Here is a 72,089-nt window from a genome sequence, read left to right on the forward strand (position 1 = left end):
TCACAGTTCATGCTTCATCAAACCTTACAGGCTTATTTAAAATCAGATTTTTTACTAGACTCTGTTGGTCTGTTTATATTTGTCAAATACTCCAAAACGGCTACCCGGAATCATAAAGTCTCTCCCATGCTTGTATTAAATTCACAAATCGCACCTTACTTTTTTTAGTTTTAAAAAAATCTGCTTTCTTGGACACAGTTTACAATTCAGTAATTGGGCTAGCATTCTTCTCCTATAAAAACACCATCCTCTGACAAATGAAAGAGGAACAGTAATAACAAATAAGGTGAAACTTTCCATGGTCAGGGATTAAGGCCAAAGTCATCATCTCTGTGAGTATACTGACAATTAATTATTATTAATGCCTGTGATGCATAAAGTACTGGCCTCCACCTCTGATGAAAGAAAGGTACTATAGCCTGAATTTGAAGTATCCATGGACAATTTAGTTTTGAACTATCCAGTGCATTAGCATTACCTTATTGCCTCTTTGAGTGCTTCAAGACAGCATTTTCGTTACGACTAACTCTCCATATCTGTCACACATCTTTGCATATTAATACTCCTAGGTTGCTAGTTTGATGACTTTGATTAGACACTTTTTTTCTCTTTGCAGTTCATCACCCCAAGAAATCTGTTTCCTTGTTACGTTAGGTTTTTTAGCTGGTCTACGTTTGCATTCAGAACACCATTTTTGTTCTGGTACTGTCATGCCATTCAGAAATTATTCAGAGTCAAGGAAATGAAGGATGTCTGCTTCATTAACCATCTCAGTTCTTACTAACATACACGGCACAATTTAAGTCTCTGCACAATGTAACAATCCATTCTCACTGGCTTATGCCAGAGCTTTATAAAGGTTTTGTTCCTCACAGGATGAGAATATGTATATTTACTGAATATCTTGTAATGGAGAAGGATGCAAATATGAGATTTAGAATACAAACTTATGTCATTTAATTATTCCTAGAAATACATGAAGGCAGCTCAAAATTGATAAATACCTGCCTATTCACTTTTTATATAAAAAAGTGCAGTCCTGAGTAATGTGCTCTAGGCAATCCTGCTTTAGCAGGAGAGTTGGACTAGATGATCTCTAGAGGTCCCTTCCAACTCTGATAATTCTGTGATTCTGTGATTCTGTGAAATTTTACCTTTGTTCCATTGATCAGCAAACATCTTCTGGAAAGTGGGATTTGGATGGAGTGAAAGGTGAGAAAACATACCACAACACTGAACTTCTAAATCTCACATGGACCAGGAACTAGGGCAGGTGATTGGTAGCATTGGAAATGGCAAAGTCTGAGGTGGACAGGGTTAAGAGCATAGTTTGGGGAAGTCTTTTTATATGCAAAAGCCTGTCTACATATTTTCCAAGGTGTAAAATGGTAACTCAATTACCAAATACAATAATGTACGTTTGCTAGCTTGCTTGTTTTTATTTCTCTTAATAGTGGGCTGATTATTTTTTGCACAGTATAAAATACTTGTCATTTGTGTCACGTCTATTGAGCTGAACAGCAAAGGTGGGGCTAGCAGACACATGATCACAGAAGACATGTAAAATTCATGACTTGGTTCCTAAGTGTGGATTCAACAATAATAACACTACCTTCCTCTTTCCACTTCCTCCATGCTTTGGTTTCCTTGGGAAGGAAATACAGGTGTATAGGCTAGAAACCACCGCACGTTCCAAGGGCTGATCTTAATAGCTGCAGGACCAGGACTGTTGAGTAAGCAGTGGAGCACAGTTCAGGCTAGACACAGACAAAGAAAGGCTCCAACCAGTTCAAGAGCAAATGAGATGAAATGCTTCTTCTGGGAGGAAAGGGTGAAGGATTCATGGAGAGATAGTTATGCACAGCACACTGTGCAAATGCACAAGTACAAAAAGCTGTGCCAAAGCAATTGATAGCTGGATCCTTATTATGGTTTTGTACACCAAGATGAAAAGAACAAAAGTAACATGGGAGAAGACACCAAATATTCTCAATAGACAGACAGGATAGTACTGCATAACATGAACTGTTTGTGTGAACCAAAAAAACCATTTTTGTTAATCTGTAAGTGACAGTATTGATTTAGCGCATAGAAAGACAAGCTGCATGTAAGGTACCACATAAAACTCAATAGATAAAATTTCTGAACACAAAGTATTCACTGTGAGCTTAAATCTGAATTTGGAGGAGCATTCAGTGTTGCTGGTGTCACAGGGAATCATACTGAAACACGTACTGAAGTATATACTGAAAAACGTGTTAATGGATAAGCTTTCCATAAATATGTTCTCACAGCATTAAAGACAGAGTTGAAAAAAGCCAAATTAAAAGCAACAGATGGCCAAACAATCTCACGTGAGGAAAGGAAAGAGTATATTCAGAGCAGACGGGAATTTACTTTAAAACATGATAATTGCTGTTCAAAGCTCAGGCTTGGACATTCAAGAATTACTGGTATGCACTACCAATCCTCTACCTGATGCTATAAATGTATGGATCACTACGAAAAGTAACCAAGGAAGCTTAAGTAGAGAAAGAGTAGAACAGCTCCACTGAAACTCTCCCCGTGCTATCTGTATTCTTGATGGAATGAGGCTGGTTCAGAGAGGGAACAGTGTTCATGACACATCTGGAGAATATGAAGCATTTGTTTAGCATTTAGTACTACGTAAAGGTACAGAAATCCACGGGACTTAGGCTGTGTTTGATATTTAGTGGAAAAAGAGATATAAAACCTAACATCAGATATGCTTCAGGAATGCAGCAGCAGATCAAAAAACCCAACAGTGGAGAGAAGCCTCACCAAATAATTATTTAAAGAATGGAAAAAGTTTATAAACAAAGAATACATGACAGTTCTGTACACAGGAAGCAATCTTCTAGGAAACATGCTTCAAGCCAAAGGAAGACAGCTCTGAGGGCTGTAAGAACCTGAGCTTTTCCTATCTACCGTTACACATATTCCCATGTTTGAAATGAAAAGTCAGTCACACTTAGTGGTAAAGACAGAGACGTCCTTGTGTGCTGCCTTGGGTTTGACAATGAAAGGTCTTGCCCAGCCTATGAGAAAGAGTTGGACAAGATGCACACAGAAACCAGTACGATGCCTTGGGAGTCAGAGAGCATTGACTGGACTGCATGGCTTTTTGTTTGGTTTGGTGTTTTTTGTTAGGGTTTTTTTCTTGTTGTTGCTTTGTTTTCTTCAAGTTTTGAACTCTAACTTTTTTTTGTTAGCAAAAGAAGTGTTTATGCAAAGGGAGCAGAGTCCCTTTAGATTACTTTAGATTTTGGGCAATAGGAGCTCTTACCACATCTCTTTTAGAAATGGCAGGCATCGACATGACTTCAGCAGGTCTGCAGAGGTCTGACGACAGATTCAAAGTATACTATTAGCAGCTATTATCAGAAGATGTGAAACTGATTCCACATAATTATCACTAAGTAAAGACTGTCTATTTTACCATACACTTTTGCAAAAGCTCAAGCAGGAATTTAGAGACAATCTCTGCAGTGATATAGACAAGATATGGCTGCAAAACTCAAGCAAAAATGAATTTCCCTGATGTGGTAGGTGACTACGTTTTCAGTACCCAAAGTAAACCTGAAGCTTAGAAATGCAACTGTGTGCATTCCTTTAAAAGCAATACATTTCTATGCATTAGTAATGGACTGAAATGTACAGAAAAGTATGATCTTAAAACTGTACTAACCAACGTATCGGTGATGAAAACACAAATGTTCATACGCTCAGCACAATAATTGCAGTAATCTGTCCTCTAGTGTATTGAATATGCTTTTATAATGGGATAATAGTGTTATGTATTTATAGCTTTTGATACAGTTAAACAATGAAAATATTTTAGTTCTTTATTTCTTATAATGCAAAAACACTTTTAGCATGATAGGTGATCATTGTTGATAATGTCAAAATTACCACTGAGCAACCACTCAGCTAAAGTTATTTTAACTAAGAAATCCTGCAAGCAGACATCTTCAAAATGCACCACCAAATTTTGTACCTCAGGTGGATGCATCAGCTAATTTTTTAACCTTGATTTATTTACTAAAACAGTAATATACAGTAGGTGAACATTTTCAATGATGCTAGCAATTTCATCTTTTACAACTAGTGTGTGTTTTAAATAGATCTGCAAAGAAATAGAAGTTTAAAATGTACTTGGCTTCCGTTTCTCAAACCAAAAGTGAAGACAAGGTAGGCTTCAACTCAGTTATCCATCACGCTGAACTTTTTCCCTCAAATAATTCTATCCTATTCAACAAAGCAGTACACATTTCTCCTGTCAAGTGAAACACTTATATGTTAACCATGTGTTGTCTCAAACCTTAAGCTGGTGAATGTCTTCTTTGGGTTTATATCTACCACGAATGAATCTGAGAAAGATTAGTGACAGTATTTTTAAAAAGTATACTCAAAAGTGCAAGTCATTTCAACTGCATTCAGCTGTGAAGAGGTACGTGTGTAGTCGACCAGCTGTCTCTGCTCACAGTAGGGGCAGGGAAAGAGAGATGGCGACTTATTCCATCTATGCTAGACACTTGTCTTCAGATGGGATGAATCACCCTTTGGGAGTCTCTACCTCTCTTCATTTACTGCAGAAGTGCAAATGACTAGCTTAGACTCAATGCCTAAATTTAGATTGCTAAAATTAGATGGGATGCATTCCTCTTTCATTCATTCATTCATTCATTCATTCATTTAATTAATCCAGTTAAAAGAATGATCTATTAGTTGTACTAGAAAGAGAGTGGTGCAATTTTGTTGAAATCTGTGATAATACTGTCCTGGCTTGAACAGTCTGGAGTTTAAGTAATGTGTGGGTGAAATGAAGTATCATCACCATTTTACACACAGGGAATTCAGGATGCAGAAAGACTATGTGAATCACTGTAACTTACACTAAAACTTTGTGTCAGAGTAAAAAGACAGTGATAGCCTATGAGGCAGCACAGAAAACATTAGTCAGTTCTTCAACAGAACCCCTGTATTTCAGTTCACAGATAGATAGAATATATGATATAAAAGTTCTGTTATGTTATAAACTTACTTGCAGTGTCTTGAACCAGAGCTGCCTAAGCAATCACTAATCTCTCAGAATTCATTAAGATAGTTACAGTCAGCCTAAGATCTTGAGCTTCTGATTGAATGCTAGACGCCTGATGACACCAGGAAATCCACCGTGTTGCATTTACAGAAGCAAAAATATTTGTATAGACTAACCTGTATTTATTCTAAAGCTACCTGTGGCAAAAAAATAAGAACTTTTACATTTTCATGCTTTTGGAAAACATGGTATTATGCTATTATCTTTTTTGTGTTAAATTGGTCACAGTAAGCATAACTCGCATGGATTATCAAAATACCAACATATGGAAACATTGCATTAATACCTGATTGTAAGAGCAAATGGTGATGATCACAGATTTTCATAGGGGCTGCATTATCAAATGAAATATAATCGTTCTCTGTTGGTTAGTGTGATGTTAGAAATATATTCTGGACTGTAATGTTAGAAATATTCTGGACTGTATTTATCTGCAAAAATCCATATTATTTTTTTTTTCACCTCTGATATCCAGATAATTCTCTACCCGTATGTCAAACAATTTGCTTAAATCAAGATTAGTAACAAAATGACAGTGGCACAATGCATGTTGCCAGTCTGAATCTCTTCTTTGTATATTCTATGAATATCCGAATATTCAGAATGTATAAGGTCGAAGAGTTGTATTTTGGCAGACAGCTTGTGTAAACCACTGGATCATTTGCAGAGTGGCATTAAAACACATTTGCAATGGAGCCACAGGCAATCTTTCATCAAACCTAATACACGCCGCTAAAAGCACTATCTTGAAGACCATCTGATAACAATCAACTTGGTCGATAAGGCTTACTTTTACTCAAAAACTAGCTAGAACACATTTATTACAGTGACAGTTGGCTATAATCATAATAGGCCTGTATTTGTGCCTTGTTATACTAGTAGTCCTTATCATTACTTGGCATTTATTCTTTACTCTGCTATATAGGCAATCTAGCTAATGATACTGTCTCCAATGTCTTTGATCTTTTTCTTCAGCTTTTTTTCAGCATCTACATTACCACAGACATGTTTTCTAAAAGAAGGGCCACAAATATTCTGTGTATTTTTCTAGCCTCATGATCTTTGTCATTCAAAATAAAATAAAACAAAATAAGCATCTATACTCTCAAAGATGCAGTGAATTTTCTTGTTCAAGCCAAACATGAAAATGTAGGATCTTTTGGCGATCTTTCTACCTCTCTTAGACTTACCTTAACTTGAGTGTGTTACTTAATCTATTTATATGATTTTGATATCTTAATGTATAACATTGTTTAGTTGAATAAAATATTTCTCATGTGTTTGCTCCCAATATTCTCACAATGTGGTAGCAGTTTTACATTTCAGAATGCACCATCTGTTTCTCCTCTTTTGCTTAGAGGGTCCAGTTTATGCAGTCACACATATCAAAACTGCAAATCCCTCTTTGTACCAATAAGACCTTGATACCCTGATAGACTCTGAGATACTCTTTTTTGTCAATTTGTCCTTGCTTTCACTAACACTGAACATACCGTAAGTAATATTTTTTAGATGCCAGTAAAATGTTTCTCTTCTCAAATGTTACCAACAGCACAGAACTATTTCAGATTATCCATCAAAAGCAATTTTTACACATGTAAAACATGGATGGCTCCAGTGAAAGTCAGCAATCCTGGATAAACTCTTCATTTTAGATGAAAGCAGCATGCAAAGCCACCAGTTACTGGTGACACACTACCAAATTCCACAGTAAAGGTGGATATTTACAAAATCCCAATACCAGAAGATATTAAACCACCAGTGATCAAGTAAGTGAAGAGATGATGAATTTTCAACAGAATATAGTTATGTAAGATAAACCAAACAGAAAAAAACAACATCTCTCTCACATTGTTTCTTTGCATCATATTATAGCACTATTGATTCAGTTTTGTCAGTTTTAAAATTTTTGGGATTTACATAGTTTTCTTAGAAACCTGGACCGCAGAAACCCCCTACACCCTTACCATGGGCAGAAGGGTACCTGTGTTCCACTCCAAGTTAACATTCCCTTTTGGACTAGTATTTGCAGTGCAAATACTGCAATACCAAGTTGTGCTATCTAGGGATTTATACAACTACTGCACTAAGCTTTAGGCTTCACTGTTAGATCTTGGTTCATTTTTCTGTATCTACAATGGCTACCTTAATGCCATTTTTCTCAAAGTTTTGAATTACAGGAGGGCCAACTGCAGCATTTTTCTTCCAAAAGATCTATTTAAATGAAAAAAAAGTCCTTTAGTGCTGAGACTTCTGAAATCAGAAACATGTATATTAATGTCATAATCCATCTTTGTTATGGTCTACATCTAATTCTTACTTGCTCATAGGTGAGCCTTTTTGGGTCACATCTGATTGCTCTATTTGCCCATGCATAGTATAGTGTGGAATATATCTTTTCAGATTGGAAAGGTTACAGAGAAAAATCCATGAAAAATTAGCTGAGGGGTAAGAAACATGACAGAAAATAATACAGTAAATCTATCAATCTTTTTAGCTTATCAGAAAGAAGTCGGAGAGAAGAGGTGACTGTGACATGTAAAAAACACGTTGACAGACAATATTAACCATAAACAGTTAGTCAGATGAACAAAGCTAAATAATTACTAGATAAAAAAATAGTGGACTATTAAGCTAGAAACTTCTTATAGATCTCTTTTTAAAAAAAAAAAATATATACATATTAGGGTGAAAATACATGCATAAAAATGAAGCCTTATCATGTCTTGATGATAAGGGCTCAGACTTGATGATCTAATGGCAGCTTCAAAATTTTATACCATTGAAAACAAACGTAAGCCCTGATATATTATATGGATGTCAAAGAAAATCCATACCATCCACCATTAATGACGCACTACTACTCACCTTCCTCATCGCTATCTGCAATTATAGGTTACATAACATGAGTCTTAACAGCAATGGGTTGCTGTCAGATCTGGTCAGATCATACAATCATAGAATGGTTAGAGTTGGAAGGGACTCTAAAGACCATCTAGTTCCAACCTCCCTGCCCTGCGCAGGGACACCTCCCGCTAGACCAGGTTACTCAAAGCCCCATCCAACCTGGCTTTGAACACTTCCAGGGATGGGGCATCCACAGCTTCCCTGGGCTGCCTGTTCCAGTGTCTCACCACCCTCAAAGTAAAGAATTTATTCCTAATATCTAATGTAAATATACCCTCTTTCAATATAAAACTATTACCCCTCATCCTACCGCTATATTCTCTGATAAAGAGTCCTTCCCCATCATTCCTGTACGCCCCCTTTAAGTACTGGAAAGCTGCTCTAAGGTCTCCCCAGAGCCTTCTCTTCTCCAGGCTGAACCACCCTAACTCTATCAGCCTGTCTTCACAGGAGAGGTGCTCCAGCCCTCTGATCATCTTCATGACCCTCCTCCGGACCCGCTCCAACAGGTCCGTGTCTTTCTTATGTTGGGGGCTCCAGAGCTGGAAGATCAGGTCAGACCTGATCTAGAACTGTAAAGTACTGATTTATTTTATGTTTTGTCATCTACTTCAGATATAGAGACATTTGTAGGGGATCACAATCCACCAAAAATCTACAATAGTCTTTCCACCCTCCACCCACCCCCCTTAAAACAAGCTTTTAATTTGGCTTAAGAAAAGACAAATTTTCATTTGAGATCTTTAGTGCCTGTCAACACTCCTGAACAAGGAGCCATTTTTATTACTTAGTGTCAAGGGAACACACATCCTAATGATCTACATCCTAATTCCTCCCCTCCACCTGTAACAGCTGTACTGGTTATAGAGTCAGTGAAGCCATAAAGGTAAGTTTGCCAGTCATACTTTAAATATTATGTTATTATGTATATGCTTTTATTGGAGTTACTTGTAATATTGAAAAAAGGGACTAGTCCATTGCTATATTTGGGGCAAATAACACGGAAGTATTACAAGACCCGTGTATTAAAAAATACATTCATAGACAGGTCTAATATCACTGTATGGTGAAAATGGTATACATTTCCCATCATTGTCATATTTCTACAATAAATTGATACACCTGCAAAACCAAACTCAGTTAAATGAATACACTTTGAACATATTTTAAGTGTAGCTCTGACCGCATTTACTTTAAAAAATGTTATCTCTTCATCACAAGATTTATTTTGATTTACTTAATCTAATTTTTATCATTTACCAGTTTTTCCCTTTTTAATCTCTTTCCAAACTTATTAGGATATTTGTAAATGATGGTGAGGGCATCATAAGGTACCCAACCAACTTGAATTATTTTGCTCTACAAAAATGTAGATGATTTTTCAGATGGCATTTATGTTAAAGAGTCTCTGTTTAATTTTTATAAGTGCTCCTCAGATGAGAGGATTCCTGTAGTGTGAGAGCTCCTTGATAAATAGACTGTACACACATCATATGCTATATGATCTCCTGGTAAAAACAAAAGACTAGCAGGCAGAAGCTTCCCTGGTTGAAATGTGAACCAAGTTAATAACTCACGTGTACACTAGGGCACATCATGTGATTTTCTCGTGCTTTTAGTCAATGGTAGTGAAAACTGGCTGAATAGGAGAACAGAAAGAATTTCTGATAGACATTATATGTTGGTGTCTAGAAATTATCTGACTTGGGACAAAACATTTAAGAATTAGTAACACTGAGAAACCTTAAAGTTTTGGTAAGCACTTGAGACCACCCTGGAAAAATTCCTTATACTCAGTAATCATAGAATGGTTTAGGTTGGAAGCGACCTTGAAGATCATCTAGTTCCAAACCCCTGCCACATGCAGGGACACCTTCCAGTAGACCAGGTTGCTCAAAGCCCCATCCAGCCTGGTCTTGAACACCTCCAGGGATGGAGCTTCCACAGCTTCTCTGGGCAACCTGTTCCAGTGCCTCACCACCCTCAAAGTAAAAAAGTTCTTCCTAATATCTAATCTAAATCTACCTTCTTCCAGTTTGAAGCCATTCCCCCTCATCCTATCACTACCTGCTCTTGTAAAAAGTCCTTCCCCAGCTCTCCTCTTTCTCTTAACGAGTAAGCATTTTGTGTTTAATTGACAGAAAAGAAAAAATTAACTTCACTCAGCCTTTGAAGAATCTCATAAACCTGAATGCCAAGTGGTACTTCATCATTTTTGAAACATGAAAAGATTTCTATATGCAGGAAGATGCACAATTGTTCATCCATTCTTTTGTTATAACACATCTAGATTACTGAAAATCTTTTTTGAAATATACCACAGAATCTTTATATTCATTGTTGCAGATTTGTAAAGTATCCCCTAAAGTTTTTAACTGAAGTGTCTTCTCATATAGGAAAAATGATGACACCGACTTCTCCTGTCAATGTAATAAAGACATTAAAATTATTAATAGATGTGTCCTTTATGTTTAAGGTATTTGTCCTTTCTACTAAATTCTGCTTACACCTTTTCTGATTTAGCAATAACTTAGAATACTGGTTCTCTTCCTGAAACACCCTAACCAGCTATTATTTTCTGCCAAGTCGTCTACCCACAATTCATTAAAGGTTGCTATGCCTAAAAGTGTGGAGCTTGGTAATTTCTGGGCATGATTTCATTTGTTTATAAATTTTAAAAATCTACCATTTGAAAATATTTTATAAGAAACCAGGGAATATGAAGAAAACATGACAGCTAAACATGAGCTGGTCTTCTGAGTCATAGAAAAAAGGAAGATACAATAGTCTTCCACTCACTCCTGCACTAAGTTCTAGGCAAGACAGTGCATACAGGAGATGGAGGAGCAATTCAAAAGCAACTGACTACATCCCATGCCTCTCTGTCAAGATGCTTGCCGGTTCCATGTTATCTGTAAGAAATGCCTTTGCCAAAGCACATCCTGTTGGTGCAAGACATGACTAACAAGTACAAAGTTTTCCTACTATTACATGTTAACAGCATAGTTGATGGCAAATGCAGTATGTATTTTGGGCAGCTCTGACACAGAAACAGGCCAAGAGAATGATATGAGCCTTTTGTATTTTTGCCCTTTTCCGGAAAAAAATAAATTACTTTAGGCTTTAGACAGCCTCATAATGACAGATAAATAAATAAAAATTATAATGGATTTTCTGTATTTACAATCCTTAAAATAGAAGAACACGTCATAACATAAGATGGCATGCTTAAATCCACCTGGAAAAAAGTGCTGAGATTATTCTTATTTCTTAGAAATGCAACCTCATTAGCAAGAATTTATATAAACCGTAGAAACACAGAGATATGCATACATTCAATCTCCGATTTTCTTAATCCGTAGATAAGCCTCAACTTTAAATAGTGCTCATCACTCGAAATTTTGCTCTGCATGCATTTTTATGAATAGTTGGCGATCTATATGTAGCTCATTGAGAGTATGTGATATGCTATATTCAAAATGATTGATTCTATAGATTATAGGACAGTCATCTATACAAACTAGTCAGTTTTCATTTGTTTTAGAATCAGATCTGTGTAACTAACACAAATATAAATGGAAAATTTGATCTATTAAATTAACTTTTAACACTGTGATTTAAAAATCATAGCAGCATGAATACTGATTAGAACACGCATGGTATATAAAAAAAAAGCTCAGAAAACAATAAATCAATCTAGATATTAGTTATTCTCCAGGAAAGTAGAAAGCTTGCAACGTTTATCACCAGAAAAGGGCTCTTCCCACTATATTTTGCTTGGTCAGGTCTGCTACTCCATGCACTTTGAGATATCAGCATGACAGGAAATACAAAGGAAGCTAAACTTCCTCTGCAGCCTTGCAATTTCAAATATGCAGAACATAGATATAACGACAAAACAAAATCGATGCTTCTCCTTTTGATTTCTCAGGACAAAATCTATTTCCTAAGCCACTTTTTGAAAACTCTCCAGTTTTCACATTTGTATTTATGGCACATAGTGCCCTACAAGAAGACGGAATTAGGCTCGAGAGACCACTTTCTGGCATAAAAATACATTCCCAATACTATTTATTTATATTGCTGTCATGTGTAAGAGTCCTAGTCTAAGACCATGTCCCAGTTATACTTGATGCCGTTCAAACACAAACCCAAAACAATACCTTTCCCCATCTTACAATGTAAAGATTAAATGCGAGATAACAGAAGTATAAGTGAAATGATGAGACAATATTCTTCAGAAAGACAGATGGTAGTTTCAGCCACTGAACCACATATCACCTTTTCTAGTTTTGAAAGAGGATAACGTATTAGCATGTATGACCATATTTGGATGATCATGGGGACTTCCTCTCAAGCATGAGAAACAGCATGAGATAAAACACAAATACGTTAAGTGTGTTAAAAATGGTTCTGAGACAAACGGAAGCTAATGCGGACCAGGTAAAGGCAGGATCCCATATCCTCAAGGTTGTGAGGCAGAGCTTATGAAAATCTTGAAAACTGCATGCTTAGACATAGTCAAGCACTCAACTAGGGAAATGATTTTGCAGAAACGTTCTGTGTAGGTGCTCAGCTGTAAAAACCTGCATAGGGAAAAGCATGAGAGATAGGTGAAAGCAAAAAATGAATACGTGATGGAAGAGTTTGCTGTGTGAATGCTCTATGAACAGGAGAGGTGCCTGAGGACTGGAGGAAGGCCGACATCACTCCAATCTTCAAAAAAGGCAAGAAGGAGGACCCAGGGAACCACAGACCGGTTAGTCTCACCTCTGTCCCTGGGAAGGTATTGGAGCGACTCATTCTGGATGTCATCTCCAATCACGTTGAGGAACAGGAAGTTATTGGAAGTGGTCAACATGGATTTACCAAGGGTAAATCGTGCTTGACCAATCTGATAGCTTTCTATGATGTTATAACTGGTTGGCTGGATGAGGGGAAAGTCGTGGATGTCATCTACCTTGACTTTAGCAAGGCTTTTGACACTGTCTCCCATGACATCCTCATTAGGAAGCTGAGGAAGTATGGGCTAGATGAGGTGACAGTGAGGTGGATTGAGAGTTGGCTGCGGGACAGGACTCAGAGGGTTGTGATCAGCGGCACAGAGTCTAGTTGGAGGCCTGTAACCAGTGGTGTCCCCCAGGGGTCAATACTTGGTCCTATTTTGTTTAATATATTCATTAATGACCTGGATGAGGGGACAGAGTGTATCCTCAGCAAGTTTGCTGATGATACCAAACTGGGTGGGGTGGCTGACACCCCAGAGGGCTGTGCTGCCATCCAGCGTGACCTGGACAGGCTGGAGAGCTGGGCAGAGAAGAACCTAATGAGGTTCAACAAAACCAAGTGCAAGGTCCTGCACCTGGGGAGGAAGAATGCTAGGCACCAGTACAGGTTAGGGGCTTACCTGCTGGGAGATAGCTTGGAGGAGAAGGATCTGGGGGTTGTGGTAGACAGTAAATTATCCATGGCCCAGCAATGTGCCCTTGTCGCCAAAAAGGCCAATGGAATCCTGGGCTGCATAGGGAAGAGTGTGGCCAGTAGGTCGAGGGAGGTCATTCTCCCCCTCTACTCGGCACTGGTGAGGCCACAACTGGAATACTGTGTCCAGTTTTGGGCTCCCCAGTTCAAGAGGGACAGGGAACTGCTGGAGCGAGTCCAGCGAAGGGCAACTAAGATGATTAAGGGCTTGGAGCACCTCCCTTATGAGGAAAGGCTGAGAGAGCTGGGACTCTTTAGCCTGGAGAAGAGAAGGCTGAGGGGAGACCTGATTATGGCATACAAGTATCTAAAGGGTGGGTTGAAGAAGGATGGAGCCAGGCTCTTTTCATTGGTTCCAAGTGACAGGACGAGGGGCAATGGGCACAAGTTAGAACACAGGAAGTTCCGTTCAAATACACGGAAACAGTTCTTTACGGTTCGGGTGACAGAGCACTGGAACAGGCTGCCCAGGGAGGTTGTGGAGTCCCCTTCCCTGGAGATTTTCAAGACCCGCCTGGATGCAGTCCTGAGTAATGTGCTCTAGGCAATCCTGCTTTAGCAGGAGAGTTGGACTAGATGATCTCTAGAGGTCCCTTCCAACTCTGATGATTCTGTGATTCTGTGATTCTGTGATTCTGTGATTCTGTGATATGTTAATTATGCAGAAAGAATAAACAAAACCTGAGCTCTGAACTAATATGAAAACTTAGAGAGGTCAGAATTGAAAGAATTGGTCAGGTTAACAGCTTGAACAGGCAGGATGTGTTATTGCTCAGGATGAATGACGAAGTAGTGAGGAAGGCTGTGGGGAAGGAATAAGTTCTGGTTTGATCATGTTCAGCTTGAACTGAACCTCTGTGGATACATCAGGGTGAAATTTTAGTCTGGATGAGAAATAAATTTGTAGTAAACAAAGGGCAGATAATCAGTAATGAAGCACCAGTGAAGCAAAGTAACTGAATTTGTGCTTACGTGTTACACTGCCATTAGTTAAGGTGCAAAGTGAGAAGAGAAATTGAATTCTGAAAAGACTGATGGTGAGGGTACGTGAAGAATACCTTGAGAGCATGCAATTGAAAGGAACTCTCATTATACCTGTCTCAAAGAAGCAAAGAGAGGACAGGATTTCAAGAGGGACATGGGTGATACTATCAAAATGGCTGTGAAGTCAGAGAGAATGAAGTTGCAATACTAATCCTGAGTTTTAGCCGGGAAGATCTATGTATAGGCTTATCTGGGAGCACTTCCATCAGAGTGCCATGGCAAGAAACTAGAAAACATCTAATACAAAACTGGAAGTAAAAGTATAGACCGTCAATTGTTTAGATACAATATGAATATTTGTTGAGCTCAGCAATAATGGATGAAGGACAGCAAGCAGTTGGAGAGGCAACTAGGAACAAAACAGGTTTCTTGGATGGGAAACGTACACATGACTATATTGTATATGAGACACTGAACGAGAGTGAGAAATAAGAGAGGTGGGAATAGTTGGATGAGAAGGAGATAGGATGCATGCACTGGGCTGTGCAGGGAAATTGGAAGAGACAATCAGGTATCAGACTTCTATTTCTGCACAAGAGAGACAAAAGATGAACACGTAGAAAGTATGGTGAGAAGTTAGGCCAAGAAAAGAGGGAAGGTAATTTTGCATTTTGTTATTGTCCTCATTTTTTATGAGAAGAGTTGTAAAGGCAACAGAGGGAGAATTAAAACAATAAGTGAAAATGTGAGAACTGGAGCTTGGATTTAGATTTGTCAATTAATTAAACTGAAAAAGTAGTCAGTCTTTCCAAAGGAAAAACTAGCAAAAATGAAAGAACAGTGAAATGAGGCTGGGTAGTAAGGCTTGGACCTACTAAGGTTCCTTGTTGAGTCTTAACGGCTTGCAACTCCTTTCAAAGTGATGGTTTACAGAAAGCCTCAGAATAGAGAAGAAACTGCAAAAGACACAAGAAAGGAAGGTCTCACCTTAGTTTGTGTGTTCACAGCATACAAAATTTATACAAAACCAGCTCAATCAAAATCTAAGGACCAAGACTAAAGGGAACAGCTGCCTCCACCAGCCTCCCAGCAGGACCTGTACCACCTGTACTGCTGTTATCACAAATTTCTGCTCCCTTCAAAGAGATATCTTCATACCTTTGTTAAGACATCTTCAACATATTCAATAAGTGACTGCATTTGCAACATGAATAAAATGCATCAACTGACATTTACTATCTGAATGATAAATGTTTTCATAGTTAACTCTGGAGTGCTGAGGGTTGTCTTCCTAAACTTAGTGACCAGCATTCTAGTACAGCTACATTTGTACCTGATTCAAATCGATGTACTATATATTCAAGCAATTCAGTCATGTACTTAGCAATAAATTACATTAAGATTCTTACAACAGATTCAAGAAACAACCTTCCAAATGTCACAGTGATAAAGGAAGAAAAGGTATTAAGTTTATGTTAAGCACATATACTTATCCCCGTCTGTAGCCAAACATTAAGATTGTCTGACCTTTCTGGAGATAGATGGGCAAAATACTGAAAGCAGAAGTGGAAAAACTCGTGGACTTGTAAATAAAGAAATGCTTGAAATACATTTGACTTTATTTATAAGTCAGTATGTGTAAGCATGCATTTCATAATCTGCTTTAATTCTGTTGCTCAAACTACAGTCAGGACTGGTCTCAGGAAAATCTATTCTCTCTATCTAGCCTGTCTATCCTATGTGCCTGAAACTTACTGTATGTATTACTCTTGGGCTTGCACAGTGGATCAGCTACTTTAATAGCTTCCAAACTAACTTCTAAAGTAATTGTTCTTTTTTAAAATGGTAGAATGTCAGGCACTCAAATGTACTGATGCCGTTGGCTTTTTACAAACAAAATGTTTCCTGAAAGCTGAGATATTTATTCCTTAAAAAGGAAGAACATCTACTACTTAATTATTCCATATGCACTGCACCAGACCTTGTAATAATTAAAAGCAGCCCTGATGTTGTTAGAGATTTATACCGCAATCATTGATATCATATTAGAGAGTACATAAAGATGAAAGGTCAACTCACAAGGCCAATCTTGAGAGCATTGTCAACCATAGGCCTTTGATGTCAAAGGAAATACTTTATATAAGTACAACATACGCCAAAGGTACAAGATCATGCAGGATAGGCCTCATTTGTTAGGCAAAATTTACATCATTTTAACTACCACATTAGAGAAATTAGTTGATGAAATTTCAGTCTGCAATGACAGTAACTTCTGTAAAATTTTAAAAAATGCATGTGCAATTAGATGTTTCAAGAATAGGAGGCTAAATTCTAGTTCACATGGGATAAAATTTATAAAGGTTCTGTAGGACATACAACTAACTCTGCTACAGCAAGAAGCGATTCTTACTCTCTAATTGAAATAATGGTTGACAGGACAAAGGGAGTGGTCAAAGATTATAAAAGAGCACTGAGAATCAATTTATCTGTTGCCAGATCAACAGAGCTTCCTCCCCAGAGATAGGCACTATCTAGTTTTGCCTTGATCCATTGCAAATCGTTGCCTGGTAACTTGAGCTGCTTCCCTTTCAGGTCAGTTTTTATTAGATGAAAACCTTTTAATTACAAACTTGACTGCTGCAATACTTTTGTTGTACAAAAATATGACCCCCAAATGCTTACATAAACAGTGTGTAATTCCAGGCACTGCTTTTCCACTACTACCTCTACACCTATTTACTGTCAGTATTTCCTCTATCTGAATAGTTGTCTACTTGTTAGGCTAAAGTAGCACTTTTGAAACAAATAGCTAAACATTCTTGCTTTCTTCTGAGAAGTTTTTCTGACCATCTCCTTGTCTGTGGGATCCTTCCTGCTCTGTGCCAACTAGGCTGCCGCCCTTTGTATTGAACGACTTCCTTCTTCTGGAATCTGCCTGGACCAGTCTTCCCTGGGAACAGTGTGTAGCCAGGACATTATGGGTTGAAGCCCTAATCTTACCACTGCACTTTATTTACTACCCTAAATATAAATGTTTGTTTTTCTTGAAAGTTTCCCTTATCTTTCCATTAATATTAAAAGGTCAGAAAACTCAACCTACCTGTAGGAAGCACAACTTAAGAGTTCTGATTAGGTCTTTCTGGACAAGCTTTAGTTCAAGATTCAATATGCCACATTTTTCACACAGTGAAGCTCATACCATGTGTGAACAGAGCATGGGAAAGAGGTTTCCTGCTAGGAAAGGAGATGTGTGTGCCCTACTGAGTCTTGCAATAATGAGGGGAGATTTCCTGATTCCCTAGTGAGGTCAAGTTATTACCACAACAGAGCTCTCCGCTAGCATGAGGCAGCTCCTCCTCCACTCCATGTGGCACCGGAAGAGTAAATGTCACGCTAACATATGTGAGGCTGCATATTTCCAAGAGCTTTCTGAACTGGCGCAGCTTGCAGCATAAAGGAAATAGTTTTTTTACTGCACATTAAATATATTAGGACATAAAGACTGTTTGTCTTGAGTTGATGAGGCCCCAGCTGTGTGCCACTGGGTGTTGATGCATAGCTATCGTATCATCTACCAGCATATGAGAGTACTGATTCGGGAGATTAACAACCACAGCCCAACAATAATATAAAAAAGCAATCTCTTACCAGCACTGCCGTATTTTCTTTGCAATTAGTCTGCTTTTCTGGTAGAACATTAGAAGAGCCAAACATGGAGCAATTTACTACACGAGTTACATTGCAGGCCCACATGTGGAAAGTCTTTATTCTTTTCCCTTTGATCATTATCCAACTTCAGTCACAGCAAACATGACTCAATATGTAGAAAACCGCTTCTAATAGGACTTATAACATACAACAGATTATACAACCAAATTTACCTCAAATGGTTTAGAAGTTGCCTAGCTACGGGATTGGAAAGGTTGAGGAACTCCCAGCTAAAATGACAGGAAATTAAGCCGAGGAGCACTTGAGGACTGAAGCTTCAAGCTCCACCTAGTGACAAAACTTTACCATTGCCTTTATAGATAATCCGGGGAAAGTACACGATGTGCCATGAAACGTTTCTAAAGCTCTGCTGCAGTATTGGCAGGGAATAAGAATTGGGGTCAAAAGAAATACTTTAAAAAAAAAATACAAATACAACTAAAAAACCAACACAAGAGGCACTAACTGGCAACGGACTTCTCAATAAAAGTAACGCCCACACACTTGTGAAAAGTGTGTCTCAGGCTAGTGCTACATAGAAGAACAATAAAACATAACGATAATAATTCGTTAAATTAATCCCCTCCTTGGGAAGGAGATTTTTGCATGAATAAAGATAAGAGACAGAGCTCTAGTGATTATTAATTTTTTTTTCCACAAGTGTGTCTTGCACTTTACACCGCCAGCTGCAGTGAGATTTTGTTCACCAGCTACAACAGCAAGTCAAATATTTTTCAACAACAACAACAAAACATCTGTGAAATGATCATTGTATGCATAGTCATTTCATTTTATGAACATGCCAATATAGGTGTTCCCTCACAGCAAACAAAATAAGACTTTGAAGGTTTTTGAACTGCCCAATCATCTACGTAAGACTGTGTATTGGAAGCATGATTTGTCAGAGAAGTTACTGCTAGCTTTATAAAAGAAAGCTACACTTTGGTGTCGTCTTGATATATATTTTACCTGTATAAGATGACGTTCCAGGCTTTCTTGATGATCTGAAAATAAAAATTACACTAGATTACCTTGATGGTTACAAAAGTACTAGATATTCTGTCAGTACCAATGCTCTGATGCTTCCTTAATTAATTTTGTTATATAAAAATAAAAAATACGCATACTGTATTTTTTCCTTAAGAATAAGATTTAGTAAGCATCTAATGTTTTGATCTTTATTTTATCTTCTGTTGAATATCTGAATATTTGTGGTCTTCTAAAGTTAATAAGGGTTATTTCATTCATAAAGTGCTTTGACATGGAGACAGTTGTCTAGAATATATTATTTTTTCTGGAAGTTCCACTTCTTGTTTTGATTGCAACCAGAAAATCTAGTGTAAAAGGAAACACTTAAGTTAATAAGACTTCTCCAAAGAAGAACCTGTTCTGACTTAGATGGGGAAAGGCATTAATTTTGTTTTATTCTGACTATGCTCACTTGAGTTCTGCAGTAGCAAATGATAACAAACTGACATGATGGAGCTTGAGACACGCTTGTATCGAGAAAAACAATATTAAACTGTGTTTGCAAAACATGTAATTTGAAAGAAATGCTGACAAAATTTCCTGTATATGTAATATCTTGAACCCGTTTACCACCCTGAATGTTGTCACATTCCTGTGTCTCGATTAAGGAAAAGGCTGTACGAGCAATGTATTTACATGACAGAATAGAAGAGAAGCACTTACTGGAATAGTGTTTACTGTTAAATTCTGCCAAAGTTTCTTTTAATTTGTGGTGTTTTAATTCTATTTAGGGTGGCGCCTGCTAGTGGAATCTGGCACTGAGCTGCTGTACTTATGCTGTTCATTAAGAAACGTACTGTGTTAGGGATTGCGATGTAAAGTATGGATAATTGGGAACTGATCTGTTACCATGTTGGAAAAATATGCAATGCAGGTTTCAGCAACAGACTTGTACTGATATGCTAGCCTAAACTGTTTACTAGCCTGATTCTGTATATAGAAAAGGCTACATTATGTTAGAAGGCTCTGTTGCAAATTGGCTACTCTCTAAGTTGCCTGTATCTATGTGGATGAAGCTACTGCAACAATTCCTCTTTGTGCAGATATAATTTATATCAACGAAACATGATTTTGCAGATTCATATTGCCAGGGAGAGCAAAATAAGTTATGATGATGGCAAAAAGCACATTAATGTTGTACAACTGTAACTACACTAGGGATTTTTCTTGAACAAAAGTCTTGCCAAGAAATCACAAATGAATCAGCATTGCTAGAACATACTGAAAAATTTTAGTTATACAAATACTGCTCAGATCGACCTTTAGGGTAAATAGCCAGGGTACGTACTTAGGCAGAAATAGGTTAAATTCAGCAGAATGCCTATTCATTCAGACCACAACAGGAGAGAAAGGGGCTAACACATCTGCCAAATGTCCCCAGTGCGTCACAGCCGAGCTGCAGAGGAATGTGCTGAATCCCAATGGCTTCTCCCCAGACCCGGTCTGGCATCCATACAGTCCCCTGACAGAGCTGGCTTTCCACTCCTGGAGGTCCACCATCGTCTCAGAGCCCCCAGGGGCTCACACAGCACTGAGGCTTTTATCTTCAGGAGGGCTTTTTTTTTTCAGCTTGAGAAAAACCCGAATGCAGAGCCCAGGTTCTGCAGCACGGTGCTGTAAACTGCGGCGCCCTGACTTTTAACGCACATTTTTCTTCTTGCCTCTTTGCTTGCTGTGTTCCTAGGGCAGTAATTACGCAATGTGGGCCTAGCGTACAACCTGTCTCAAAGTGAAGCGTGTGCCTAAGTGTTTTGCTGGATCAAGGCCAGAAATGGCGTCTCACAATTAAATGGCCTTAGTCGGAACATGCACATGCCAGTGATGCGCTGCTGCTAGGAGGGAATCTTGCAAAATGGAGTGAGCCCAAGGGCAAGCAGGAGGAGTCTAAATTAATAAGAGCTTTTTGGCTTTGTTTGTTGTTTTCTTTTTTTCTTCACTGAGGAGACTAGAAAAAGGCCAAAGGGCCTATTAAAATTCACTACTACAATTAATTTAGGGGTCCCACTAGGCCTGCGGGTCTGAGGCTGGGCCTGACTGACCGGGCAGGAGAGGGCCCCCTCGCTGTGAGGAGCTGGGCCTCGCTGGCCATGGAGGGCCTGGCCTGGCGCTCTGAGCACGACTCACTGGGCTTGCCAGAAAGCAAGGCAGAGCAGCAGCCATGCTGGACAGCCACGGGACTGAAGCAGGGCCTTCCCTGGTGTCCCCAGGAAGGTGCATCCCCGACCAGTTTGCTGTGTGGCGGAGCTTTCCTTGCGGCGGCCTGCCCTCAGGTGGAACTGCGGCATCACCGGAGGAGGGGACATTGCAGTGTCCTTGTGCCAGCAAGGGTGGGCGCCATGGGCCAAAGGCTGGCCCAAAGTCTTAGAGCAGAGGCAGCTTCTGACACTGGGAATGGTTGTGCGGTGATTTTTAGTAAAACTGCAACTGCTTCAGTTGTTGGAAAGTTTCTGTACGAGAGACTAAACTGAAAAGGAAACGCGACAATCCTCACATACAAAGATTAATACAAATGTGGAAAGAGGTTAAAAACTGGACAGTTAGAGCACTGCTTTTCGTCAAAATATTAATTTGGAGCAATATCAAGACATAAAATAGCAAAAATTTTATAGACTATTTTATAAACTATGAACTAGTCATAATAGATGGAATTTCTATATTAATTTGAAGGGAAAACAGACTTTTAAAAGACCTCCTAATTATATGCATGCTGTTACAATTAGCAACACTGAAGATTTATTTTACACTATTATTATTGATGATGCCTTTCCATGATATAACACTGCTCATCCACAGATCTCAAAGCAGTTCGATAAATCCAATAACTTTCACTTTACAGAGATAGCTTAAGACAAGAGAGTCTTTGTGACTTGTCTAGGAAAATACAGAAGCTCATTTCCTGTTGCCAGGGGCAAGTGCACTGAGAAAAGAAGAAGAAATGCCTTAAGCTAGTAGACACAGCTATTTTGTACAAACCAGCTTAGTCTGGTCAAGGTTTGTCAGCTTAGGTGGGGTGCCAGGCTGATGCAGCTAGCCCCCAGCTAGGCTGGGCTAGTTTGTGCTTCACATTTCTGGTTCCTTGTGCTGATGGAGTGAACTCAAGTCTGGCTGTACATAGCAAAATACACCCAAACCTGACTTCCATTCCTGACAGTGAAAGCACCATGGTGGCTTTCAATAGTTCACATGCAAAATGAATCAGCAGAATTACTGAGCATGGCTGAGTATGGGACTTGCACATTTCAACCTGAGGGCCCACTGCAGTTAGTGTCACTTCACACAGGCTCCAAGTATTGGGGTTCCTTTTAATTTAGGTTTAGGTTTAAATGAACTCAACATTCAAAGCAAAACACTGCATTGAATGTCACATGGTTTCATGTGGTTTTGATGAAACTCTCTAAACAGGACCAGGCTCACTCAAAACTTACACCAGGATTTCCTTTAAGGGTTTGCTAACGGCAGCTGAGTTTTGTCTTTTTGACTAATCCAAGGCCAACCTAGTTTCACAGGTGCTCAGAGTCTGTGAAGAAATTTTCTAAAGCTGTACTTCCAATCACTGTTAGTTTATTAGGAGAGATCTGACAAGGACAACAGTGACAATGGCGAAGTGCTGATAAAGTATCAACACAGAGAAGAGGTTACTGTTTTGCAGACTGTGCTGTTCGTCCAAAGCAACAAAGGTGCATTTTCAGTCCCATTTTGCAACTTAGCACATACTTCCTATCTCTTCTGTCCTGCCTCTGCCTATACAGAAGTATGCCGACACCGATCAGTTCTCCCTACATGCTGAGCTGGACAGCTCTGATTCAGGTTTGTGCAGCCATGGATTGAGATATTGCTTTAATTAATAAGCCAGCTTTCTCATGAGACCAACAGCTAATTCACTGCTGATCCTCTCTGAGCTCAGGTCAGTCAGTAACTACATCTGCAAGTGTAGTTTCGGTCTCAGTCTCTGTCTCTGCTTGTCTGTTTCTATCTCTGTCTCCGTGTCTCTCTCCTTCACATGCCAAGTCTAAGACTAATCTGGACTTTTAGCAAAAATATGTTTTTCAAAACCCCAATGCTGGAGTATGGTTTAGACTTGGGGGTGTTCATTTCATCCATTATAGAGCAGTTATGCTTGGGAGTGAGATGAAGTGCTGTTTTAGTAAGGGAGGGTAGAGGACAGCTCAGGACAGACTGCAGAAGAGGCAATTAAAGGCATAAAAGGATTACTTTTCCCTCCTACCTTGAGGAAGGAATGACGACAGGAGCTGTAAGTGCACTGTTTGGTAGTAGTGTTCAATTATATTTGTTTTAGTCTTTCAGTTATAGCTATTGCCCTTCCCTCCCTTCCTCCTTCTCCAACCCAAACCTACTACAAACTGCCCAACAAGGAATTAACACTTGTAGAAAGCTTTTATTTTACAAGAGTCACCTGAGATCCTAGCAGGGACCTGCATCGTTAGGTGTATTACCTCCACCCCTCCAGCCCCCTAAGGAGTCACCCTGTGCTGCTTACCTTGGGGTCCTAAAGCTGAAATGGGATTTTTTCCTAGCAGCCTCAGTGCAAACAGAAGTGAAGGTGAGCTTGCAGAAGTGTCATCGTCATAAGCAGTGACTGGTCTGCCACAGAGCCTCTGTAAAAGCCCATATTTGCCATTAAGCTATTCTTAAAACAGAAAGAGATTTTGTTGTTGTTCCTTATTGTTTTTGCTTTAATCATGACCGGATGCTATGAGCACCATGTTATGTTTATGTAGCTCTGGCCCTAAGCTTAGATTTCAAAATAGTAAATAGACATAACAACTTTTTTTACTGCTGCTTGCTCCTGCCCTGGGAAAGAAAGAGGTGCTAATGCCTGACAGAAAACAAGAACCCTGAACGTTGTTCACGGAGGATTTAAAGCTGCTTAAATAAGAAACAAAACCAGTTTTCATTTCTTTTTTTTAAGTTTTCTTAAGCTGTATCTGGTTTTCCCTAAAATTCTCAAGAATGTGATTATCTTGCTGGAACACTTTCAAGATTTGGCACTTGAATAATTTTAAACAGTTTTAAACTGTTTTTACTGTTTTCCATTTACAGTATCAACACATCAATTTTCTTAGAGGTTTTAAGACAGATTTTTTAGCCAGCCACATTTTGTAGATTGTTTTCCACTTAGAAAATCTCATCACATTTTGGGAAAGAATTACAAATTTGGAAGAAAATTGAAATAAGAGCAAAGTATTTTTCTTCCTACGTATGCAGTGCATTTGATTACGACCTATGGGTGTAAGTCAGAGTATATGACTTTTCCTGATTCTTTCCAATCTTTCGCTAACACTGGGATTCAGATATTACTGGTAGGCCTAAAGAGTATATTTTAACCTCAGCGTTGCTGGTGAGCATGGGAATTTGGGAGCAACACTAAGCCCAGTATTGCCCAGCACAGGGACTGGAAGATTCCTTCCCTAAAAGAGCACTTAAAATCACAGATCATTGAAGAATCAAGACAGAGATTCATAGACACCCTGAGATTAGCCTAATTATTATGGCATTCAGAATGAGATAAATAAATAAATAGATGTTTCTCATTTAGCTTCTAAGGTTATTTGGTTTTGAAATTTTCTGTGTAGCCATGCAGGCTCAGAACTGCTTGTTTTCAAAAGGAAACTGAGATTCTCACTGAAGAGATTTAAATCCAGAAGGTATAGGTTTAGTATAAATGCCAGATATTATGTAACTTTACTGTAAAGTGATGAGTCAGTGACATCATTCACATGTGTTTTAAAAATAGCAATCAAATCATAGAAAATGAGCTACTGAAGAATATAATCACTTAGTAGTAATTCATGATGAAAAATTCTTGCCATCTTATGATTTTGAAAAAACTATTTTTTGCACCTTGTGCTCCTTTGACTTACTACAGCAAGAGAAATAGCATTTGATATATCTCTGTATGGATCACACAACGGGGCAGCTAATATATCTCCTCATGGTTAGTGGTGAGGATAAGCAAAGAGGTCAACTACACTTTGGGTGCATGCAGCACTGTAACTGAAACATTTTAAAATTCTGATGATGCGAGTAGTGAAGGCACACTTCTAAAATGCTGTAGGCCACAACTGATGTCAAGTAGCTACTTTGGAAGTGTGTGGAGCTATCCAGATTCACCTCATCATAAAACTGCTGTCTTTCTTCAGTGCTTTTTGACATTTTCAGGTAATCTGTAAATTCTTTTTTGTTTGATAAAGAAGCATCATGATGTGTTTTGTGGTTAGTAGAATGGTGGAGATGAGATGATTGAGAACTTAGGTCATTTTCTGTGGAAAATTCAAGTGTTTATGGTACTTCTGCTTGGAATGAAGTAGATTTGAGATAAGAATTAAAAAGAAAGGCAAATGGGACATATGAAAATAAGGTAGATGATCTCTTTGAAGCAGAAGTGGTTAGAAGGCAATTACTATGTATGCCAGGATGCCCGGGAACCTTATGTAGGTTACAGAGCAAATTACCTCATGTGTGGGTGGGAAAGTCTGAGGAGATCCAAGAAACCAACAAAAACTGACCAAGTTTGCTATCCTTCAAGTTTGACTCACTATGTCATGTTTAATCTACTGAAAGGGATTAAGAGCTACACTCCTTTTCATTATTTAAATGAGTAGCTCTTATTAGCGCAGGTCTATGAGTAACTGTTCATATGTTATGGAAAGTATGTTCTGAAATCAAACTTGAATTTGCTCTTAAGAAATGTTCAAAGCCTCACCACTTTGACAGAAAGGACTGCACGGACACCTTCTGAACCCATGTTTGCTGACAAGTCAGGTGACAATCTTGTCTAGATGGCCCATCATGAACTTTTCAGAAACACTTTTCTGTATCAAAGACTAATGCTGCAATCAGCATCATCAGTCAAGCCATTTCAAGTCAATAAGATGAAGAGTCTCAGGAAATATTTAGGAGTACATGTGAACAAAACAGGACACACAGAGAAGAGCAGATACTGGATAGAAAGCATTATCTCAAATAGGGATTGTTGTTTAGAGACAGTGTGTTTAGGATATGTGTTTTGTCCAGAATGCCAGGGGTTTGGTGGTCATGAAAATGGTGTAGTAGAAAATAGTCCTCTTATTGATGCCTGATATCTTCTAGCTGAATGAAACACAGTGAGGATCCAAAATTAAAACAAAACTGAATATTAAAGCACATTATTGTTTTTATTATTTGCATTTGTTTCTGGATCTACTGATCAGCTTTTTGTCAAATCTTTCCTGGCATTTAAAGTGATTTCAGAAAGGTCTGGCAAATACAGGGTTCTTTTCTCCAAAGGGAAAATGTAATTACGGAATATTAAATTGTTCTCAACTAGGTACTTCACACAGGTTTAAGAGTCCTCTGGAGCCTGCAGTTTTCACTAAGATGCAATGGCCTAGTTGTAAACTGGTAATACAAAACACAAACTAAAAAAAAAACCTGCCCTCAAGGCAAATATTAACCAGAGCCTCTGTAAGTAGGCAGGAAGTCCAGGACTCAGGTTTCACTCCAGACTTGTCACTCAGAGCTTCATTACTTATTTTATGCCTAGAACCCTCAAAACCAAATAGCAGCTCTGTGCTGATGGGATACTGAGAAAATACTAGTGGAAAGAAACCACAAAAAGGTTGTATCCTAAAAATAAAGCATAGGTAAACAAGGCTTAAAAACCAGAGTGGACTAGTGGTTGGTGACACCATGTGAATCTTTTCAGAATACAAAGTTCATATTACCACGGAGTATTTTAATCCTAAATGTTTTGAATAAAAGGTCAGTGGGGTTTTAGAAGGGGAAAAAAACCCTATGAATGGGGATCTTTCTCACTCCTTGCTAATCTGAGCATATTACTATTTCGTTGGAGGCCAAAACCTGTCTGGGAGGATTTCAGAGCAAAGTGGATGCTACATGGCAGTGGAAGCAGGGGAATACTTTATCCGGTTCCCCTTCGTCATTCAATCTTTACCTGGGACTCCTATCCCGTATCTGTGGCAGCTCTAAAGGAGTGGTGTTTGATAGATGAAGGGAAATAGAGCATGACCAACCTTTGGTTCCTTTCCTTCTCACTACTAGAATAGTAAAACCACACAAGTAACACTGATGATCTCTCAAGGCGATAGAAAGAGAGCAAAAGCAGAAGTACAGCAGGGTGCAGAGGTAGATTCAGCATAAGTAAAATAGCACAGGGTAGGGTACAAAGCAGATGTCCTGACTAACTCCATTATTAACAGCAGCAGTGTTAACAACTAATACGACATTGTATAATACACTTTCAGAATCATAGAACAGGGTATTTTGTGGGTATGCAATCCATCCCTGTGCTTGGCCCAAGGGTGGCTATTGCAGTTGTATAGGGACCCACTGGTAGCCAAAGACTACACTACAATGAGCAAGTGTGCTTAAGCTGGGTGAGAATTCAAGGAGCTATATGTTCATGGTGCCGTTCAGGACCAGATAGCAACTCAGAAATCCAAACTGGTAAGTGTTCTAACTTCCTTAAATTAAAATCTTTGAAAGCAAAAATGTAGATACAGTTACAAATCTTATTTTGAAAAGCTTTTTGTCCAGTACTGATATAAGTTTTGCAGTTATCAAACCGAACATTTTATTTCAGTGAAATACATGTGCTTCAGAGGTTTGAAATAATAGAGTGTTTGATTAACAGGCTTCCCTTACTCTCATGGTCATCATGTTAATTGTCTCATCAGTAGTTGTTGTTATTCTTGAAAACACTGATTTCAGTTGCTGGTATCCATTTTGCATTTGCTATTATTTGTCTTTTAAAGAATACAATCTAAAAATGGAGCTCATCTAACCCCAAAATGCATGTTCATCTGCATGCTACAGAAAAGATGATAAACGTAGAACTCTCTAAAGTCAGAAATTCTGTCATAATGAGCTAAACATATAAATAAGAGACATTCATAATTATCAGTTTAGGACTCTAAACCAGGAAAAAGTAAAGAACATTACACTTTAAAATCATATTTAATAAAAGTTATTATTTTTTAAAAACATATTTTCATCTACCTTGATTAACTTACATCCTTAGTAGCCATGGGCCACGTGTATACAGATGCTCTGCAGTAACTTTTCTCATACCCATATTTATGCACTTCCTCAAAAAATGGAGAAATGACTACTGGACAAAGTCAGCTAGAGTTTAAAATGCAGAAATATTTTCAGGTTCAGAACTAGCTTATGGCCATATGGTTAATAAATGAGAAGCTTGCAACATCTTTACACTGTCTGCATTAGCAGGTGCAAAGGCAGTCAGAAGGAATGGTAGATTTTTTAGAATCAGGGACAATCTAGCAAACATACTATTCAAAATGTTGTAATCCAGTCATATTGTTTTAATTGGGCAACATGGCATTGTGATAACAGATGGCAACTCCATTTGAACAGATTTAGCCAGACTGATAGCATTCTGCCCCAGCTCTGAATGAAAAGCTATGTGCTTCCAGATTCTATTGCAATAGCTTCATTCAGATTTCACACTTGGATAGAGACTGTGCCTTTACGAAAGCAAATAACATTTAAGGCTCTACGCATTACTGTATGGAGATTTCATGGTAGTTTCCATTACTAAAGTGTCAAGTTAGTTGGAACTGTAATAACTGAGCTGCTTTAGAGTTAAGACATTTACTACTGGTAGCTGTCTACCCCACCCCAGCCAAAGGTTACGATTCCTGGACTGAAGCTAGCAGAAATAACATGCCTATATCTTAACTACTCCATCTAGACGGTGCCAGCTGATATCCATCTTCCACAGTGGTTTATCCTAGGACACCAGGCTTTCTCAGCGGAAGTGCTGCACATGTTCCCCTCTACTGACTCTGTGGTAACTCCTGGCAGAGGAATGGGATGGACAGCTGGAGGCAGAAACATCTTTAATTTCAGAAGAAGGATTAGCCACAACTTGCTTCTCAAAATTCTCAATGTTAACAGCTTCCTTCTACAGAGATAAAAGCAGTTTCTAAGCCAGTGGATAGCTAATGTAGTGTTGCCACTTTGGAGAGGGAAATATGTTAATGGGGCACTTGGTCAAAACATGCAGGAACATCAGCTACTATGTTCTCCATAACCCTCTTCATATTTGTGCACTTCACAAAATGGCAAAGTGCAGGAGGGGTGGAACGCAAGTTAGTTGTCTTAGGCTACCCCAAAGGCTATACACCCCTTGGGATATGAGAGCCTCAGCCATTTGCTTTCGCCTAACAGTAAAGATTCAAAGGAGGGGGGAAGAAATCAAATGTGAACAGACTCTGGCTGCCTTCTGTGCTCTGTGTGCTTTCTCACTCCCTTGCTGACCCTCTCAAGAACAATTGTAATCCAGCTGAAGTTTTTCCTGGCTCTTGCCCGATTTAACAGATGTTTAATAATGGTTCTGGATCACTACTTACATGCTGAACAGTCTTCTGTTAATCTAAAAAATTTCTGGAGAAAAAAGACTATGTAAGGGGGTGGTGAGGAAAAAACCAAACTCCCAAAACAAGCAACCCCCCAAAACATAAAAAAGATTTTAATTCTCAGGGTGTATATATCTGGTCAGCAACAATTTAACTACTTCCGGAGTGACTTTCTTAACGTCTCAGTACTTGAAATGCTTTTATAGTACACTTGGCAGGCGCCACTGTGCAGAAGATCATGATGTACAAACCCACATAATTCCAAAGAACAGACTTTATCTATCTCAGCTGGCCCTTATATGGCCCTCCACACTAGAGTAGCTAAGCTCCTAACAATCTTTTGGGTATTTGTCTTCAACACTTTTGTGGAATATAGAAGTGCTATACTCTGCAGTGTTCTTTAAGAATGGTCTCAAACATGGCTATGAACATGACGCTCTCCCTTTTCCCTTTTCTCATGTCCTCATAGCTATCTTGTAAAACTATAAATCTTCAGGCGGCTGCTGACACACTGCCTGACTATAAAAAGCCACAGAATTAAAGCCATTAGGTGATACACTATGTACTTTAAAGGTGACCATCCAGATGTTCCCGGGGCCACACTTTCAGACCTGCTGCTCACAGCCACTTATCCAACTACAGGCCACTATAGTGAAGACTGAGGTTCCTCACTAGTCAATGGAGAGTAACAGACAATTTTAGGGCATGAATCATTTGCTTAAAGAACAGATGAATCACACTCTTCAATGCCTATTTCTCTTCATTTGCCATAGAAAATCTAGACAATTATTTGGATAGAGAAATCTACATCTGGTCAGACAATCTCATGCCCTAGTCTGGTCGAGAAAACTGCCATCAAAAGACAATATAGGCATACCCAGACTAAAAGCAAGATCCACAGAGGTTGTCAGTGACCTGAAACAAGCTACAGTCCGTACATACTCCTAGGTATCTTTGAAGCTACCTGTGTCAAAGTGATTTGTTTGAGGTCTCACACAGTACAGACACAAAGTCTGCATCTCACAAGCCTCAGGTCAAAATGTTGTATATTGATCTGTCTTCCCTACCAGTCTGGTGGAAATGAATAAACATTATAATTGCCACAAATTCAGAGGCTGCATACAGAAGGTCTTTTTGTTAAATAAAAAAAACCCTTAATGATTAATTACAGGAAGGAAGTGAAATCATGCATGCCTGTGCCCTATGGAGCAGTCTAACAAGAGGGTTTGAAGCTATCCTTGTCTTTCACTGTCCTATGAAAACAACATATTTAAAGCTTCCTTAAATATTACTTTCCTAATGAGAGGAGGCCATACATAGGCTACTGGACACACAAATGTACGTTTTACTCTGCTTCTCATTTTTTGTATATTATACTGTGTTTGAAATGGGAATTTTGTTGGGTTGTTATGTGACTTCCCAGCTGTCTTCCCCATTCAACATAGAATCTTTCCACTTGAAGCTGGTACACAATATTACCTCCCTTTTTACTTGCAAAGGTGCAAGGAAAGGCACATGCGTGAGAAACTAGGGACAAAACACTTTTACAAGATTGGGGAAAAAAAGCCATTGTTTTAACTGATGCTTAGACTCTCAGCTTTCACTTAAAGAAGAAAATAACCCTCCAAAAGTTATGGTCTTAATGAAGGTCACGATTAATCAGCTTAATGATGATCTTCATTAAGAAGGAATATAACAGATGCAGAAATGCCTGAATTTGCTTAAAGCCTGAAACTACAGCTCTAAGAGATTAAGCGTCCCCACTAGCTGTCATCTCATAATGCAGATAATGTATTTTAAAGAACAACACATTGTTATTTCACCATTTATCAAAGAAACTAAAGAAAGAAAATGAAAAATTTATTATTGTGGTGACTTGTCAGAAATATTCCTGGACATCAAGGATAGGGAAGAGGGAGAGATAAGACAGAGACAAAGAGACATTGCAAGAGGTGAATCTGAGGATGTTCCTACTTAGAAGAGATTAATGTATTGCTGATTAAAGTGCTATCAAAGAATCAAAAGAAAACCACTTTAGTTCTTGTTTCATAGTCTTTAATTCTTGTTCAGCTAATTTTCCATTATGTTCTATCACACAGATTTTCCACCAACTCAGCTCAGAAGAGAAGAGCTTCCTCTGGACTTTTTGGCGCTTTTGGCTTTGGCATGACCTTTGGCACAACCATGGAGTGCCAGGTAGGTGCAGTGGGTATGAATTCATAGGCAGCACTGTATTTGCTACACGGAAGTGGCAACCAGTCTGTTCGCTGTCAGCTCTAACAGCCCAGCTAACTTAAAGCAAGAAAAAAGCCAATGATGAAACATGCCAGAGTTGGGAAGATAACATTTTCACCCTTTGCAAAAGCTAGGCTCTAAAAGCTTAGAGACTCCAACTACCAGCTTGTAGAGAACAGATGAATGTTTGACTTACACTAAGCACGAGAAGTAGCCAGACTCAAATACCTGAAGCAGTCTCACAGGTGAGAGCCTGGCATTTAGAACACCACGTCCCATGAGCACGCTTTTTCTGTCTGAACTGTTCCTAGAAGATGCCATTTTTGTAATGAGAAAAAGGAGGTGCATTTTCCTACATACCACATCCAGTTGTAGTTCCTATCACTTATATTTGTAGGAGAGGATACTAACTTTTCCTGCTTTCATTGACAAGGTAAATATACAATAAAACACAGATACTTTGTAAGCTTTTGTTGATATTACTATTCAGTTGGTAAAATTCCCCTCAGACAAAAAAAGCCCCCACTTCTTTCTGTGCTGGTTAGTAGAGAAGGAAATACTAATGAATTTTACCCTCGATTTATCTCAGTGAAAGCAGAATGAAGATGTCGTGTATTAGGCACCTAATAACTAATGAAATTACATAAAACTGATTTGAAACTTATTGTATGTTGTTTTAATTCCACTGACTCCAGAAAATATTTATGCAGGTAGAAGGGAACAGGATCAGTCTCCTACTCAAAATATGAGAAAATGACAGTGCTTGAATTGTAGTTTACGCTACTTAAAACTAACCATAAACAATTATATATTTTTCTAAAAGATTCAAGAAAGAACAAGTTTAGCTCCTCTGTTGTAAAAAATGACGTTCAGCTCATTTTCCGTCCTCTTCTTTTGAAAGAAAATATTAAAGGTCTATGGAAAAAAATGAACAGGCATTTGGCAAAACTTGGCTTCTGACAAACTGGCAGCAGTTACTGCATTACTGAAACACATTCATAAATGCTGGCTGCTTCTTCCCTGGAGGAATGCCAGTAAAGTACCCACCCTGGCTTCTCCATTTCCAGCTACACCAATACCACACTCTTAGGTCTTGCTGACATATATCAAAATTCATTCTAAAGTAGGCCTTTTGTGCAATCTCAACTAACTCTAAATCAAGGCAAATGAGGACCACATCAGTCCCTCTAGGTTGTATCTGTGGCTTCAGATATCAGACAGGTATATTCTGATCTTCAGCTATGTTTACAAGATACATAAAAAAGGTGTAAAACAGTAAAATACAGAAAAACTAGCATATCCCTAACGCCTACCATCTGAGGAGCTCAGAAGTTCTTTATAATCAGAAGAAACAACCTCTGTTCCTTAACCTTTTGATTTTACTTCAGTGTATTCATGTTATTTCAAAAATATTCTCGTGTAAATGAGAGCAAACTTAAAGCTTTGAGTAAAGACAGGCAACAATGTGAGTTTCCGTAAATCTAATTCTAAGCCTTTTTAATACTGAAGCGTATCAGTAAACACAGACAGCTGTTGACACATATAGACTCATTCCACCCACGCTCTGAGCAAGTCAGATGTTGAGCAGCTCCCATTTGGGAGTTGAAGCTAATAGGAACAATGCTTAAGTTAACTGACTTTGCTTCTTCTGCTGGACAGAATGATGGTCATTGTTGTTGTTATTATTATTAGTTAATTAATTTATTAGTTATTAGCAGTGACATTTGTTCAGTGGACCCAGTAATCATGGCTATGATGGTGTAGGCACTGTAGTTACACAAAACACTGACACACAAATACGTAGGCTTCCTTTTATAAAGAAACTAGACTATGTACACTAGAATTCTTAGGATGCATTGACATCTTGTGGACAAAAAGAATATAGCACCTCAGTACCTGCTGCCAGGATACATTACGGCAATATAAACACAGTATTTGAGGACGTACATAAGCTAAGTTCGAACTACCTCGCTTGATGCTGAGAAGACTGTAGTCAGAGTAGCATGGAATTTTTCTGAAGGAAAACATTTGAATATTTATCTAGTCGTTTGGATACTTTTGCAGTCTGCAATGATTTCTGTGCTGCTGCAGCTAGACTTCTACCTGAGGTACTGTGGGTAAACGAAGTTGGACACTACTATACAAGATGGATACCAGCAGCAATGGCAATATACAGGTGCTCTGTACCTACGAACCTAAGAGGATGCAGAGTTGTGACATCTTCATGATGGAGTAGCCAGCTAAGGCAAAGACCTCCGTTTGTTCATTGTGGAAGAGCAGACTAGTATTGTTCTTTGCAACTAAGTCATTTTACTTAGAGAAATGAGTTTGTTTTGCAATCGCTATTATTTCCTTCCTTTCGTGCATTCATTCCTTCCCTCTCTCTGGAGGGTATGTCCTGGAAATAAAAGGTAATAGAGCAAAGTATATTCTAGTTGCTCCAGTTGCTCCTATGTATTTACTGACCTTCACTTTAAACAATCATTTTTAAAGGGCTCTTTTGCACCAGAATAACTTATCCAACCTTATGAGAAGCAAACCAGCCTCGAGTTACCATATGGACACAGTGGAGCTTCTGGATCTTCTGCCATGACAGAACCTAGAGTAAGATTTTTTTTATCTTTTATTTTTTTTTTTCAAATGAGTAGTTGACAAGCTATGGCCCTGGGAGAGACTGATCAGCAGGCCTGCTGAGAAGAGTTACACAATGCTGGCCCTTTATTTCTGTTTCTCATTGCCTCTCTATATTAAAAATATCTAAAACTAAATTTAATACTTTCTTAACAAAACCTGTCTGTGGGATCAATTGCTGGAGTTGTGACAACCAATTGATGGGAAAAGCAGGTTGCTGAATCACCAGAGAACCACAACAGAAACAATTTTATTGTAAGATGGACACTAAGATTGCATGCACTGAATGTTTTGTATGATAAGCAATAGGAAAACCTGGGTCTTGCATACTGCTTTCATCGGCAAAAGAAATTCCACCTCAAAGCATTTTTATCCACACCATTTTATCAGAGTTTTTACTGAGGCCATCCTTGTTTTACAGATGTCAAGACTAAACACGAAGACATGGTGATTTGCCTAGAATCATCCAGAATACTAGTGTCAAAGAGAAATAGCATCCATAACATCTAATTTCTTCTAAATGCTTTTTTTTTGTACTCACTGTTGCCCCTTCAATGCCATGTCTTGCACAGGAAGCATATATTCCTTCTTTTGGTCCCCACTTGATGCTTTGCAACTGTTGCACTTGCATTTTACATATTTGCCGCACATCTCACTGTTAGTCTGAGTTCTCATAGGCCAAGCACAATGAGCAGATCCATGATTCTGAGTAGAAGAGTGGTATTGTAGCTGGGGAACATGCTAAATGCCAGTTCCTAGCATCTCAATCAAGCTTTCGCTTGTTATATAATCTGGAAGTCCAGAACCGTATCTATCCAAGACCATAACCTCCCCATAACCTCCCCCCTCTGTCTTGTGACCTGATGTTGTCACACCATACAGTCAAGATGCCACCATCACAACACGCTTGTGTTCCGTCACTTTCTGAGCTCTTTATGTTTTTTTTTGCAAACTCTGCATGAGTTTTGCTTGAGAAACCATTTTTAGTGCTGTTCTCTTTGAGCTACTGAGTTCAATCAGACGCTAAAATCAAAGGAAAGCTAGAGAGCACAGTAAAGTGTGGAAAAGAAGTTTCAAAGGATTGCTCAGTCAGGCAAGCTACGTAGTTTTCCTGCAAAGCAAAATTTTAGCATTTCCACTCTGTAGTAGAAAACCTGGGGGAAAAAGGAAACTAAAACCCAAACAAACTAGCTTTTTAAGAGTTCAAAGTAGAAATCTTTTCTCAGTCACTGCTAGTTACCATCACTTTGTCTTACAATCAAAACCTACTTTACTACTTTACTAAAAGAGGTTGCAATTGTACCCAGGAAGAGGAATTAGGCAATATTAGGGTTAGCTTTATTATTATTAATTTTATTATTAACATTATTAAGGGCAATTAATCTATGTGTAATACTAAACCAATAAACTTAAATTACTTTCATGACCTGAAATGATATCTTTTCATGGTGCTATTTTGTACCAGATGGCCACAGCAGATTCTCACTGGGATGTTCTCTGTTGTGTGGAAGTGATACATTTTTAAGATATTATAGTAACTAGCCAGTATCTGAGTAGTTTCCACACAAAACCAGTATTAGCCAACTCAGATTCTGAGTTTGCTCCTGCATTGTGGCACTGCTTCGATCACAGGCACATATTTTTGATTTTTTTGGTTTGTAAATGTCTTTTAAGTGTTTTGAATTTATGGTAGTTTGGATTTGAAGTTTTTGGTAGGAGAATTCAAGGTTTGTAAAACACCTGTAATGCCAATTTGCATGGTGTATGGAACTTGGCCTAGGAAAATAACAAAGGTAGGACAAATCACTTGTAGTAAGGATAGTATAACAGACGGTTGGTCACCTTAAAATCACTGCCTGATGCTCATCTCTTGTGGGGCTGAATCTGCACAGGTTTCCTTCTTGTCCCAGCAGCTTTGTAAAGGAATAATGACATAAGTTCATGAATATGAATAGAGCAGTACAGGAGAGAGACCTAAAACAGTGCTCCCACTGAGAGAAAGGCAGGCAGAATTCAGCCCATTGTAGCCATTTACTATGTCAACAGCTAAAGATCATACACACTTACAGGGAGCTTTGAATCAACCTTAATAGACATGGCCATTAGAGTACCTCAGAAGGAACTGGAAGAGTTGGACAGAGGACAAAGTATTGCCATGGGAAGTAGAAGGAGCTGAGAAGGGGGTGGATTGCATATGGGTGGTACAGACTGAGAGGAAGCAAGGCTTCTTTAGCTCCCTTGAACATTGAATAACTGCCTGGTTTTGCTCTCAGTCTGTATAAATGATGTGAAATTTTGTGGCCTGTGCTACTGCAGGAGGTCAGAGCTGATGATGGTTCTCCCTGCTGTTAAAAGCCCATGGCTTTTTGGTGGCTGTTTGGTCTTTTGCAGTTGTAGAGAAGACATAAGAAAGTAAAACAAGGTGATTTTGGATTGGACTAAAATTTGCTCTTACTTCTGTAGCAGTGAGAGATGTTAGGTCAGAGCAAGTGTTTTAGGGTCATTGCTTTTTTGGTTGCTCTAGAAGGCCTCACTGGTGTACCTCAGCAAGAAAAGAAAGAATAGGGAAGATGTGGGCCCTCTCTGGAAGGAAACACAACAACTGGTTACCTGGGACAGAGACAGAGCTGAGGTACTCAATGACTTTTTTGCCTCAGTCTTCACTGGCAAGGACTGCAGCCACACTGCCCATGATGCAGAATGCAAAAGCGGGGATTGGGAAAATGAAGAACCACCCACTGTAGGTGAAGATCAAGTGCGAGACCACCTGAGGAATCTGAAGGTGCACAAGTCCATGGGACCTGATGAGATACATCTGCAGGTCCTTAGGGAACTGGCAGATGAAGTCGCTAAGCCACTAGCCATAATATTTGAGAAGTCATGGTGGTCTGGTGAGGTTCCTGCCGACTGGAAAAGGGGAAACATAACCCCTATTTTCAAAAAGGGGTCAAGGAAGACCCAGGGAACTATAGGCCAGTCAGTCTCACTGCTGTGCCTGGCAAGATCATGGAAACTCTGCTGAGACACATAGAAAACAAGGAGGTGATTGGTGACAGCCAGCATGGCTTCACCAAGGGCAAGTCATGCCTTACAAATTTGGTGGCCTTCTACGAAGGGATTACAGCAGCAGTGGACGAGAGAAGAGCAACCTATGTCATCTACCTGGACTTGTGCAAAACGTTCGACACTGTCTCACATGATATCCTGGTCTCTAAATTGGAGAGACTTGGATTCGTCAAATGGACCACTCAGTGGATAAAGAACTGGCTGGACAGTTGCACTCAGAGTTGCATTCAACGGCTCGATGTCCAAGTAGAGAGCAGTGACAAGTGGCATTCCTCAGGGGTTGGTACTGGGATCAGTACTGTTCAACATCTTTGTCGGTGACATGGACAGTGGGGTTGAGTGCACCCTCAGCAAGTTTGCCTATGATACCAAGCTCTTTGGCAAGGTAGACACGCTGGAGGGGAGGGATGCAATCCAGAGGGACCTGGACAGGCTGGAGAGGTGGGCCCAAGCCAACCTCATGCAGTTCAACAAGGCCAAGTGCAAGGTCTCACATCTGGGTCGGGGCAATCCCAAGCACAAATACAGGCTCGGCGGGGAATGGCTGGAGAGCAGCCCTGAAGAGAAGGGACTGGGTGTGCTGATTGACAAGAAGCTCAACATGAGCCAGCAACGTGCGACAGCAGCCCAGAAGGCCAACTGTATCCGGGGCTGCATCAGAAGTGTGGCCAGCAGGTCAAAGGAGGTGATTCTGCCCCTCTACTCCACTCTCATGAGACCCCACCTGGAGTACTGCATCCAGCTCTGGAGTCCCCAACATAAGAAGGACATGGACCTGCTGGAGTGTGTCCAGAAGAGAGCCACAAGGATGATCCAAGGGCTGGAGCACCTCTCCTACGATTAGAGGCTGAAAGAGTTGGGGCTGTCAGCCTGGAGAAGAGAAGGCTCTGGGGAGATCTTATTGTGGCCTTCCAGTACCTAAAGGGGGCCTACAGGAGAGCTGGGGAAGGACTTTTTACAAGGGCATGTAGTGATAGGACAAGGGGGAATGGCTTTAAACTAGAAGAGGGCAGGTTCAGATTGAACATTAGGAAGAAGTTTTTCACTTTGAGGGTGGTAAGGCACTGGAACAGGTTTCCCAGAGAGGTTGTTGAGGCCCCATCCCTGGAGGTGTTCAAGGCCAGGCTGGATGTGGCCTTGGGCAACCTGGTCTAGTGGGAGATGTCCCTGCCTATGGCAGGGGGGTTGGAACTTCATGATCTTCATGGTCCTTTCCAACCTAAACCATGATTCTATGTTAGCCTTACTAGGGCTGACAGGCATGCCAGTTAACACCATATGTGATTTTGTGAGGAAGACAGCTGTTATCACTGGGAAGTGTATTGAGATTACTAAACTCTCCTCCAAACAGCCATCAGCCCATAAAGACTATTGGCAGCCAAGCTCGAGTGGACAACTGAGTCTTTATTTGATACAGCAAGACAGACATAATGGATGATAAGGACTAATTCTTCCTTAAGTACCATGTAGACTACTTTTTCTCACTTTCAAGTTTCCAGCTTTTTGTCTCACAATAGATCATGCTAATTATTTAAAAAAAAAGAAGTGATATTTCAAGTAAAACTTCCCAGAACTATTAGATGATAGGCAACCTTAGGCACTGTTAATGGCTGCAAGTCTGTATATGTCCAGTCTGTTCCAAATGTAAATAGATTCTTAACTGATCCAACCTGCAAATGCCAGCATACACACTCTGACATCAAAGGAGGAACTTACAGAAAGTTAGTGTCTAGGAGTTAAGAATCAGCCTTTTAGAAAGTCTGTGCTATTGATAGCTGGCTATAGTTCCTCTGTCCACTACCTTGCCATGTGCCTGCAAATAAGGTGTCCCCAAAAAGTAACTCAACTCTCCAGCAAATAGATAAGAATATAACCCTGCATCATTGTTTTGCATTTCTGGAGGTTAATATTGGGTAAGTCAGTCATTTCCCTAAATTTCTGGGCTGGTCTCAAGCCCCTGGAAGGAAAATCGGGCTGCTGCTAGGGAAAAAGGCAAAGCAGTTCAGAATTAGGCTTTATTTCTGGCATTAACACAAACTCTGTATCTAACCCATACCTAACAAAATCAGGTATGTGTTTCTTTGTGCCTCAACTTCCCTGCCTATGAAAACAAAGCTAATAGCTCTTTACCTATTCTCAAAGTTCTTAGAGAATTAATTTACATCTAAAGTGATTTGAGCTCCTGTGACAGAAATCATTACAGAAATATGAAATGTTCTTGTTATTGTTCCAGGGAAATAAAAGTATCCAGTCACTCAGCCAATTGGCAAGACATTTCAGATGCTTTTGACTGTGGATATCTCTGTTTTCCAGGCTTCAGAAGGGTATGTCCAACACCTGATAGCTAGGTTTGGTTTCCCTTCTCTAAAATGAGTGATAGCTGTGTTTTTAAACAGAGATAAGAGGAAAGGGGACAGTGAAGGATAATGGCAGCAGTTTGGGCTGTCTCTTTTGGCTTGGCCTCAGCCCTCTTATCTCACCTAATGGCAGAGTGAGTGCCAATGTTTATTTGGCCATTCTCATTCACCAGCTGCTCCTGTACCATAGTGTTTTTCTTCCCAGATGGCAGCACGATGTTCCACGATAAAACTGACACAAAAAACAATGCAAAATTTGTCTAAGAGAGGTTCAGCAAGCATGAGAAAAACAGCTGATATCTTTCAGAGCTAGCCAAGTTGCCTGACCTTGATGCCAGAGTAATTATGGTCTGATTTGAACAGAGGGTAAGAAAAGAAAAGCCACCGTCAGATTTATCAGGTATGTTTCTGGAAGAGGAAAAAGAAATATTAAAACTCCTCTCCACTTTTTGGCTCTGTGACAAAATCAATTGCTGCAATCTGAAAAAGCTCCCAGAAGTCCCATATATTAGCAGGTCTTGTGAACTATTACATGCTGGCTAATTAATGCCCTTCTAGATACATATTTTATTCAATTAAACTGTGATCTCATTCAAAGGGACACTGAGATGATATAAACAGCTGTATTTTCCTGGGATTCATCTTTCATTTGTCAATATTTAGAAGTATTGAATAGAGATTTAATATTTAAATAATATTTATATTTTTAAAATTAAATATTCTGTCCAAAATCCTGGTTAAATTATTACAGAAGAGATGTAATGAAATTTTTTTATTCATATAATCTCTCTGAAAGCAAAATATTTTTTCCCCACCAGACAGTACACACATGCATACAATACTTTTTGTCCTGCCTTAAGATCAAATGATTTAAAAATATAATTACTTTAGAATGATGCCTTTTTAATAATCCTAAAAAAATAACTAAAAATACTACTTCACTTAAAAGATGAACCCTTCCAAACATTTCCTTTTTATATCTTGCAATGGCAATACACTGAAATGTATTTTTTTCTTGTGGATTTCCTATTTTCTTGTGTCCTATGTTCTGAACTTAAAGTCAAGTTAATCATGTCAAATTCTGAATATCTGTATACATGCGAGGATCCAGCTGCAAGACTGGGATCTTTGATAACAGGTTCTGCAGGTAAAATGCAGCTTCTTCAGCCTGAATGTTGAGCCCTCTTACCTGCTCCACGGATCTCCTGCTCACCAGCTAGTCCAGCTTGATGCTCACTAGCAAACAGACACGTGCACTCACGTGCGTGTCTGCCAGGGACCCCACACTGGTGGGTCACACTGAATCCCAGTACTGTTTGATAACCCTGCCCGAACCCTGGGCCCCCTACTCACCCACTATTTCCCCATCGAGTTTGCTAGCGAACTACACATGTGCCACGTGCACCAGATTTGGGGAAGATACAAACACTTCTCCCTGACCCCCTGGTGGCACCAGGCACATGGGGTGTGACTCCAGCCACCAGTGCTAAGAACCTTACTCACTTCACTCATACTGGTCCCCCCCAGAAGCTGGCGCTTGGGGAACACTGTTCCCATCCCAGTAGCTGCCACTGAGGTCCCCACTTCCTCCAGTTGCTGGGACCACAGGTAAGGGGCAACTATGCCCCCCGTCTGTCTACAGTTGCTGACACCAAATCCACTCTAAGCCTGTTCCCTCAGTAGCTGCCACTTAGTCTTTACACCACTCACACACTCACAGGGTACAGAGTGAGATTATACAGAGAGATAGTTAAGAAAGTATTTAATAATAGGAGAGGACAGACTACAGTGCCCAGGTGCAGGGCTTGGTCAGACAAATGGACTGAGCAGCAATGATTTACATGTGGCAGACCCCTTTTATGCCCCTTTTGGTCTATTCTGCACTTTGTTCCTCTCCAGTCCCCTTCCCCTAAACATTCCTGCATAATTTTGCATAGTCCCACAGGACTCCTCCAGATATCCCAAACTCTCATGTTCATCGTGTTTCTTCCTCCTCCTCAGTTACAAAGTCCAAGTTGTCTCCTTCTAACATGATGCCTGGTAGTTTCTCAATGGCCCATCAATTAGTGACTAGAGAGTTTTGGTCTTTGATACCATGTTGTTACCCCTTGTCTACAAGATCTGTGTCTCTGTGAGTTCTTGTTGCACCTTTTTGCATTGAATAACATTAATAAAGCAGGTGCTCTCACCTTCCAAATACCCTTACAACAGTGACTCTGTTTCTTTTAAAGACAGACAGAATTTCCCACATGCTGCTTTTAATCTTCTTGAAACAGAGCCATTAGCAGCTGCCCCGCTCTGTTTTTAAGGGAACAGTGAGAATTGTATAAATTGGAACTACTAAAGTCAGAAAAGTAAAATTAATGTTGTACTTAAATAAAATATTGTGCAATAAAGCCCAATTATTTTAATGATAACTCAAAGATCCTCATCCAATTTTTATATATTCTGGTCCAAACCCCTTAAATTCATACTGTTAACCTCTTCCGCTTTCCCTACAAATCAATACTAAGGAATGCTGAAGAGGACTGCAGGAGCAGCGAGCCTGCAGAAGGAGACAGAGCCCATGCTCTGCCAATCGCTCCATGGGTGTTTGTCAGACGGCAGTGGAACAGTTCAGTGTTTCGGTTTCTGCTGGTGGCAGATTGTGATTTAGTGGCTACAGACAGCACAGCTAAATGTCACAGTGCTCATGTTTGGTTCACATGTGGCGCCTGAGCTAGGCATCTCTAAATGAAAAAAACATGCCTTTTTCTCCTTTGGCTTAAAGAGCCAGATTTTTTGTTGTGGAAATGATAGCTCTTACGCAACTTTATGTGTAGCCTAGCCTTTATGAGAATGACAGAGAAACTTAGACCGTGACTGCATGTTCCCTTCTAGCTCCATCACTTGCCAGACAAAGAAATGGCAGTTCCCACCTGATTATCACTTCTCTCCCCTGATTACCCCTGTCCTCCCCAAATCTGCCAACTGAGCACTCCTGTGCCAGAGCACCTCCTGTTCCTCTTAGAAAGAGTTAGCTGATGCGGCTATCCTAGTATATGAGGGAGTCCTCATACCAGTAATTTAGGTGATAGATCTGAGGGACAGGTAACATGCAATAAGAGATAATAATGAAGAGACTGTAGAAATAGTGCTCTTTGTCTGACACTGGGAAAAGATTGATTGTGTCAGTGTAGATTACAGGAAGAGTTCATTTACTGTGATGGCAAAGAGGATGACGTTATCTCAGTTGTGCTAAGGCTTTCAGCCTCGTATGGCTCAGAGGTAGGTACTGAAGGGATTGATGCATTAGCAAAAGTTTTCAAAAGGTGCTAGGGCAACCGTTCCTGGTTCCTGCCTTCCAATTTACTGCTTGTTCCCCAGGCTAGAAGGAATTATGTGGGAAAACTTTACTTTCTATCTTTCAGTAGTTTTCTCCAGTCACTTTATTTGCAGCAAAAGCCAGTCAAAACACAACAATTACCACCTAAGCCTCTTTAACATCCCCAAACTGAGCTTGTCTGAAGAAAACAAGCACAGATAGGTCACTGCAGAAATCACCATTCCTGGAGTGTGACTTCCCTAGTAGAAAAAAGAAAAGGTCATTCCCTTTTAAAAAAAATGTACTCACTTTGCAGATACTTTCCTTACAACATCCGTATCATTAACTTTTACTTATAAGATTTCATGTATGAATCTGCAAAGCCATCTATGCAGGACCTGACTGGAACAGTACTAGCTTTAATCTGATGTGTTTGAGCACTGGCACCCAGTTATATACCACAATTATATCCACTGCAATTGCTAACACCTAAGTAAAATGGTATGGAAGGAAAACACTGAATATTTGCAGAAAACTGTGATTCAAGTACAGAGATTAAAAAATTAAGATAAAATATGTGAAATCCTTGGATCGGCACTTAAATCTGTGTGTTGCCTTATATAATAAAGAACAGTGCACCAGTAAGACAAAAGGCTAAACTCATCAGGCAGATTATGTATTTTTGGTTCCATTCTGTTGCACAGCTTTTTATGTTTTAGTGAAATATATGATATCAGATGCCTGACAAAAAATCTCCCTTTCACATTCTCTAGCTGTACTGTTTCAATTTAACAGCGATATAAGCCAATATTAACTTTTTGCCACCTCTCGTTGTTGACTAGACTCCCGACCGAATATTTTCAGCCTAATATTGCAAGCTTTTAATCTTGCATATCTTTATGAATGGAACGAAATAAAGCAATAAAAAGTCAGTGGAGTAACTGAAGTGCAGTTTCAGACCGTTTGACGTACAACGGCCTTTCCTGGCTTGCTAGCCTCAAGGAGGGGTGTTTTACCACATGATAAAATGTGCATCAGCTCCCTCTCTAAAAGCACATTCTTCTTTGGAGGGCTGACAAGGGCCACTTATCTTGTGCTATAATTCTGTCCGTGCCAGATTCATAAATGAAGTGGTATTTCACCCTAGACTAAGTGAGTGAGTTAGATGTACTTTCCTGGAGGAAAATCAAATATCCTAAGGCAATGAAAGAGTTAAGAAGGTCATAGGATTTGCCAAGCATCATGATGTAATTCTTTGAGTCTACTCATCTCAGAATGACTTCAGACTCCGGACAATGTCTTTTTTCCTGAGATTCCAGCAGAATCAGAGGACTGTCTCTATAAACAAGATTAAGCAGTAGCTGACAATGAAAACTTGGTGCTAATTCAGGAAATCATTATAAGGTACAGTCGGTTTACTAGATTCTTAATTCCTTCCAATACAAATGACAATCTTTTAGCTAATATTATGGTTTAGGTCACATTTATGCTTAAAAAAACCTCTGTGTAAAAACAACTTCTTACTTAATTGATCTATTCACTGGAGTGCCAAAAATGCAGAGTTTTTTCGCCTTTTCAAGCCCCTTTTCAAAACTTCTCGGCAAAGGAAAAGAATCACAGCAGCTGTTGTGGCTCATACATCATTGGAATTGTCAAGCAGGAACTAAATGTAACCAGTGTGTTAAAAGTCACCTAGTGAAATAACCTTTAAAGATGCATATAAAGCAAGGACTTCAGTTTCTAGACTGACAAAGGATTTGTTTCACATCAGCATTAACAAACATTGATTTTATTTTTTTCCACAGACCTCAATTTAATCACTGTTCTATTCAGTTCAAATATTTAACAAAGGAGATTCCCTTCTAAACAAGGTTTTGTTTTCCCTTTTCCTGCAAGACCCTTCCCGACTAGTATTGCACTAGCACAATTTTGTCATAAGAGGTGCCAAGGAACAGAGTTTATATATAGAAATAGTTATTTATTTGTAATGTTTTTAATCTCTGTGTTCACCCATGAATGCCCACTGTAAAGCTGGTATCTGTTCTCATATTTTGGAAGTAATATTATTGATTATACAAGCAGAGAGTTATTATAAAGACAGTTCCAGATCCAGAAATTTTCTTAGCACCACATGGGTGTTTCCTTGTCCTAATTTTTACATCATCTCTACTTTGATTCTGTGTAAAGTGCTTTTCTTACCTTCTTTTTATTTCAGATGACACATTGAACTGGTCAGAGTTGCGAGTAATCTTTTACCCCTGTAGAAATCTCAAAAGTCTTGAAAGGTTCCCTTAGGCCAGCTCCTGAATGTATAACTCTCAACTCCTGGACGTTTCATAGCACACAGTGTATGCTCACAGAAACTTAATTCAGTTGTCAGAGATCAGGATTTCCAAGTTTTGGTAGTAATTACCTTTCTGAGCCCATGTAGCAAAATGAATGAGACATAACATCTGTTTTCTGGTTTCTTAAGTAAACTTATATCGAGTGAATTCAATCATTGATTAACTGTTAAAGCCAATGAGACATCACATTTTTCAAAGTCAGAAATTATTACAATTTCCATTGAGCCTAAGATCTAATTAGAACTGAGTGGAAAAGAATTTTCTCAGCCTCTTAAAATGTTTGAGATTTCAAGAATTTTCCCCAAACCAAGGAACCCTGTAATAGCCTTCCCAGTGGCTGGAACCCCCAGTCTGCTGTATGGAAGTTCAAAACTCTCCTACCCCTAATTCAAATCAAAGAATGTGGGTTTCCCACATCGTATTGATAGCCAAACCACTAGGAGGTTAGCTACGACTCTGCTGCTTTTGTTCTGAAATGGCATCATAGTGATGGGGATGGGTCATGACTGATGTGGGGTTTGGGAAGCAGGATTGATTTTGAGGTTTGGGGATGGAGCAATGCTAATTATTGGACAAGGGAATTCTAATCACTGTACTAATTTACTATAGGGATAAGAGAAGGGACTAAAGTAGGTTAAATCTTTGCTGAAAAGAAGGGTTCGTAACAAACCCATCATTTCTGAGCCATAACTAGGACACATCTGTATTTTCTAGAAATTGTTCTTTTCTAGCTCCAACACTGGGGATGGATTTCTGGTAAGTACACCCCATGTCTGGCTTTATGAAATTCCTGCAAAAATCATTCTGCTTCCACAGGATGATGCTGCATCTCCTTGTAGATGAATTTTGATCAGAGTAGATTAAAGAGGTAGAGTTGGGAGAATGGGGAAGGCTTACAGGATGGATTGGAGGCTCAGAAATCCATAGCTAGGAAAGAATAGGAGTCTAATGTAGAAAGATGGGGGACTAAGAATGATGTGGGATGTATAAAAGAATATTGTGAAGGATGTAGGATAGGCTGGTAAATGGGTGGGAGCAGTTTGGCATCAGACAAACTTTGGAACCATGGCTTTGGTTGAGCATGTAAGACCTAAATTGGTGATGTTGAGATAGTATTGGGAAGTACTGGGGATCTCTGGAGCTCTGATCCAGGATGGTTCTAGTTACAAAGGAGTGTTGTTCCATTTGAATATCATCAGCCCTGATAGGAGACAAGAGGATGTATATGGGAATGATGCCTTCTCACTTCCATCATTTTCCTTCTTAGCCTGTATTGCACTGTCCTCTTTCTTGACTTCATAAAATACAAAGTATGATTTTCTCTTACTGTCTCATCCATTATGAGACCAAAAAGGACAAATCTGTAGTGTTGAGTCCTTCTGGCTCCTCTTAAGTGCCTGTCCTTCCTTCTCGTCATCAGATTCTTTATAATGACTGCTGCAGGCAACTGCAGTCCCCTTTCTTAGGACGCCTAAGCATGTAGTCCCCCTTTGATGACCCCTGTGGGGAAGACAGGTATTTAGGTACGTCATTCTCTTGCCCAGCTACAAATATTTCTTTACACAAGGTGACAATATCTTGCCATGCTAATGCTAAATGATGAGTACATACTCAGTCTCTAAAACACACTCACCTCTAGGTAAGTTTATTGCTCTCTTTAGAGTTTAACCTGGATTTGAATTCTGGTCTTTGCTAGTAATCCACTGAAACACATTACAGAACCCCATGAACCCCATGCTTCAGTGCAGGCTACCAAGTCACAGGAACTGTGGAGAACAGCACCTAATTCCTGCCCAAACATTTATCTTCAGTTTCATCAGCTTTGTAGATTCCTCACAATTCTGATGGGTTTACATGTGATCTTGGATAGTTAGAAATCAGTGCCAAAATAAAAAATTCATTTTATTGTCTTATTAAAATGTCAGATCCTGGAAACTGATTTAAATGAGATTCTTGGATCTTATTCACTCCAACAAAAAATTGTTAGGCCTCACAGTTGCCAAAGTAGATTGATAATATGAACTCTTAACACTTTGAACCCAGAAGATAAGTAACCCTCCAAATGTAGTATTTTTGTAAAGGTAGTTCCCAAAACAGTATCAATACTTTTGGGTGGCTGATCAAGATTCTCGAATGGTTGGAGTAGCCATCACTGCCAAATCGTTAATTGCAGAGGGCAAGAAGTAAGGGTGATGCAATCAAGCACTCAGTACTAATCAAGACTCAGTGTTTTAAGAACATCAACCAGTGTAGAAGAAACTAACACTGCTTTCAACAAAGTCAATGTAAGTTTTGCTAGTCTCTGCAAAATCAGCAGATCTGACCCCAAACCCTCTCATTCTTGCAGACACTCATGAAAATTTACAAACCATCTACGTGTATCTATGGGATCAAATGATTCCAGTCTTTGACACTAAAATGGAGCCTATCAGGAATTTTGTAACTTCTGAAATATAAGCTAGTCAAGCTAGCTCTAACTTGTCAATTCTAGGTTATTCCTCATTTCAGGGAAAAAATTTGTAGGGAAATACAGATTCATCTGAACAACTTCATGCTCCTCTTTGAAAAAAGCTAATGAAAAACGGGAGCATAATCCCCATTGATTGAATAAAAAAACCCCTCACAACGAAGGCATGTATGTTTAATAATTTTTAATTTATTTTAGACAGACTAAAACCTAGGACCACTTTTTTTTCCCTTTCTTTTGGCTTCAGGGTTAGCTGCTGAAAGACACTGCTCTCGGTCCGCAAGCAAACACTCCTGATATTACCAGGTTTAAAGGCTGAACTCTGTTGAGAACACAGATCTGTGAGTAATCAGCATGGTCTGAAAAATCTTGCTAATGTCTTAACTTCAACCTTTCTAGAGTGTTCTTTGGTCCTGAATAAAATTATTTTTATAATGCTAGTGTACTCCTAAATAAATCTCTAGGTAGGCACCAGTAAATTCTCCTTATCAGAACTACCCTTTTTATTCTTTATTAGTTTTGGCTTTGCTCAAGGAACATGTAACTCTTTGTCACATCCCTGACAGCATCATTATTTCTCTTTCCAGCTATTGTCCATACTATAGAATGATCATGTTTAATATTTGCTGGTTTTACCTAACACTAGGTAACATTGCCATATAATAGACCTCTCATTCTCTGCCCCATTACCATGCAAAGCCAAGAAATATTTTGAAAATTTTCACAATACTAGCTACTAGAAATATTATGGTAAAGATTCTACAAATTGTTGTTGGTTGTTTGGTTGTTTTTTTTTTACTTTAAATTACTGTAGCACAGGAATATCAGAAAAGGTATTGAAATTGCTTAATATGATATAACACAATATTTCTTGCTTAGCCCACAATGATTTGTGACTATTACATATTACTTCTCTGTCTCCTACTTGCTTACAAAACTCTACCTTTTTTGCTCCATACTACCTGGCTCTCCATCACATTATGAATAATACATTGCATCCCACATTATAGGAAATGTATTTACAAATGGAGTCTAACTGCATCATCAGATGTGCAGTTTGTAACTTTGCATTTTAGAATGAGCTAAATGATTGAGAGCACTTGAAAGCAACTTCCATTATTTATGTTACAGTCAGCCTGAATTTGGCTATCCTCTAAATCTGACGATTTGAGCCAAGTACCAGGCTTTACTGTACTATTGACTTTTAAACAGTACTGTCCATTGATTTAATTGGAGAATCCTGATTAAAAATTGATGCGGCGATGTGGCCTATTGCCCTCAGTCTGCACATAAGGCTAGTCTTGATGTTACGTCTGCAAAGTTATAGTCATTCATATTCAACCGCTGTTCAGCTAGTTGTAGTTAAAATTGCAGCTCATGCTTTTAGAGATAATACCAACAGCAATGAGCAGATACAAAGACCATTCTTTTTGTGACGAAGGGCTGGAAACAGATGTTGTGAGCCATAATCACCTCCTACTAAAATCTTCATGCTTTTACCTGTTTGAAAAAGCTTTTTGATTCAAACATCCCTCATAGGAACAGAAATTGGAACTCAGTAGGACTATCTGCTAGGGAAGAGCTGAATCATTTATCTCTTGGTCAAAGCTGACAGGATGAAAGAAACAGAGGTTGACTTGTGTAGAAGGATATAAGAACAGCTGTGAAGGACATCTAAGTCCCAGTACAAAACTTGTAAAGCGCTCCCTTGTAGTTTCTTGCTGTATTTGTTGAGTATGGACTCTCAGTATACTTTTTCTTTCCTGCACTGACAATGTTCCATTAACTGAAAGGTAAAATTTCAAGAAAAAACACTGTCCTACTGATGCCCTCTAAATCAACAATTCCTATTGTTGTAAGTTCTCAGTTTACTTGGCCAAAAGCATTACTTGTAACTGACACTAACTACTTTGTTAACTACATCTGTGATGCACTCTCACACAGCACAAATTTGGAGTTAACTACTAGCAGTAACTCTGAATATATTTCAAAATATAATAGCAAGCGTTACTGAGGAAAAATAAATGAGAAATTAGATTCTTTTGTCTTTATAAGACAGGTTAAGGACCCCAGCTAAAATCTGAAAGGGAACCAGTAGAAAGGAGAGTTACACAGATTAAAGTATCACTGGTCTAGACAGCCGGAAACATGGATACAGGTATGCTACATATAGCCAGATGGCCCAACAGAGATATCAGCTGAACTTATACAATCTCCATGTTTGTACCTTTATATTCTTAAAAGAAATGATTTTGACCTTTTACTGCGTCGTAGATGTTGGAACTAGAGCTTAGGTAGTGTTGATAAGTGAGTCCCCATGCTACAGAAGGCCCTAGAGACAGTATGACATAACTATAATGTTCAATTCAGCAGAAAATATTCTGTGGATTATAATTCTGCTTTCTGTGAACATATGTATTCCGGGCATGTTGCGGAAATACTTCTTGCAGCATCTAAATCACAATCCAGCACATTGAGAATTTAATGGCAAAGCCTGAACTGATTGTATACTCAATATTAATGCAGAAGTACACCATATAATAGATCTTCATATGAAATACGATGCTTTTTCTGTGGGCAAATTCCATTTGTATGACACTCACAGTAGGATTCCCATAATTAGGAGATTTGTGCTTCCCCAAAAGGTAGTTTTAAAATACAAAACCTGCTTGCAATTCCAGTGATACACCAAAAGAGGGCACCTAAAGCTTTCAGTATAAAGCCCAGGGAACACTGCCGGAACTTAACATTACATGCCAACGATATTTTAGACATCTTCTCCCACTTTACAGCATACTAAGCAGAAATATAAAGTCTATCACTAGACAATGAGATACAATATGAAAAATGTATATATTTTCTTTTAAGGAAAAATAACATTTCAATATATTCACATATTCACATTCACATTATTTGTAGATTATACAACCAGAAAGGGAAACCGATCACCTAGTTTAACTTCCTATGCAATGTCCTGCATTAATTCCTATTTTGAGCGCGATCATTTGCTTTAGAAGAATTTCCTAACTTGACATTAGCATTGCCAGTGTTTAAAGACTCTAAACAATGCATTTAAATTATTTCACTGACTTCAGCTTCTTTATTGACAAGGTATCTAATATTCCTAACTAATTTTTGGTGTCAAGTTCTTACTGTTGGGTAGTTCCATTAGCTTTCAAAAATTAACTCCTGTTATTCATCGTCGACAGCTAAATCAAAATCAAGCCTGCAGTAAATTGCACAACTCAGGACACCTGGAATACTTCTTTAAAGGAGTGAGTAAGAGCTGGCTTGGCCTAGTGTCTATAGTAGCTGAAACAAACAAAAAGTCTGTCTTCTGTTTGCAGCTTGACTGTTTGCCTGTAGTTTAACCTTAGGTAGTTTGTTGTGTTATTCAGTGCCTCAATTTCCTTGTCTGCAAAATGGACGCCATTTTAAAAATTCTTTGGAATCCCTAAGCAGAAAGCCTGTGTGAAAGACACACCAATCATACCAAGTTCTTTGTTGCTTTGCATTTCCCAAATTGCTGTCCTTAGCGGAGTTAAGTCCCCACTGGGAACTCGTGCTATCATTTAGGTATTCTTGGAAGGATTAGAAACAGTATTTTCCTTTTCCAGGAGGGAAAATACTAGTACTAAAACAAGCAGAAGATTCTGCTCATATGTCCACCACAACCCTGGAGTTTATCTAAGAGTCTATACCTACACTTCTGAACTGCAGAAATGGCTCGACCTTTCTTAAATCTCTAGTTGACTTAAAATTTGATCTTCAGGCCTTCAATTCCAGCCTTCTAGAGTATCTGACAAGTAAGAAAAAGCAGAGGCTTACCCATTCCATGTTGTGCCATAAACATGCAAAAGGTTGTCAGGAGTCAAATCCCGAACAGGAGTGTTTCCTAGTCAGGCTGTGCGTATGCATCAGCAGTTCCAGAATCCAAACTTCAAACCCCATTATTTCACTGCCTGCCTCACGCCCAAGTGCCCCCATCTCATACGTATGATCCATGCTCCTGTCTTCACTTTGCAGACGTCTGCCAGAGATCGTCTGATTACTTTTGGTTTTCTTACATGTAATATTATACCCCTTCTTGGCTACTTTCTAGTTTGCTCGTTCAAGGCCAAATACAAATTACAAAATGGGCTTTTATGAACAGATTCTTAAAGATGCTGGTGACAAACAGCAGTTCACTGTTTATTCTCCCACCCTTGCTGCCCTTATTAACACCCTGACGTGTCCATTGAGGAGCATCAGTATCTCCACCTCACAACTGATCTACGTGAATACAATACAGAAAACAATGTAAAGCGTGGAACAAGAAGTAGGAGCAAATATGCAGTTTATGAAAATTACGATAAAATTCACCAGGAGTAATTGGTGGCAGGAGACAGAAAAGATGACTGAGCCCCATAGCTGTGCAGACTTCTTCCTAGCAGAGCAGAGCGGACTGTCCGGAGTCAGCATAGGACCACGCTTATGTACAAGCTATGTAATTGCATTTAGCACTGCTGTGGAGTCAGGCTTAAACATGACAGGCTGTGTGATGTGCTCACAAGTTTTAGCTTGCTCGCAAGCAGAAAGTAAATTCTGGAGCTGTATGTCTCGCCCTTGCACAGAGAGAGCAAAGGGCTCACTTCAGAGGAGGAATTAGGCACAGGCACTTGAGAAAAAAATCTTTCTTGAGTCAGATTCCAAACTTTGATAAGATTCAATAATTGCCCTGTGAATGTCCTGCCTTTGATGAGTTTCGGCATTTTTTTTTGTTATCTGCCTGTCTACACTACATATTTCCCTATTATATAAAAATAAGACCACTTGAATCATAGATTTCTTTAAGCCACATAGAAAATTTGTTTGAAGCTTTATTTGTAGCAATGTATATTGTAATAGCAAATGCTCAAGCCTGTTCATACTGATATAGCCATTAACTATGATAATTTGCATTTAAGCAGAAGTCTTCAATTATAAGTAGCTTTTCACTAACTTGGCTCTGTGTGGAGACTGGAGAGGTATTTCATGTGGTTAGCCTTCCCAGACACGTTTATTTCACATGCAAAATGCAAACCATCTAATTCCCAGGTAAAAAATGAAATGAAAAAGAAACAAATATTTTCTTTTCCCCTTGCCTTAAGTACATATACATGTGTGTATATATATATTAGAAAACAGGTGCAAAGTAAATATTCAACTGTATCTGTAGTGTAGCTTTTTTAATCTCTCACCATTTGCTTCTTAAACTGGCTTCCTATGCCTGCCTTATGAGTAACAGAAAATAGACTTCCAACTGTAAAGATGTGAAGTTTAATCCCCTATTAAATGACTGTATATTTTTTCTGTTGTTTACAATGTGGTGCTAATGTACTGTATGAAAGGGAACACAGGAAAGAAAATTTTTTTGGCCTTCTTAAATAATACACTTTATAGAACCAGAGTTACTGTCCCCTAAAATATCAAGAAAGAACTGCAAGAAGGATGTAAAGAAGAGCTGTCTGGAAGATATGTGATTAGAAAAGGGGAATTAGAATCCAATTGCTTTTGACATCTTTAATTTCATATTTCTTTACTGTTTTTCTGTCTCTTCAGGGTTTGTCTGCTGGATACTGCTCTATGGATTTTGGTTTATTTTTTAAAAAGTCATTCAAGAATGTATGAAGGTATTTCCTAAAGTTTCAATGACAATTTTGCTTTGTTATCTTTATTGCTCAGGTGGATTGTACAGTTGCATTCAGTAAAAGAAGCTTTGAGTGAAGGACAATGTGGAAATAGATATATTAAGAATAAAATATTTTGTTATTACTGCTTCTAGATATATTTGGAATAAAATATCTTGTTATTACTGCTTATACAACTCCTGTTTTACAAGCCCTCGTTTTTGCATTTGCTTTTAGTGCCGGTGTCCTTTGCAGGTAAACTAATACTGCATGCACAAGGAATTCACATGCTGAAAGGTGGGCTACCACGTAGGCTCCAGTCTTGACCATCTGATTTTTCAGCTACTGGCATAAAAAGAACTTTTCATTCGGGTTACCTGAAATCTAGATTATGTGCACAGACCTAAATGGAGCGGAACAGAGGGAGGAGCGTAGGAGGGTTGCAGGGAATGTATGCCTTTCAACAGTGCCAGGGAGTGCATATATAGTGGTGCAACATGCTCAAACATATGGGCTTACATTTGGATGCATCTGTTTTGGGTCCCCAAGCTGAGAGACCTAGAGAGCTGAAACTTCAGCAGACCTTGGGAACTAGCCTCTGAAAATCAGGCCTTTTTATTCTGTCTCGGGTGAGGTCAGGTCAGATTTGAAAATATAGACTGGAGAATATTCTCTGCCCTGGACTTAGGAAAATAAATGAGTGGAAAATCAGAGGTTAGAGTTCTAGGTTTTCTTTGAATCTGACCCCAAAACTAAGAAGAAGTCCATACTAACTGGAACAGCTGAATCTCAAAGGTTTAACCTGGCTTTGGTTTGTAGACTGCACAGGACTGTCTTTACATGGCAAGGGATGGATCTAGAAGAATCTTTGATGTTTTTCTTTGCTAGTTTTAATTACTGCGAACAAAATGGTGAAGATGAAAACTTTCTCTCTTGCAAGCCATTGCATATGTTAATCAAACCAATGTATAAATCATAATAAAATTAAATAGAACACAATTCTTGAAAAAGGTGTGTATGGTCCTAAAAGCAGCTGTCTGAATACCTTACTAATACAGCCACATACAACGGCTCAAGTAATATAAAAGTGTTCTAGATTTTTCCTCAGTGGTGTGTGTTCTATATAAATTAGTTTGCTATGAAAAATAAAATGACAGCTTTAGCTAGATTCAGGATTTCTTTTCCGCAGATTCAGTTCTTTGATCAAAAACTACAGTAGATTGAAGTTTTGTTATTGTCAACATATTGTACATACACAGCGTGTTTATTTTTGTGCACTTTTAATGTATTTAACCTTAATGTCTGCTGCTTTAAAGCAGAGAAACTGTGGCTCAGCATCTTGAATTGTCAAAGCAACCTATTGCAGATTTCTTTTTATAGATGAAAAGAAGCGTCCATGATGAATGCTATTCACAAAGTGATTGCTGTGGCAGTCATATCATGTCTCAAAGTACACATGGCTGTGTAAATAGAAACTACTGAAACTTGTACTGACATGTAAAACTTTTTCCATGGCACAGGAACCTTTGTGTCACCTAAGGAGATTCAGCTGGAGCTCTTACGAAGAAAGAATGCAAGTGTTTTTATTTGCCCTTTTTATTGTTTTTTAATATCCCTTTATTGAATGGGCCAAAAGTGAAATATTCTTCTCCCCCATGAGACCCTCAAGTTTAACATTAGAAGAAGTTTCGTGACAGTCTAGTAAACCTTTAATGAGATTTCTTTTTCTGACAGACAGATGTAAATGTATCCCTCTAATCCTATCCTTTCAGGTCTTTGTCTGCAGATGAATGTTAATAATTAGTAGTTGCGTTTGCCCCCCCTCCTTCCTTCATAAAATTGTATTCTTCATAAATTCATCGTCTTTTTTTTTTTGTTTTCTCAAAGTACCAGCAGCCCTGACAGCCTCCCTTTGTTCTTATGTTTATAAATAATTTATAATGTAGAAATATCTCTTCTTAGTCTTAAAAAATAAACTAATGGTTGAACATAACATACTGCCAGGAGCAGATCTACCACTAGCTTTAGAAAGAAAAAAAAAAAAAAGAAAAGGAAAAAAAGCTTCATGCTTAACAAAGAAAGAAGGAAGGAACATCACATGGAAATCCGTTTATCTGAATGAACGCTGATTTTTGTTTGCAGATGCTAAATGCATCTGAGCTACCCTTATCTTATACTCTGTTTCTGCTTGTTTTGCAGACTACGCACCTTAATTAATAATATAAAAATATAACTTCTTTTAAATGTTCTGGACACACGAAGGGCTACAGCATGGACTAAGTTATCAGCATACATGTGTTTATACTGGTGTAGGCGATTCCCTTGAGGAGTATACCAGGCCTTATCCTGACACCTCGTTGAGATTGCTGTGCATGTTGTAGACATACTGTTAAAGAAAATCACGCATCTAGCCAAGACGTTCAGTCTATCATAAACTGCGTATGGACCAGCTGTTGGTGTTGGGATTCTTTCACAAGAATTCTGAATGCTGTACTGCAGTGGCAGATACTTTGTCACGAACAGTCACACAAACAAGCTCAAAATACAAAGAACACGCATTCAAATTAGAATTGAAGTACACTGAATTTCAAGACCTACTGAATGCCGACGAGTGATTCCACTTCCAAATGTTTGTATGGCTCTTTATTATTGTTTTATGCAGTCACAGCAGGAGCAGCGTCCACATAAATGACTGGAATTATTGTTAATTAAGGTAACTACAACTGAACTCGATATTATGCTGTCTAGGTACATTCTACAGAGAAATCTTTATTTTTCTGTAGGTGAGCATATGTCAAAGGAGACAGCTTAAAAGTCACTAAGCAATATACTGAAAATATATTCAGGTCTTTTTAAATAACAGTCCTAGCATGCAATTTAGATAGGGATCTTGGCATTACCTCACATCAGCTGCTAGGATTTTTAACCAAAGACAAGATTCCATATTATCTCCTGTCTCAGAACGCTCCCTATAGCAGTGACATCAGTGAGTCAGTGGCTGACTACCAAACTGCTCCATGGCAGCATCCTGGAACGCAGGGTAACTCCAACAGAGACTCCATAATTACACACAAGCAAGTAATTTGGGTGCTACTTTGTTTTACAGGAAGTGAGTGTAGCTCTATTTTAACATACTCTATTTTGCATTCCCCACCAGGTGCTAATCTGAGCGTCCTCTGCAGGTGACATACAATATTCACCTACTCCTCAAGCATATTATCAGAAGTAACTATGATTTAATCAACAACTCTATGTAATTTAGGGATAGGAAGCAAGTGGAAAAAGAATACCTTACCCAAGGTCCACATACAGTAGAAGACGGGGAATTTAGGCAGATATGCGATACAGATGTAGGAAGAGTTTTGACCTGCAGGGCTCAGCTTTGGATCTAGTAACTTAAAGGAGGGTTGGAGCCAAGATTTTAGTTTGATTTTGCAAGAACCAGGCCAGCTGCCCTTTGTAAATTATTCATTCTTGCTTTTGGCTGGTTTCTGACTTTGGAGGGTGGAATGAGTTTTGGCCAGAAAGAACACTCATGCAAAATCTTTTGAAATAACTGGTTGAGGAGCTTTCTGAATAAAAGAAGACGTCACTCCTAGCAGCTCAGAGTTGAATCTGCTTGCACAAAAACAGCTTGGAAAGAGTGAGTTTAAATCTCCATCGGGTGTCCAAAGTCAATCTGAACCCCCTTTTTAGGAGCTTGATCTTCTAATCCTCTACCTTTTCTCACCCCTTGCCTTTAACACCACATAACAGGAGTCTGAGCTTCCGTTAAAATACATTTTGTGATAGTCTGTAAATCTCTGTTGAGATTGCTGCTGCCTTCAGATCTTACAGGGTGTGATGCGAGGATTCAATGTTTTTCAGGAACTGTACATTCAGAACGGAATGCTGCTTGAAAATCCCTGGGTGCGCACATTGTAAAGAAAGCAGGAAGACAGACGGAAAATAGAGCATGCATCAAGACCAGAATTTCATCCAAAGGTAGCACGCTTGTGAGGAGACGTTTGAAAGCTCAGTGCAATCTTTTAAAGGAAACCTTTCAGGTTCCTGAGGGCTGCTCAGGATCAAGAGAGAAACTAGTGTCATGGGAAGGGAGGATGAGGTTGAAGGGAACGAAGCATTTGATTGGAAAGAAGAGGAAAAAAGAGAAGCAGGGAGGAGTATGAGACGGGTATAAAAGTATCTCAGACAACCATTTGACAATGGTACCTTCATATTTTCAATGCTGTGATGCTAGCACAGAAGTTAACCCTTAAATGCTTTCACATTTTTCTGAAAGCAGTCTTCAACCTATCGCATCGTCACGGTGAAATGTCTGTCTAATGATGCTGACACATTACTTTTCAAATTTTCTGTAAACATCTTTCATGACTGTATAAAACATTGTAGTTGCAACACTGCCTTCTCTTGGTTAAATTATTCCCCTGTTCTGGTCTGTTACACAGGTAAAAACATTTCCAAATGCATTCATAACCTCCGTTCTGCTCCACTCCAAACTTTATCTTGAATAAATACCCCGAAACCCTAATGCCTGGAAAAGAGATCAGGACCCAAACATGTATCCAGATCTTCTTTTCTTTTGTCAGATTTTAAAATGGACTAATCAAAACTTCAGCTGTAACACGCCTCATTTTTGTTGGTTCCAATACCATGATCAAGAATTTTTCAACTGAGACCCTTTGCTGCCTATAACGACATATCTTTATAGCACAGAAACTGTCTGGCTCCCTGGTGTTATTAAGAAAATACAGTATACAAAAGCTTTAAGCTTTAAACCATACAGCATGATTATTATGATAGCAGGAGGTGTCAGGTGGAGACAAAGACACACGGATAGAATTGATTTGAGGCGCGTCATCAGAAAATAAGGGTGATGTGATCACAGTAGTTATAGCACAAGCAGCAGCTGTACAATTCTACATGGCAGCTTCCATCATACCCTTCACATGAAAAAAAAAAAAAAAGAAAAGATTCTGAGTAAATGATGGTTGAATACAGAATAAATTGTAGTGTATGACAAGACTCTTTTTTGTTTAATATATAAATCAGGAGCACTTATGAATTGATATTAATTAAAATAATGTATTTGCTTTCTTTCGACAGTTATGTCAGCCTCATTAAAAACTGAGTGCTAAATCTTCATTAGATTTTTCAATATTAAAATACTTCCATGAAATATAAATTAACATTTAACTTGTTGCTGGTGATAGTAAGAAAAAGGAGGGGGGAAAAACCATTGGGATGAAATCCTGACCCGGTTAAATCAATGAGACTTTTGTTTCTAAATTCAGTGGGGCCAAATAATTCCCCCCCTGTTGGCAATGAGAGGCGGTAGCTTTAAATCTGATGCAGAAGCAGGTCTCGGGAAGCATTCTGTTTCAGTCTATATTCCCGACTCGCATGATGATGGTTCAAATTTTCAAAGTGTCCTTGGCGACATAAGGGAAACCTGTGGCCCAATGAGAGAAAAAAAGGTCAGATTCCCGGGTAGCTTCGGTGTTTTAGGAAACCTTACGGTGTGCCTTCAATTTGAACAATTGTACCTCATGAAAAGACACGGTCGCATTCTCCCTAGAACGATGCAAAATCTACTTTTCAGTAGATGAAACCTGCAAAGCAAGCAAGGAGTTCATATGTGAACACTGTAATTTATATCAGGCGGCAGACTGTCACTGTTGCGCATCTGGAGAGCCGTACCCTGGCTGATGAACACCACAGAGCACCGAGCAGTGAGAGAGGGTGTCTCAGAGCTCCATGTCGTGAATCTTCCTAGGTCTCAGCTCACTACGCAGCTCCTGCAAGATTTCCCAGCGGACTTGAAGTTTAGGAAGACGGATAGATCGGGAAGTGAGAGAAGCTGAGCAGCTGCAACCCAGTTGAAGGAAACTACCATAATGTGCATATTCAGTCATAGCTGTGACCGGTGACCTCCTTACTTCTGCAATTGCTGCGGTCTTGAATCAGAGCAAACCAACCTGGGGCGGCTGGAAAACTAACCGACAATCCTTTGAAACGGCCTAGCGGCTTTTCAGATGTATCGTGCTCGCTGAAGGAGCTTGTAAGCTGTTTGCGTTTCGCAAAGAAAGGAGATCTTACAATTATGCTTTATCTGACTGGAGCTCGTTTGGCACTGGGAAGAGCTGATGCTCTCCTCCCCGGGCTTCTGCATCGCCAAGCCACAAGGTGGTGGTATGGTGTCACTTCTTTTTAAACAACAACAAAAAGAGGTTTTGTTTAATGAGCTTGAACTCACAAGCCTGCTCATCTAGTGAACTGTGACTTTTCAAATACCAACCTATTAATGTCAAAGGCAATACTGAAGGGAACAGTTCTGTTTGATTTAAAAAATACAGACAATGTGAAGTCCACTATGCTCTAATATCTATCACCTATGGGGCTCCATTCATGCCTAATGCTTTATTCAAGCTAAGACCTAGTTTTTATATATCAGATTAATACATATCTACAGCTTTGCACCTTTCTATTTTGATTTTTTTATTATCAGGGCTCGCCGGGGCCATTTTCATTCCCTTACTATAGCATCTGCAAGCAGGTGGATTAGAGATAACTCTCATTGTGCTTTGTTTTCTCCTGACACTGTCATTAATCATTCCTTAAGCCACACTTCAACTTATAGTAATCAGGACTGGCTGTTCCCGAGCTGCACAAGAATTGCCTTTCACAACGTAATGTGAAATTGGAAGCGAATGGCTGAAGCCAGACGCTTCTTCTGCATTCCCCATCTATCTCATCATTTAGGTATTTATCCATCTCAGGCTTGTACAGGGAGCATCTCTCTCCTTCCCATGAGGACGCAGATTGCAACAGAGGATCAGATTTGTTACCCAGGCTTTGGGCTTTGATTGTCCTCTTATAAGTTCGGGATTAAAGTGAAATTTCCCACAGGGCTATGCAGGATTTGCTAGCATTTAACTGTTTAACCTGGCTGTTTGTGAATGAGAATCCTGTGGTCAACTATTCCGTAGAGAATATTATGGTAAGCCAGCTCTGAATGGCAGACATTTCGGTAAATTCCTGTAAAGACTGCTACAGTTGATTCCAATTAAGTTCATACCTGATAACAATTGTTTTCTTGTACATGATGAACGGTAATCTTACGATAAAAAACAATTGTCTAGTCTCTTGTGAAATTCTCATGTCAGCTGCAGAATAAATGCAGACCTTCAAAAAGTTGCAGTCGCCTGTTTGTGCGTTTAGAATCACCGTGAATTAATTTGTCTTGAACTAGGTCATACCTCTCACTACATAGAGGAGCTGCATTCCCTTCTATCTTCCCCGATGTTAGTAATAAGTATAAGCTAATAATATCTGTAGTAGCGTGGCAGTGGAATGGACAAACATTTTAAACAAACCGCGCTTGATGTATTAATAAAGACAAATTGATGGTTCTGGAAAGCATGCTGTTAAATATGTAGCCAAAACAGATGTATTTTTCCTGGCATTTGATGTGATTCTTGCACAAAGGAAAGTACCTATAATGTGCTATTCTCTACGAAACTGAAAGCAAGGGGGAAAATTTTCAGTCCACATTATCTATCTTTTAGTCTTAGCTTTAGAGCCATTTAAGGAAAAAGATTTTAAAACAAGTCAAAATCATTTTGTTATCTAGTTTAAAAAGACTGTATGCTCAACCACTGTATATATATTCTATTTAATGTGGATGTGTTTTTAAAATGCCTAGGAGGATAGTGCTCATTTCATGTGCTTCTCCAAGAGAGACATAACACCCAAGCAACTGAAGTACATAATTTAACAAAACATTTTAGCTTGCAGTGAAATCAGCTCCCTTGGAGGGAATGGACTGAATCATTAAGCTCAATTTTAACCCCACTCCCTGAGAAATTTTTACATCTTATTCAAAAGTTTGCCTTTCATTTTCTTCTTTGTTGGCTAAAAATGTACTGAATTTCCAAAATAAGCTTTCATGGGATTTAGTTCGGAGGAAAAAAAAAAAAACGGAAAGATTTTTATTTATCCTTTCAAAAATAAAGGATCCCAGAGACCTCAAGGGAAAAGCTCACAGATATTATCAATTACAAATCTATAAATTCTAATGCAGACTGGAATTAACAAATACAAAAGACAAATATATGCATTTTTTTGTTCACTCTTCAACTATTCTGCATTACGAACCTGTAGTTATGACATTGATCTTGTGCTAACCAGTGTCTCAGTGGAAAGGAACAACGTTTGGTTGTATAACGGTACCTGTGAAAGCCTCACTGGCTGAGTGCAAATTACTAAATATCTTTACCATCATTTAGTGTTTCTCTCATAGCATTAAATGATTACTGAAAAGGCATAAGCAATCCTTTCTATTTATTTGAAATATCCTCTAGATTCACATGAGTAATTTTCAGCTGTGTATAATGCTCCCAAAGTAACCTCTTCATTTCCATTGTTTTAGTGTGAAATCATTTCCTCGGGAGATAATTAGAGTTGCTCCATTTATTACATTAAATGATTAGCATGCACTTGAAATGATTCAGTATATTTTCCTTTATTGCTGATGACTCTTAAATATGGGCCTACATTTTTAATGGATAAATTAAGATTATCTTGACATTGTGTGGCTGCCTCAGCGGCAAAACAAGAGAGGCTTTCTTTTCCAGATACACACACAGGTGTGTGTCGAACACTGCACCTTAGCTGAAGGGCTGCTATTCACCTGAGTATCCCACCTGCTTCTGCTTGAAGACCAGTAACGCTGTTTGAAGGTAAAATGGGGCTTTTAGTGTACCAAAACTGCTGTCGCTTTTGTTGCATGTGTAGCTAGTAACAATTGCTAAGCGTCATGGGATCAGAATCCCAGCATCTCAGCTGAAGCGTCTGCTTCCTCTGAACAACCAGCATCTTCTTCCAAATGTATATAGAATTATTGCTTACAGTGGCAGACTTGCACTTTTAGCATGTTATATGAGTTAATGTAAATGAAGAACAAAAGATTTTTCTGCATGCTAACCAGTGAGTTATCATCCACTCGTTTATGAAAACAAATTGCCCTAGAATTAGTGAAAACACATCCCAATTAATACTCCCAGTTAAAACCGAGTAAGATTTGATGTCAAGCTAGAGCCACAGCTTCAAGAATTTCTTTTAAGAATGGAAGACCCTATAGAGCAAAGCGGATGGGCTGCAGGTCCGAGTTGTGACCAGATATTTCCTTAGCTAACATCGTGACAAGGACTCCCACAGGAGACGTCAAGACTGACCTGGAAGCGGTGGCTACCGACTGTGATGGAAGTCAGCAGATTTAAAAAGGCTCCATTTTCCCAAGACCGTGCCATGTCATTCCTAAAAGAACACCAAGGAGATGTTTAACTGGATTTGAAAGCTTGGTCCATTGGAGTTAAATAACCTACAGCACTCGAGCTACATTAGTGGATGTGAAACTGATGTCATTATTAAAGGATACGTTCCGTTGTGATGTGATGCATTCACCTATCCCCTGTTTCTCAAATTTCACGATCGCCCCAAGACTCCTTACACATCCCGTCAATTTAAATTCAAGCATTTCTTGTATTTAGTTTCTTAAAAATGCAATTTATTAGACATTTTAATGGTAATGAATCTCTTTGTTCTCTCAGCAAACTTTTATTTGAGTAATTACTTTTTGAGGAGTATATCTACCGGTTAGGTAAGGCCAGAGAATGCATCTTATGTTTTATCTGGAAAGCCAGTTTGTTTGTGGTTTCAGTGAGGAAATTCATATCTAGTTGAAAGAATATGCAAGCCACGACTGTATAGAATATGAAAGAGAAGACATAAGGCAGAGGTTTTTTAAAAAACCCCACATTATAAACATTTCCGTAAGTGTGTAATGCAGTCTTAAAAAACACTCTCATAAAACTGTATCTTAGATTAGAAAATAATAGTCTAAATGAAGTGCCCATTACTAGAAAGAGACAATGTGTAGTTTTTGCCTTACTCACTAAGAAAGCATACAAACCAATTCTTTCTACTGGCCTATTTTCAATCCAAAAAATACTTCAGAGATTTCTGGTGTTTAAAACAAATTACTCTAAGTAAAAGAAATGCGTCTCCATCAATTCATAAGCATTGGTCACATTGCATGAACAGGAAGCAGCCGTGCACTTGGGATACTAGATCTCAACAAATCAAATAAACTGTACCGTAATAGACAACGTTACTGAAATTTCATGTAGTATTGCTGCACAGAAACAGCAATGGCACGCGTGGTTTTGCCACGCCACTCCATATGTTTGGAAACAACCGTATTTCCTCATTTTGTTTCTTGGCTGATCCCCACTTGAGCCAGATTGTCACCTGTGTCGAAGCTGCACCCTTGAGCACAGTGTGGTCACGCAGGACAGACTTCCTAAATTTAACTTGAAAGATCTAAGAAAATACTTAATTTGGTTGTTTCTTGGACAAAGGCGAGAGGTGTGTGGATACCAGCTAGAATTAAGCCCAAACGGAGGACCCATGTTCCTAAAAGACAATTGAGCAAACCCAGCCCCGTTCAGCCGAACTCTTGCAGCACGTGAGTGTGTCCCACCGGTAAGAAGCTCCAGGCGTAAACAGGAGGTTTGATGAAGTGGGACTCAGAGATTGCTGATGCTCTTATTAAAGTCTGAAATGTGGTACTTCTACTTCCATGATACTGGATCAGGACCATCATAGCTAGAGATGAAAGCTTGCTCGCCTTATTAACAGCAAGTAATCCCATTTACTAGCCCCAGGACTAGTATATGATGTAGGCACAGTTATCCTTAAAAACTTACTTGAGCAATATAAAAGCACACCATTAAATAATAGCACTACTATAGGCATATTATACGAAAAGTGCCATAATGTTGTTTGTATATGACAGGCATTTTCAGTATAAGAATGCTGAAATTCTACACTGATGTCATTAAAGCATAAACGACACACTACCAAAAGATGGAGATACTAATGGTGGTTAAAACTACACTTCTTTCTAAGTTTTAGAGTATTTTTAATAGCTTCAAAGCATATTTTTAATAGATGAAGTTATAACAATACCAACAGTAGTGGCGTGAAAGGTTACAATGGATGAACACCATCTCTCTCAAACATTTATTCCATTTAAGTAAAAATACCTGATAGAGAGCATTTCTATTATTCACAAGAAATCATGCAATATAATGGTTCCTAGCACTCCTTTTGTAATAGCTTATTTAAATACTTGGGGCTGCAATTCAGATTCCCACTTTGTTCAGACTTCACAGAAATACTTCTTACAATTGATCACATTTTTATTCTTTATTGTATTCTAAATAGCCTCTGATTTTTCAGAACCCAAGACTAAAAATTAGGTTTGCAGAAGTGAAAAGTATGGTCTTGAAAAAAACCCTATACACTTTCCGCAACTGAGGAACAGCAACTACAAAACTGAACAAAAAATCCACGCTATGAATCATTTTGTTTACAGAACTGCTTTAAGGAATTATTCCTGAAGTCTAAATGGAGCTTGATGGGGCTTTTCTAAACCCCTAAAATCTGAAATGACCTGAAGGTATAGGGAAAGCTCGACTTTGGATTGCTTTTACTTGTAACATTTTCTTGTAACATTTTCTTCAGCGTTTCCAGCTCAGGCTAACTACATTAGTTTACGCAAAATTAAGAAACCCAGTCTGATAAGGAGTTATTAAAATTCTATTCTTCGTCTGAAGTTTATTTTTCGTCAAAAAAGGAATTTAAATGAGGAAGGGGGAATATTTATGATGAGGTTTGATATCAATGGTTTATAGATGTTATGTTTCCAACTTTTCTCAAATTATTTAAGAACTTTTTATGCATTTATTATGAGTCCAGGGTAATCTCTCAGCTGATGTAAAAGAGTACAAAGTCAACAGAGTTGACTTACACCAGTTGAGGATAAAGCCCTTTTTTTTCAGAATAAAATGGTGATAGTTATTTTCATTTCAGAAGAACTGAACTTTTATCTAAAGAGCAAAGAGAAATGATCATGTATAAACAAAGAAGCAAGAGTATATTTGAATTAAATCCCTGTAAATTTACATTCAAACAGTAAGACAGTAGAAGGTATGACTGGACTTAGGTTGGATGTGCTATCGTTTCTCCACCGCATTTTGCCAAGCTCAAATGGCATACTTAGGTAGAATTACTTTGTTATTTTAAGAAAAAACCCTAAAATAACTAAAATTAAGATCACTATGCTATGATAACTGATTATTAATAGATTCAGTACTGAAATAAACCACTGAATTATATAAAATCTTATTCAGGCGTTTTTTTTTTTACAAAACTTGCCATGTACCTGAGTATAACGACCTTTGGAGCTTTACAATGTGCAAATGAGGGCATAGACAATTTTTGAAGTATGTCTTAGCTAAACGATAAACAGAAGCCACTCTCTCAGGGGCGTATAAACTCTCTAATCTCAAAAAATGCCCCATCTCCTAGCTTTCGGCTCATTCCAAAGTGGTTTAATATGATAAACTTCATACGGCAGAAGTATTATCAGACTACAACATGGGACTCTTAGAGCAGTCAACAGTGCTCTTTTTAATATCATTCCCATTTGCATTTTAAATAACCAAATGGTTTTCAGGCATTTAATAGAAAAACATTTTTTAAAATGAATACCAAGAGACATTTGTAAATAGCAGCACAAATTGCTCCCGGGCTATAAACCTGAGTGCCAAGTTTCACTCCAGTATGAATACAGACAAGTGTTAAAAGTCTGAAAAATGGATTCCTTAATGGATATACTGGCAGACCTGTAAGTGTAATAGAGCTAGCGCGTGCCACTTTAATAAAGATATCGTATTTCATCTCCTAGATTACACATAGCTTTGCTATTCTAAATAAAAAGATTAGAACGAGAAATATTTTCCCCGCATATCATATTTAAAAATGTACAAGGGAATGTCATCCAACAATTTGTAAGCATTGAAATTATTTCCTTGAAAACAACAAAAAGTAATCCCTGAAGATATGGTAAATATACAGTTCCTTTATTGAACAAACAAAAATAGATTATGCATTGCTTTTTCAAAATCAAATACATCTGCTTTGACTGAGGCAAGGAGACACATCTGGGGGCTGGAATCTTACCACAGTCTCGGTGACTCTCTATATTGTCAGTGCATCAGTAACCTTGTATTTAACCGGATTATTTACAGTCAGACCCTTATAGGATCACACCCATTGCTGCTGGTGTGAGGGAGGGAAGGAGCCCGCTGAAATTGAATACAAATGGGATATTTATTGTTACATTTATTAGGCTATAACCGTATATCAAATGCGCTAAATTCACAGAGATAAAATAATACAATCACATCCAGACTGAAAATTTAATGCTAAACAGGGACCCACAAGTTCCGTTCCATCCCAGCTTGCTTTGTAGCTCATCTGAACAAACGCTCTACCCCGGAATTCACTGGACATTTCCTGTGTGCTTGTTATTAAATGGAAGGGCTCTTTCCTTCTGAAAGTTCTGCTAACTGCATGTAAACCTACTTGTACACCTAATTTGTAAAACAAAAGGTCTGTTATAGGACTTTGCTTGCTTTTGCCAGGAAAAACCCCAAATGAATTAAAAGCTCGCCATAGACGTACGAGTTTCACAGCAGGTCTAAGCATCGCGGTTAATATGAAAACGCAGATTGGTCTTTGGAAGAATTCTGACGGTGGGGTAAATTCGTTTCGATTTCACCTGACTATATTATCCCCAGCTGCTATGCTAAAAATGCAGCTAGAATGTAATGCGTATTGGCAGTGGCAGACTTGGGATCCTGACACTGGTGTGGTCTGGGTGTTGAGGCTTTTCTTTTCCTAAGCACTACTTTCAGCGGGAGAGAAAGGGTTCAAGGAGTCACTGAATCTATAGATGCATTTTAGTAGAAAACAGGACAGTGCGTTTGGGAGGTGGAGCGCAAGCTCTCTAGATTACACCACAGTTCCTTGTGGTTAATCAAACAGCAGCAAGCACCAACAGGAGAAGCAGCCTTCAGCTTGTGCCTTGCTTTCTTACACTGAAAAAAATGATCCACTTCAGCGTATACGTTTTCTAATATACTTTAACTACTTCTTCCGTATATAGCCATATAACACGATTATGTTTCTGCCAAGACCCAAGTGGTGTGGATCGACAGCTATAGTAACCCACTAGAACAAAACTAACTAAGCTAAATTCGCCCCCGCATCACTCATTGATGCCAGTGGGTGAAACAGGCCCTTGTGACTGACAAATACAGCAGGCATATTCCACACTCCATTAAAAATAACAAGTAAAGATAAAGGTGGATAGGGACAAATAAGGCTTAGCTTGTTTTTGAATGCCTTTCTTACCTTCCCTAAGGAAGATCTTAAAAACAGGAATTTGGAGGCAAGAGAAGTATTCATTAATATATTGGAGTGATTTTCAGATGCTCAGGGGAAGGTCTGGTTCTTCCTTCTTTCAAACTGATGTAAATTTGAATGGTTTCCTTTGGTGGCAGTGGAATTACACCAGCTTTTCACTCATGTAACAGGCGGCAGAATTTAACGCTCGGTGTACGGGGTTTAAGTTTATCCTGAATGGGTAAGTAAGGCTGCTGATCTCTCCGATAGCACGACTCAAATTAATTTGTAGCAACTTTTTTTTTTTTTTTTTTTTTTTTTACAGAGTGGCAGTAGCTGAGTTTTGAGCTTAACTACTTACTTGGGACAAAAAGAAGGATAAGCAACAACAGCACGGAACCAGATGATTCCTCTTAGACAAGAGAGATTGGTTGCTTTTTCTGACAGCCGTGATAGCAGAATCTGCAAAATGATTTTGATATAGATTTTAGGGATTTTTCTCCCAATTATCTTTCTTTATAAAGAATACTTTCATAATACTTAAAACTGGTATCCTTTATTACAACTCTTATTACAGTAAAATCGACGGAAGCCTGAGTGGTGGGTGTATTGTTATGACACTTAAACTATTTGTAAATATTGCTCAGAGCTTTCCTAGCATATTTTAGCAAGGCAGCATTTCAGCAAAGTATAATTTATCACACATGATATATGCTGTATGCTTCAAAGACAATCACGCTGGAAAACAGACTCAGGAAAAAGAAGTCGTGAGTGCGTCTCACTTTCCAGTAAAAGCATTTTTTCAGTCCCTGGGTTTGGAGGATTACTCTGCGATCCCGAAAGCCACAGCGGTGGGCAGGAGGCCATTTTCGCTTCGCCTCCAGTGCCCAGCACTAAACAGCCAGCGCCTTGGTTGAGGAGATTTCTCTTGGTTCTGCGGCTCACCCTTCCTTCTTCTTATGTTTCATACTGAAGCAAGATCCGCTGATTGCAAGACTGGAGCCACAACGCCAGCGTGCTTTCGTTACCTTCTCATCCCAGATATGAAAAGAATGCACTGTTTTAATGGAATATTACATTCAGCAATGGCTTTGTTTAGACTCATTTAAAATTATTCTAAGAGACCACGTAAGAGGAGCTTTAAAAATGTAAGGAAAAACTCAGTGAACAACCTACCAGTCTGTATCAACTACCTCGTAAAAAAAGAAGTTACCCCCCCCCCCCCCCCTTTCTGGAAAGAAAATGTTCCAGCTGTCAGCCCTAATGCTAGTAAACAACAACAACAACAAAAAAAATGGTTATACTGTCCCTGCTCATTTTTATAATAATCTCCAATTTATATTTTATGAAAGACGTTTTACGCATTTCACGTTTATCAGCATGATTGTAGAGTGATCCGTACTTAACAGCAAACAGGGAGTTTGGCCACCAGCTGACTGATCAGTAAAGCCTTAACTGCTTTAGCAATTAATCCCCGGACTTCGATCATACATCACGTATAATGAAGCCTTTATGTTCTTATCATAGTAATAAAGGATGATTTTGCAAAGTTGACTGCCAAAGTAGGTTGGCCGCACCACAGGTAAATGTTGCATGTTTCCATTGACATTATGCCGGTGAGGAAAATATATCGTGACTCTAGTTCTCAAGCGCCATACGTTTTGGAGATGTTCCTAAAGTTGTTGCAATCTGTATTTCCTTAATTGTTCATTACTTATTCCAAGGAATGAATCGAAATATCTATCTATTTAAAGTCCACCAATGTGTATTTTTTTGTCTTTTAGTTTCTGGGTTTCAGCTTAGATTTCCTTAAACAAAATTTCTAATGTGGTCTATATCATAATTTTTTGGGGGACATCATTAATTTTTGGGCTAATTATGTCATTGAGATTTTCACCAGAAGGTGGATTGGAAAATTTGACCCACTGTTAACAGGCTTTGGATTCTTGTCTTCTACTTGTGTAAACCTATGCCTTACTTTCTTTTTTTACCAAACACTTCGGTTAACAGGGAACAGAACATTTTAGAAATGATAATGTGACTCTGCAGAAATGTTTAGATTAGTGATTCTCTGGGGAAAAAACAGAAGCATCTGAAATCAGCGTAGAGATCCAAACGGGTGAGAAGAATTTAGCGCAGCACATTATGATGTTAAATTAAGGCCATGTCTTGCTCTCCCTAAAGTCAACTAAGTTGTACTCCATTTTACAATCACAGAACAGTTTGCATTTCTTCCAACCTTAAAAAATAGGTCTTGGATCATTATAATTGCAGAGATACAGTGCACAAGGCATTGCAAACCCTTTTCCAAATAAAACCGTCCACCTTGACGGTGCTCCAGATTGAGACTGACACCTCGCCGCATACAACAAATACCAGATAAAACCTGCGTGCGGAGCCCGCATGTGCCTCGTACAACCTGTGTGTTAAATCGGGTGACAGTATGGAAGAACTGAAGCAACTACTTTGCACGGGACCCCCAGCCGTATTCATTTTGGAGCAGCCAGTCCAGGGTGTCCTGACAGGCTGCTACACTACCTTTCAAAGTAGCGATCAATAAACATACTATAAATAAAGAAACTACATATTTTTATTCTCGTTGAATATTCTATTTGATTCCAGCAAATTAGTTACAGAGTGTGAAAACTCCCACCAGGAAAAGATGTTTAACTGCTTTTTTTATTGCAGTTTACTAAATCCAGACACGTTTCTCACACTGATGATTTACCAGAACTTCAATTTACCTCTGAATTTTATACATGCAAACCAAAAGGGACAGCAGGGTTCTACTTTTAGAATTTTAGCACCATTAAATACCAACTAAAATTACCACACTTGCAGAAAAGGAGGATAAAAACATAGCAAACTCCTACTCTTAAATATTGCTATACCGTCAGAAAAGTAAATAAACACACTTTAAAATGTGGAAGTGTTTCCAATTAAAAAATAATATTTACACTAGGAATGTAATCACATTTTCTCTCCAGTGAAATAAGGAAACTTGAGGAGAGATCAGATATAGCACAAACATGCTTAAAACCCCACCTACCTCCGACAACATAGATTCCTATAAAACAAGTTAAGGTTTTCCACACCTTAATATTGGTGATTCTGAGTGAGAAAGCTGTAAGCTAACAAATGAGAAACCCTGAAGATTTCAGTGCATAAATTTTATTTGTATTTATGAATTCTGTTTTTATTTTGAAATGCAAGAAATGAATGTTACGAATACGGGAGGCATATTTTTATAAAGTACACATGAAAACTTTGTGCTGTCTTAATTTTCAGCTTAAATTTGCAGACATACTACATGGCAACAGTATTAAAGCAAAAAGGAGGGATACATTTTCCTATTCAATAAAAAGCCGTGGAAGTTGCATGGGGTAGAGTCTCTAGGAAATCCACTCTTTCTTTGAAAAAATGTCATTGGTGAGATAGGAGATTGGCACCACAATGAGCAAAATATAGTGAGGGCTGATACGGACTGTCAGCTAGAATTTGGGTTAAGACACTGACTTTTGTCTGCACGGTGTCTACCTTCCAAAGAAGATGGAAGATGCAAAACTGCAAGTTCCCTCTCTCTGGTTAATGTGGTCTATACAAGTGAATAATGTATAAGAAGATGTTCCCTCGATAATGTCACAATTATTCATTCTACAGCCATAAACTCAAATATTCACATTAACAGCTAGGTATTATTTTTCTTCTCTGAAATTAAGTGAGTGGCATCAGTGGTCATAAATGAGAGCATTCATCAAAGGCGTAGGCCATGGCAGAGGATTAAGTGAATGCTGATGAAGTGTCCAGATTCCCATAACTTGGAATGGGCTGCATTCAGCATTCCTTTATTATCCATCTGCCACATAACAAAAAGTCTCATATATTTAATGCAGGTTTGCCCTCGGCCACGTAATAGGATTAGGAATAATTTCTACAAATTTACAAAAACAAATCACATGGGAAGGCTTAGAATTTGCTAATAATTTCTCCATAGCTGGGAGATCAAAGGGATGTAAGAGTCCAGAGCCAGGCGGTAGTTTGACCCTGGCCAAGCTTTCTTAATGAAAGGGTTAATCTGCTCAGAGGTGA

The sequence above is a fragment of the Vanellus vanellus genome (genome assembly GCF_965231255.1).
Source record: "Vanellus vanellus genome assembly, chromosome: 6".
In the NCBI taxonomy this organism is placed as follows: domain Eukaryota; kingdom Metazoa; phylum Chordata; class Aves; order Charadriiformes; family Charadriidae; genus Vanellus; species Vanellus vanellus.